Genomic DNA, 72089 nt, shown 5'->3' with positions numbered 1-72089 from the left:
TCTTTCTTACTAAATTATCCAGTTGGACATTGTTATGAATATATTTTATTTCAAGAGAGTAGCTTAGCTACCAAATAATGGTAGCTAACATTAGCTGTTTAACAATGGCTTTGGCGGTTTTCTATGGCTCTTGTTTGTAATTGCTTGTGTGTCAATCGCAATGGACATTATATTTTGTGTCGGCTAATGTCCTGTTTGTTCTTGTCATGCGTAAAAACTAGAAGCACTCTTATGTGTATCTGCTACAAACTCAGAATATTGTGGGTTTTATTTGCATTGTTACATTGTTACACATCAGCCCCTCAATCAAATCCTATAGCCTTTTAATTAGTTCTAGAGCCGACCCTGTTCTCCCAAATTTATAAAGTAAGTAACTCAAAAAATGCCACTTGTTTCTGTTGCACAGATAAACTCAACCACAACAAAACCAGGATGAATGCTAATTTTCTTTCACAGATGTTATTGCATAATTTACCTTTAGTCTCTCTTTCACAACAATGAAATCAAGATACAGGAATTTTTTTGCCATTTATGTATTCTTCTCTAGTAATCGGCCTGCTAATGCCCACAATGGCCTCCATATGGAGAGACTGCCCACGGATGTGTGTGCCGTGATGCCAGTAGGTGGTCCTGCCCGTGGCTTGGTGGGTGAGCATGGTGTAGTCCCTGCTGCCACTGCCGCTGACATATCAGAGCTGTTTATTAAGAGGATGACAACTCTATCAAGCCCCATAAGCGGGCCCTCGTGCACAGGAGTTCTTTTGTTACTTTCAGGGAGGGTGTCATCAATCTTGCTGCCATGCTACTCTCTTGAGCTGTTGATGGCAAACACGATTCCTCCCTTTCTGCCTGGCCTCTCCCGCCTCGCAGTCTGGAATCAGGCGTGGTGAGGGGGATCGGGGAGATAGGAGGACTTTCCCCGAGAGTGCCTTTTCTTGACAGGCGACAGAGCGGACCGTTTGGACACCAGGGGTGGATATATGGGACCATGTAATGAAAAGACGTTGACAGGACCTGCTTGCTCTGTAATGAAGGTCCTCTGGAGCTGTGAATGGATACACACATCTTTCACGCTTTTGTCTCCCTGCCTTTCCCACAGAATCTATCTCATCCATTTTAACCACCGAAAAAAAGAAGGTGTAAGAAAAAGGATCCCAGACAACAGCTCACAGTCTTAAACATTTACATGCAACAACGTGGTGTGAATTTTTAATGAAACAGCAACTAAGTTGATTTACACCTACGATTCGTAGCTAAATCTTTTCTGCAACAGCCCATGGAGGTGCAGTCTGATGTTCAGCTTCTTTCCTCTCTCTCTGTCAGTGTTACTCAAGACTCAGTGTAGCTCACAGAGATGGACTATGATGTATGTACTCCACTTTAGCATTGGCTGAGGTCACAGACTCCATAAATGTCTTAGACAAGTCTGATATTTTAATCTCTTTTTAGTGAGGGGATGTTGGGCCTTTGCCCAATCAATACACAGGGCAATAGCCTTGCCAAGATATCTCATGGTAGCTTTTCATTGTTCTGTCTGGAAGCTGAAATGTCAAACAGTGTAGCACTGCTCAAACTGAAGCTGAAATACGGCTGTCTGTAGTCAACAACATCATTTTTTATAATCTAGACGCTTCTGACAATAATGAACGCTGCAATCGCAGTCTGAAGATGACTCTCGTCTGAGAGAGAGAGAGAGCGAGAGGGGGCAGACTGACACCTGAAATTTTCTTTTTTTACTCTCAAATCAAGTCCAATCTGTTTAATTCATCAGTCAGCAATAGCCCAAAAAGCTCGAGAGTGGGGGAGCTGTGCTGCTGCCTTTGTAGGCACCCACAGCCAAAAATATCAAGACACTTTCTCACATTAACATTGCTAATTTGTTTGCCAATGGTCTCCAAGGCGCTGAATAATTGGCTGTGAGATATTGTTTGTTCAGGTGTTCCGCATAATTGAATTCTGTATTGAAAATAGTGTGGATGAATGTTGGAAGAATACTGAAAAGAATCATGTACTTTGTGATACATTTTCTTTGAAATGGAGCTATTGGTGTAGATTAATTCTCAGCCCAATAGCGACTAGTGATGATTGCAGCACATTAATTATCTGGCTAATGTATAAAGCACACACGTTTTGAATTTTAAAACAACTTAAACTCGTGTTCACCCGTTTCCAATTAATGTCCTGTTGTTGAATTTCTTTGTGGAGCCTTTCAGAGATGATATGGTTTCTTTGCACATTATGACCTTTTGAAACTCACAGATTGATTTCATGCATCCATTATTCTGCCGGAACGCTGCTTTTGTCAGTACTCTGCTTTGAGCCGCGTGCTGATAAGCCCACTAATGTGTGTTTCTGTGTAGCTCGGCCCATATGCACATGTGGAAATGATATAGCGTCCAGCTAGACACTTGTGTTGACAGAGCCGGATAATGTATTTGATCATAGTTAGTTGTGAGGAGGGTCTTGCTTGGGTTTGATTCAGCTGCCAGAGTCTGACCTAATGCCTCAGCTCAATCAGTCACCTTGTCCTCCCCTTGACTCCTCACCCCGTGATCCTTCCCTCACATCCCGAAAGACTTAAGAAAAACAACCCAAGTGCTTAAGACCCTCCCTTTGCTCAAACCCCTGTCTGCACTGAAATAAATTAGATACGAAATCAATGCTGGGTCCTCAGGTTGTTATTTTCTCAGAGCACTCTGTACTGTGTCTCTTTGTAGTGGCGTAGCACAAAAACCTGGGCCTCAGTCAGCCTCTTTCTCCTATTAATACATCCATTTAGGGCTGTCACGGTATTGATTTTTTCCGTACTGCACACACCGTGAAGTCATTTAAACTGCCGCAGTTAGCGGCATAAAAGAAACATGTTATAAAATAGTTCCTAAATAAACTTTTCGAATGCATTTATTCCTATGGTAGTCTATTCTTTATAGCATATATAGGCTAGTCTCAATGTCTATCTTTATTGCAGGGTTATCATTATGAGGCAGACTTTGCAGAATGTTGTTCTGCATCAGAGCATGTGAGCGAAGCGTGAGCCAGCAGGAGGATTTTGGGTGGAGCGCAGAGCGCTGTCTTATCTCCCGCTCCATCCTACTCGCACCAGTGAGTTCAAAGCATGCCCGAGCCCAACCTAGGCTCACGGTGTAGGCTACATGCAGATGAAGGCGCCCACCCTCCCTACATCTGGCTGACTTTTTGCCGGCGGCTGAACTAGGAGCTCCGGGCACTGGCAGATTGGAGGGAGGGCAGGCGCTGTTCATCTCATAAACACAACGCAGCAGGGGGAATGAACAGCTCCGTGAGGAGGAGTGCAAATTCTGGACCCTCCACGCCGGTTACATGCATTTGGCAGGCACAGACAGATAGGCTACTAAACACTGTTTATTGACAGTAACACACTTGCAAGAACAAAAAAAGCAAAAAACACCAGTGTGTCATTGCGACAGCCCTACATCCATTGTCATTCCTAAATAACCAAGGCTGGTTGCCTTTCTTTCTTTCTTTCTTTGTTTTCTCAGTGTCGACAATTATAGTGCTCTTCATTGTATATTTTTAATTTCCAAATCTGTGTCATCTGGTTCCTTTAGTGCTATTAGAGCTCTACTTGTGCCTCTTTTTATCAGCTCGACATTGTTTGTGAGTGTGAGAGTGTGTGTGTTCGACTCTCCGGTCTGATAATCATTGACAGAGATGTTACAGGAATGTGACAGAGTTCTATTTGCCATAACTGACATCTTTATCCCATTACTTTCCTTGTTTTTTTTTTGCAACTTACCAAGTGCTGGCATCTGTGGTGTTTCCAGGCGGATACACTGCAGTGGTGTGGGAATTCAAAGGATTCAGACAAGGCCACAGCAGCTCAGGCAGGTGGAGAGGAGGAAGAGCTGTGCACACAAGCAGGACAGGAAGAAGGAGGAGGGAAAGAACTGCGAAAGAGAGAAAAACTAATTTGCCTTTCGGAGTCTTACACTTCAAGTGTTTGGCAGACATGCTGTCAAATTCAGAGGTCAGAGGGATGATTGTATCGATGGGTTTTATTTGCCGGTCTTAAATGAAAAAGAGACAGAAAGCAGGCTCGAACAGCAAAGGCTTGTGATGCAGAAAAGCGCTATGAATCACTACATGCAGTTTGTGCTGAATGAAAACGGAATCACAGCATGACATTTTCACAATAACCTCTCTGAATTTCAGCGTATTTGCTTCCTCAGCTAACATGTTCAATTTAATTTGGCCCATACAGCTTTCGAATTGGATTTACACTTGGAATCATCATCTTAATGCAAAACCTCAACTCCATTCATTTGTAAATACTTGATTTATGGATAGCATGATTGATATTTCTAGACCTAAAGTACTTGACTGTAGAGCCCAGCAAGAAAATTTAATAATTTAATGTGAATGGAAATGCAAACAATGCAAATACCCAACATATAACTGATCAAATAAAAACATCTCAGTATCAAGCACGTTACACTAATATAAAAAAAATGACAGCCATCCAAATTGACAATGAACAGGCTCTAATTTAGTTTACTTGGGTTTGTGAACTTGTCAGGTTTTGTAATTCATTGATTTGAATTTATAGTATTCAAAATAACAGCCACTGAAGGTACTGACAGAAACACGTAAACTCTTCTTTGTGCGTAGGTATGCACACTCATTTTTATGCATTATTTTTTATACAGCTTTGACTTTTTCTCTCATCACACACTCTTCACTGAACTCAGTTGTACTTTCACAATTTATGTACAAAATTAGAAACATAGTTCATGTAACACACTGCACTGCGTTTGTGGTCGTAACAAAGTCAGAGCAGTTGGCAACGAGAGGCATCCATCATTATTAAACAAAAACAGCTCCTGTTAACAGATTAATAGCACAACGTAAACAACATATTCTCGCTGTCCAGGGAAAGCCACGTATTTCCAAAAAGGTTCACGTTTCATTAAGTTAGAAAAACATGCTTGTTTTAAGTTTTTAGACAATGCTCCTCTTTAGATGTTTTAATAGGATTGAAGGTTTAGCCTGAGGAGAAGAATTTGCTTAAGCCACAAAAGGAAAAAAACAAACAAACAAACATTTGTACGCTTAACCTTTGTTGCAAACACTTAATTTACCGTCTAAGCATTTCATCACATAGTCAACCGCCATGCTCTGACGAAGGTGACCCAAACGCATTCATTTGCTCCTTTTTGCAACTAGCTTCTTTTTGTCTTGTGGTCGTGTGTGGTAGATCAACCCATTAAGAGCGATTTTTTTAATCCTTCAGTTTATCGGAAAACTTAAGAATAATATACATATACTATTAATATTGGGATATTTGTTTTTCCCTGACAAGCAAATGTATATTGTCCAGATATTAACTGATAAACCTTAAAATACAAAGTGTAATCTTTTGAATCACTGGGTCTTTTGGGTTTACAGCAGCTCTGCTACAAAGCATGGCAGGTTTTAACTCACTGAAGGAATGTGCAATGTTTGTTAGCTAACAGGAGATCCACTGACTATCTAGAACATTTAGTATACAAGTAGAGTTACTTGAACCTGCACATATGTTTCAGTCTTTGTTTGGAGAAACTCTATTTTCATTAGCAAACACTTTGCAGAATCATTTCTTTGCACAGATCTTGTATGCAGCGGACTTGTTTGTTATGGAATTCTTTACATCTAACTGAATGGATGCTTTAAGTATACAGTGTTTGTGACACAAAGTAAAAAGGGTGTTGTGTGTTTCGCAGTGGCTTTTCAGTTGCCAGTGGCCCATGATGCCTGACCCCTCCCTTTCTTTGTCACCGCTGGCGCTGTACTCTGTTTTCTCCCATCTCCGTGGCAACCAGCGCTGCATGCTATTGTGTTGATGTTTGTCCACAGCTAAGGTGTCGCCTATGTGTTTAATAGACCTCCCAGTCCGCTTCTGTGTCCGCTTCAGCGTCCCCCAGCAAAGCTGAGCGGCTGGGCTCTGCCACTGTTTGTCCCTGGGTGTCAGTGAGTCGAGACAGGGTGGGGATGAGATAGGGCTGATAATGGTTGCTTTGTTCCTTTGCTAGATGTGTTGGAGCTATGCTCCTGTGGACCAGGAGACGCCTGGTCAAACAGAGACACACAAAGGCTCTGGAAACGGCTGGCCATGGCCCATTCTCCACAGTCTGCCATGCTGCCAACATGCAGCACCTTCTGCAGCCATGCTGAATTACTACCCTCACAACCTTTCACACATATAAAAGCACTCTTTCACTCAGTGGGAACACTGACATTTGCCTTTTGTTGGATACAAAGGATTTTTTTTAATACTATGTTTTTTTTTAGGTGATCACTCCAAAGCCATATACACCATTAGAATCAGTATGGGGGCGCTCTTTTGAAGGGCATTCAGTTTATTCACTTGGAAAAGCCACACAGGCATTACTTGATTCATTTGGGATTGATGATTTTCCACTGCCTTTGATGTGTAAGTAGTGCATTTTGCATTTTGATTGATTGACAAAGTAGGCACAACACATACCTGATACTGATACCCTCACTAGTGTTAGACATTGAAGAGAAATTACTCTCCATTGAGCTTTTAACATTTGCAGAAAGGACACAGGGCTGCACAGAGAATAGTCATGTTTTGTAGTTCTATGAGATAATGGTGAATTAAACAATCAATAACAGTGAAAACCTTTGGAATGCCGGGAATTAATCTCTAGAGCTAATGCGCCACATATTCTCATCTACTGGCTGGTGTTTTAACCTCTTTAGCATAGCCCCTGGAGGAAATGGGGGATATGATTAGGAATTCGTTAGAGGGCTTCTATTTTTATGCTGATGACACACTTTCTTCTCCCGGGCCCTCAATGTTGCTGGCTCTTGACTTTCTCACTGTCTTTTCTAAACTAGATCAGCTGTTTACCACCATGTAGGAACGTGACATGAAGTTCACTGACTAAAGCAGCTGCAAGCAAAAGAGGTCTGATATCAGTCAGGGAGAAAACTCCTCTGTCATCTGAAAGCCATTCACAGCTTTCTTTAAATCCCTGAAGGCATGGTTGTTGTTTTTTTTCATAGCTGCTCCATTTACGTTTCACCAGTTGGACCTGCAGTCGTGCCACCTGCCTCAACTATTGACTGTGAGATACAAAAAGAATGTACAAAACCAATAAAGGGTGCCATACAATTTTGTTGAAATCTGCTGTTTTTGTTCATCCCATCATGTTTGGAGCAGATTACAGTGTGTACACACAGCCCCGCTCCCCAGGGTGCCTTCTCTGTGGTTCAGGTATTGTGACCAGGCAGGCGGGCTGGTGGCCCTGGGCCCTGGGCGCTTTGGAAAAGAGAGGACAGTGGCTGCATTTGTTTCCCACTGAAAGGGATTACAGGTCCTGACGGCCATGATTAATCACCCAGAGGCAGACATCTGAATACGGCCAGGGAAAGGTTCAACTTTTTAATTCATCCCACACACAATCTATTCAAACCAGCTGTTGGCGCTCCTTTCCCTCATCTCCCTGCTCTTTCTTCTCAGTGACCATTGCCTTCTACTGTCTTTCTCTATCCATTTATGGCTCACATAATTATGTGGGGACGCAGAGTTGTTATAATTGTGGGGGTGCTTGGACGACACTCTGCGCTCTATTTTTATTGGAGATGGGTTCCTTTCTTCTTTGTGGGAGAATAGTTAATTGACTTTGTTAATGCTTTTGGGGATCAGTGATTTCTCAACAGCAAATGACCTTTATGGAGCTCAGCGTCACATATTGTTTATTGTGAGCCAATGTGTGTTGCACCAGTGCATGCACGTGTGTGTGTGTGTGTGTTTGTTTGTGTGTGTGTGTGTGTGTGTGTGTGTGTGTTGATCCATTGTGACCTTTTCTTGTGTCAGGTGTGTTTGTGCAGAGGCAGAGAGATTTTTCCCTCAAAGCTTCTTTTCCAAAACACTTCAAATTCATAAACATTTCCATGCCGCTACTACGTTTACAGACATCTGAATTCCTGTGTTTTGAATAAATTTCACATCTCACCATGTTCATATCCACTCATATGAGCAGGCCTTCTCATTAAGACTCAGCAGGTTATATGATGGTATTGCTGGAATCCCTGGAGCAAAATGAACAGGGACAGCTACACTGCTTAATGCAAGGTAGCCTAGCAACAGATAGTGGGATGGCGGTGGAAACATACCCTCATATTTATGTTTACATGAGAGAATGATTTGTCTGTCAGGCTGATGGATCCTAATGTTCTCCTCTCCCCGGGGCTTTTCTTGTGCCGCACGCAGGCCTGACACTTACCCTGAAGGACAGGCACCACCTTCCCCAACACGCATGAATACTTAATACTGTTAGACTGCATTTATGCAAAGAATGGAAATGGCACTAGATGAAGAGAGGGGGGCTAAAATGCATCAAAAGCATGACACAGTATGCATCATGAACATGGTGGGGGAGAGCATAGCAGAGAATGACAGCAGAATCAGGAAAGACTTGTGTGCATGTTGTTTCTTTTCTGCAGTTTAGCCCTCATAGTAACATGCAGGTGATCAGGTTGTAGTGTCAGTAGTTTCATGTGCATCATGACCGTTGACACCTGTGACAATATAAACGCAAGTCACTTCCAGTAAGTACAGTACATGAACTATATGATTTGATAGAGTCCGTCTTTACTGTATGTCCAGCTTCTCCAGGGACAGACTACATCAACTCAATTTGCGGGGCCCACCCCCCCCCACCACCCCCCATTTTTTTTAAAAACTTTTTTTTTTTTTTAAAAAAAGGGGGCCCCCAAAATAATATCTATACTATTTGTGCTTTCAGAAAAATGATGATGGTATCATAGAGGGTAGCAGCAGATATAAGCTTCTCCTGTGTTGTGGTATAGGGAGAGATATAAAAAAGCCTTTTGTCAGGATATAGGCATATCCCTGTTCATCTTGGGAACTTGTTTCCATAGTTACATCAATGTTGTTGAAGTGAGAAGATCAGGTATTCCAGCGAGTGATCCTTTACATGAGCTTAGCTCCTCGCCTATTGATTTTTATCCCACGTTGAAAAAAAAAAACTGCCCAGTGCAAACTGTCTCGGAGATATTGTTGAAGTAATGAAAGGGCGAAATGTGCCGGAAATGTGCTGGACAAGAAAAGAAAAGAAAAGCCTTTGCATTAAGAGATTTTGAGATGTCATGTCCCGCTCCTTCGGGGGTCAGGGAATGCTGTCAGAACCACAAACCACAAAGCATGACATCGGCTGAGACTAAAAACTAATCGCTGTCTCTAACGGTCGATGATCGCCATGTTGTTAGCCACATGCTTATGTGTTCATGTGAAATCTCCTCAACAGCGTGCTGCTTGCTGTAATGCTAATGGCTCTGAGAAGAGAGTTAATCACTGCTGAGCGGTTAGCCACATGCTTGCCTCTTGCAGCATGCTTGGTGTGTTTCAGGGGTTAGCAAAACACTGGCGTAACACATCATCGCTCTTTATGAGGCTGGGGCCTGCAAGAGAGCGAGGGGGCCCGCAGACGATGCTAAAAAGACGGTAATGACAGCCATTCACCGCAATCCAATTATGCAAAAGGGAGCCTAAACAATTCCATCATCCCCTAAATTAGATTGTCCTAACGAGATAAAGGCACCAATTAATCCTGAATTAATTTCTACAGCTCATTTTCCCCAGAAAACACTCTAATATGCAAATGCCAATGAGAGACAGAGAGGTATCCGTGTGCAGGGGTTTACACCACCTCTGCTTGTTGGCTTTTCTATTTGAGTGAACTTATGAACTTGGACATAAATTGTGAGGATAAAATGAGGGAATATAACACAACAGCTCCGGTGTAGTACTGAAGACATTTTTTTTAAGAATAAAGGCAAATTCCCCCGAATTTAATGTTTAGAGATTAATGAATGACATTGTTTTATTGACACACGATGCAGTTCAATAAACTCCTTCTAGTGCTGCTGCTAGTGTAATGGAAAGCAAACAGAAACCAAAACAAAGTCAATACATTTAATTTGGCATCTGGGATTAGCTGATTAAATGTAAGAAGCTCAAAAGATTCCAATGTTTTTGGTGTGACTGGATAATAGTGATGATGTCTGTACAGACAAATGCGTTGGTCGTCTTTCATTAGCTTATGTTCAAACTGCAGAATTTTCAGAATGAAAAAAAAAAAAGCCCTGTTTTCGGCTTCATGGACTAATTAGAAGACGTGGTTATTTTGCATTTTTTTTGTTGCCATTTTGTATCTTTTTGTTGTTGTTATCTATCTCTGTATGGTCCTGTGTTTCTTTGTGGTCATTTTACTTATCGTTGTGGTCGTTTTGTGTCTCTTTGAGGTTGTTTTGCATCTTTTTGTGGTCGTTTTGCAAATCTCTTCGGTCACATTGCGTTTCTTTTAGAGGATGGATACCAGACCCGAGCCCGACAGGACCCAACGGACAGATATTTAGAAATGATGTCCGGGTTCGGGTCGTGCTCGGTCACATAAGCGCGTATATATGTGATTGGGCCTCTTGTGCGCACCTGTGTTAACGTGTGCTTGTTGCCCTGTGTGCGCTGATGCGCTCATCTGTTGACATTTCGGAATGCCTTCCTACAGTTGCTTAGTAAAAGCGGGCTTTCCACACAAACAAATGTACATGTGTCATTAGTATGAGGAAAAAAAGAGATTTTAATTGTGTCGGGCTAGGGTCGGGTTCGGTTACTGCTCTGTCGGATGCGAGCCAGGCTTGGACAGAAAAATGCGGCCCAAACTGCACTAGTGTCTTTGTGGTAGTTTTGCGTACGTTTGTCGTTATTTTGTGTCTCTTTGTATTTGTTTGATTGACTTTTTAACATTTTTGTCAGTTCAAACAGGCTCCTCAACCCTTGGGCTCATGGGCCGCTTAATAATTCATCCATGGTGACAGTACATTTTCCAGACAATTCAATACATTTTTAAGTGGTTTGTTTTGCTAAAGAAATAGGTTTCAACCCATAAAGAAACACTTAATCTGCCAGTTTATGTGAAAAATTTAAAATCTCCAAACATGGAGACTCAGTGAACTTAGTTTTTCATCGGACAGCAATGATGTTATCATTTGAAAGTTGTTAAAGTGACTTCAACTGAACCAAGAAATTTACGTTAGCCACAGACAGACTAGCCTGTAAATATCTCCTCACTTTGAAAACAAAGCAATTAAAATTTGTGTTCATCATAATCATCATTATCATTTTCACACTCCTAATTGTCTCGCTGCCAGCTGTCTCGAGTTGTTATAATTGAGTGATTTGACACATTTTCATAGTGCCTGAGAACCAGCCTCCACCTCTGGAGCAAATGTATGTTTTCAGAAATGGCTGTTCAAATTTTATGTAAAACTTCAACTTTCATTGTTATTATTTAGGATTTATGATTGAATTCCTTTGGTTTTTGAGCATAAATCTAAACCCTCCTTCATACTGAAATGAATAAAAATTTAGAAATGCCTCTTTACTCCATCGTGGAGGATGTCTTTATGAACCTGGTTTAGACCTTGAAACACAGTATTTTATCGATCGGCAGTGAGCTACTACCACCTGTGCACCCCCCCAGTGATGACAGAAACAACCAGGCTGTCAGTTGCCAGGCAATATTCACAACCACTGGCCCACATCAGCTAATTACCAGCAGAAATCACGTATTGACAGATGGGCCCATGCATATTGATCTGCCAGCGCTGCCACGTTCTAAATAACCAAACGCTAATGAATCATTTCCATTTGGGAGAGACAAGGAAAAAAACATTAGTCTTCTGCTTGACATCATACCTGTACTGCACATAGCACATGTGGGGACACACACACACACACACACACACACACACACACACACACACACACACACACACACACACACACACACACACACACACAAATCATAGCAAACTCTCCCAAGACTTTAGCTGCTCTTATATGCATCGCCAACCTCTCTCTCTCGTCCTTTCTGTCTGTCTTGTCTGTCTCTCTCACCATCCTTCTCACCCCAGCCATCCCTCTCTCTCTACTGTTTGGCAGTTATTTTTCATCGCGGCGAGCTGGCCTAGGCAGTAAATACCCCGTTCCTCAGACTACGGACCCAGAGTGACCCTGCAACCTCCGTGTCTCTGATGCCTCTCCCAAGGTCTCTCATTCCAAGGCCCCTATGATGCAGCGCTCTGGTTGCAGTGTAGACCCTGTAATTCACCAGCCTGCTAGATCGCCTGCCAGGAGCTATTGATTTTTGTTTCCCCAATCTCCAGGAGAGAGGGAAAGAAAAGATTAAAAACACTTTGTCAGTTTGGGAGGGAATAAGAATTCTGCGCAGGGGGGATACCTAGGAGGGCACGGGGTCAGGGCTGAGGCACTGTACGTCTTTATGGCTTTAACTATTTCCACACCACGGACATCTCTGTCTGTGCCTCTCACCCTCTCTTTGTCTTTCTGTATGTGCAGGGAAAATTAAAGAGAGGAAGAGAAGCAGAGACTTTGCAGGTGTTGTTGCTCAGGATGACCTCTCCTGCTCTTGGTATACACTGTGGATTACGACATGAGTAACTGTGTTTGAATGCACACACAAACAAAAAAAACAATTGAAGGCGGGAAATCAAATAAAGCGTTTGCATGCGTCACATTAGTCTGATTACTCTATAACCCCAGTTGAATTGCGCCATGCTGAGTAATCAGATTTCCGCCTACTGTACACCATAAAATAAAAAATTACTTCACCAACATTTCATTTTTGCTGCATATAGGTGATGATTTACGAAAGGATGATATGGATTCTATTTTACGTAGCTCTCTAGTTAGCATATCTAACCAAGAAGAAAATATTTGCCTCACGTTATATATACAAATATACAGAGCCCAGGGAGGGACACGGAGGAAAATATTTCAATGGGAGGAAATGGGGATCTTCTTTAGCGGGATCTCACAAAAGTATGTCTTTCTAATACTTTCAACCCTTCGAAAAACGTTCCTCCATGTTTCTTTCAGGGCTTCACATACATTTGAACGCTGAGCTGTTTTTGCTGTCCCTGTTTATTCACCCTGTTGAGGTGTGTAGATTTAATCAATAAGAACATAGGATAGGCATATATAAGCTTTTGCTCTCTATGTACTCTTTGAGTTTACACAGTGATACGTATATAATTATTGTTTTTATGATGACTGAATAAACAGCTACTACTGGTACGCCAAGAAAGTGCAGGTGCCATCTGTAGCTAGCTGGCAACATACACACACTTTTTTGCTGGTGTACGTCTCTGCATAAGCGCAAATTTATTGCTCAAGTTAAAACATTTTCCACTTGCCGAGAAGCATCTTTGCCTCAAGTCATGCCTCCTTGATCTGAACAGATATTGATGCAAAATCTCTAGGCAAGGGGATAATATTTTGGTATCAGAAGTATTCAGGTGTCAAATAAATGTAGTGGAGTATTGTAATATATAAGTAGTATAAAGCAGCATCAAATGGAAATACTCAAGTATTTAAAAAACAAGTATCTAAAAAATGTACTAAAACACAGTAATAAAGTAAATGTACTTTCCACTACTGCCTGCCCTTGTGTCCCTTAAACCGAACCCATTGCCTATCAATTGTTTATTGTGCACACTCGAACGAACTTGGTATATTCTGTCAAATAATGAGGTATCTCCAGCAGGATTCTAGTTAACTGGGATATTCTTTGCCTGAAAAAAAGGAAAAAACTATCAACCTTTGCTAAAATTAGATCACTACCTAAAAGATCAGATCATTTCTCTATACCTTAATGCACTGACTCTGCGTGAGCTGAGTTTTTAAACATTTTTGACTTTTGTTCCTTCTCACCAGATGAGCGAGATGATAAATTTAAAAACCCTTGTGCTCCGAGTTCCCCAGTTTCTCATTTGATCCTTTGGGAAAACCTACACACACGCAGGCACACTCGCGCTGCCATGGAGTCAAATACACTCATGCTAATGTGATGCCAATGCATTACCCCATCAGATTGCGTTACGCATGGACAACTCTTATCATTTCACCCTAACTTTCAACTAAATGTGGAGAATGTTTCCCCCCCCGACATTAGGGTTTGATAATGGTGCCTTTCAGGGCCACTCTATTTTCTGAAATGAAATATTCATTCATTGGCGAGGACAGTCTTAGAGGAAGTCTGTCTGATCTATGAATTCATGGTTCCAGCAGACATTTCTTCAATATTTGATGGGTAATCAGAGCTCCGTGTCTAATACAGAGCAGTTCTTCCAAATACAGTATTCATTCTCTCTCTGTTTGGCTTCTTTTTCTTCAGTTGGTTCTTCTTCCAGTTAAATCAAATCAGGCCTGAACAAAAAAAACACCCTCTAGGTCCTAGAGGGTGTTTTTTGTGCATCCTAGAGTCTAGGATAATTCTGGTACATATTTCGGTCAAATTTTAAACCCTTTTTATTTTCGACTTTTCCTTTTGCTTTGGTGACAGTGTTTAAAAAAAATTCTCAACAGGTTAACATATCTCAAGTCCATACCATTGTATGAAATCTTCAGCCAGTGCACACTAAATCAGCTTGATTGCATGCCAACAACAAGATAAAAGGCTCGGAGGTGGGCACAGTAATCCAAAGAGAGCGGGTGGTCTGCTTGAAGGCATATCGTTTTATTCTCTCATGCATATTCACTTCTAAGCCTCTGAGTATGCAGATTAGTCTTGTCTGAACAGCAGACTCTCCAATCACATCCTACTTTTTTTTTTTCTTTCTCTCTTACTGCACCCTGCTGTGCGTGAGTGCCGGCACAATGAATGTAACGTGCATGTATGTGTGTGATTGTAAGTGTGTGTAGGGGGGATTTTTTTTGCTTGTTTGCAAGTTCGGGGGCAGGCAGGTTTGAGTTGTGCATGCATGGATAAGTGTGTGTGTGTGTGTGTGTGTGTGTGTGTGTGCGTGTGTGCGCGTGCGCGTTTTGGAATGTGTGTAGGTATGTGTTTGCCAGACACATGGCTTTGTCTTGTCCTGGCACTGTGCTCGGCTCACCAGATGTTCTCCTTTTTTATCATCCTCCACTTGTGCCGTGTTCTTTGAGGTTTAGGGAATCTGTGTCGCTCACATTCAACTTGCTCTGTTGTTTTCCACTGTTTAGTGGAAAAACAACAAGCTCTTCAAAGCCTTGTGTAGCTTCTTTTTTTCTTCCATTTTTGCATAAAAGATAATCAGTGAAATTTATGTTTCGGGTCCCCCTGTAGCAGCAGTTCATTGTACAGCAGTTCCTGTTTTTAGAGCAGGGATGCCTACAGAACAACTTCCCTAATGGTAGAGGGGATGCAGCATTTTGCTCATGGACACTTCAGCGGGGCAGATGCGTGAGGAGGAGAATTTAGAAATGAATTGCATGTTTACGTTCACCTGCTGTTTCACGTGGGCATCAGGCTTGATTAGAAAGCTAGAATGAAAAAGTCAGAATTGAAAACCACTGCACAACACTGCAGTCACTCCCATGTGGAATTAAATCAAGCTGTCACCTGGTCAGTGCCACCACACGCACGCACGCACACACACACACACACTCCCACACACTCCCACACACACACTCCCATCAACAAACACAGAGAGCTGTCAAATAAAGCATCCTTGTAATTATGGGAGGGGGTGAAATTCAGATTTATTTATTCTAAAATGAAGCCTACCGATCGACAGAGGGACAGCTCTCCTCCATCTGTCATCGTTGAAGCCACACTTGTCTGACACAGGGATTCATTCATCTTGTCGTCTTTGACAGTCGGATTTTCCCGGCGCACTCCCATCAGGAGTGGCACAGGATTTTTGGAGGCAGACTAAAAAAGAAAACACTCTGTGACAAGGAGTAGGCTCTTTATGAATGCAAATGAGTCTGGGAAAATTCACAGAGCAGCTAGCAGGCTCCGAAGCTCCGGCATCCGTCAACCCCCACCAGGCATAGCCCACGCTTTGCCAAGAGGTCTAAGGGCTTACAGGGGCCCTACAGCAAGAACAGACACACTCACGGAAAAGGGCATGGAAATCCTGTGGCTGACACACACTGCGAGTGCCACCGGTGACTATTATTTTCACGGAACTGATAAGCTTACTGTTTTTACATGCCATCCACAGAATGGCTGGTGGGTTTTTAGGTTTTATTATAAAACATTCATCTCCTCAACCCTCTATGTGTGTGTGTGTGTGTGTGTGTGTGTGTGTGTGTGTGTGTGTGTGTGTGTGTGTGTGTGTGTGTGTGTGTGTGTGTGTGTGTGTGTGTGTGTGTGTTGAGAGGATGCGTCACTTGTATCACTTGACATTTGGCTCCCCTTTTATCCTGTTCCAAGGATAGTAAGTCAAATGCTATGTGACAAGTCAACCCCTTCATATAAGTCATCCTTCACCCTGACCCAGCCTCAGCTGCACAAAGACACATCCAGCTTATCCACACTAAAAATGATCATTAGCTACAAGATAAAGGCAAATGTGGCGGGCTAAAGACAGGAATTTGTTTACTCAAAACGGAGGAACAAGGAATGAAACAGCATAAAATCTTAACTCAACTATTCTTGAGTCCCAAAATTGGATTTCCTTAAATAAATGCACAAAGACAATAGTTCACCTGTTTTCAAGAAAAGAAAAATCTTGCATGTTTTTAAAGATTTCTGGAATCAAGTTTCAGAAAAGTGGTTACTGAGAAAACATCATGTTCATTGCCAGAACTGAATTAAAGGGGCACTATGCAAATTTTACACATAAAGATTCATAATGAGGAGTACAACTTAAGGGAGTTTTTAGAAAATAACCCTGATGGTATCATCAGGAGACTACAGCTTGGAAATGACACATTTATTTGAGCAAAAAGCCTATGATATAACCTGGGGGCTTTAGATGAGGCGGGAAAGGTCTAACGAAAGATGCTTTTCAGTTTCATTATGGAAATAGGCTTTTTTCACAGTCAACATGTTGAGTTGTCATACAGTGTAGTAGGAAGAGTACCGGTGTTACCATGTTTTATTACACAGCTTGGTTGAATGCTGCCGGAGAGCCGCGCTCATCAGCGGTAAAGTTAACCGTCCCGACTGGCGTCATCAGCAGGTAATCTCTGCACGAGTAGCAGTGTAATAAGCTGTGTAGTAAGCAATATAATGTAGAGCCAGCCGGTCATTAATGCGAATTGAACCCCTTCAGGCTAATTCAAGACCCCTCTGCTTTATGTCGGGATCCTGCATCACCCTCTCTGGGTTTTAATTTGCCATAATGACCGGCTCACTTTACATTATCCCTTACATAACTATTCCGATGGCTTGGTTCCGTTTAAGTGCGGCAGTGTCATGACGGTGGGACAGTGAGCCAACATCAAGACACCGAGATCGGCTCTAAGGCATCTTTGACATAGTGGACACACTCGGTATTGCAGGATCATGTGACGCGCACACTGGTCCAAAATTACTTTTTCCCATGCACAATCATTACAAAAGGAATAGCTGTAAAACGATTCATATATTTTCTGAGCATCACAGACATCCTGAACTGACTCTTTTTATTATCGAAACTTAATTCATTCAGTTTAATAAAATGTCTAGAAAGCCATATCATTAAATTATGTTATGCCATTTATGGGAGCGGGGGCCCAAGGAACCAGGACCCTGAAACTAAAGTAGCTAAATAGAATTCAGCCATCTTAATTTCATTATTTTCCGACTGACATGTCTCTAGTAGTAGCAGTATTGTAGGATCCAGCATGACCTACACTAAGGAATAAAAATATAAAGCATATATATTTTTAAAAGGATATCTCGACCTCTGTTGCGTCACTTTTGACAGTGAATGTCCCTCGCAACTCCCCCAACTTTATGGAGGTGTGATACTAAATATCTGGTGCAATCCTTAAATGAGAGGATTTATATTTAACATCAGATTAACGACTGGGCAGCTGTGCAGGTTTTGCTTTTTACCTACGGTTTGTTTCCAGGACCTCCTTTGCTTAAAGCTAATCTGAGGTGCAAAGAAAACTGGAACTGAGTTCAAAGAAGGATGGTCAACAGAGGCAGAGCAAGGGCTTGGAAACGCTGACTTGGCTCCTGTCGCTTAATCTATTTGAGGTGTGATTAAAGTTTAATTCGTGCTCATCTCCTAATGCTGGCCCATGTGTGTTTTTCAGCAGTGGGTCGGTGAGTAGTTTCAAGCTGAGCCCAGGTCTTTTCTCTCTGTCTGGGCCTTACTTTATTCATGCCTGAGGGACGCCAAGAGCTGCAAACAACTGAATTTTTCATCAAGGTTACTTCCTGGAGAGATGTGCCATGCAGTTGTTGCTTTCTCCCTCGGTGTGTTCCTAGCTCATACATAACTTACCCTGCTCTGACCTGCAGCTCTCTCTGGGAGGAGTTGTTTGACCCTGGTCCAGATAGGAGGATGTGTGCTGTGGAGTCAGCATTTGTGTATGTTCTTTGTTATGAAATATTGAGCTTTGGTTAGATTATAAGATATGTGGTAAAACCTTATTTTACATTCTCCAATTTAGCATTCATAAGCAGTATATTAACACGTAATAAATACTTTATAACACACTGTAATGTAGATGAAAGCAAATATGAGTTTTTCTTATGATTTTTCAACAACTATTACTCCTCTTACGAAGCACCCATAAACAGTCAATGAGTACTTAATAACATAACTTAGTTGTAATTAAATGCAATGTTTTCTTGAGTTTTGAACACATTTATTAACAATTTTAAAACTGATTGAGAATGATTTGTATGTGTATAGTTCATAAATGCTTTATACAGCTATGTTATACAGTGTTATCAAGTATGAATAGTTGAGAAATGCATTAATAAACACAACAATAAATAGAAAAATAATGAAGATTGAAATGTCCTTATTTTTGGTTACAACTACATTAAAGTGTGTTATAAACCATTGATCAGGTGTTTATATACTGCTTATTGATGTTAAATTAGGTAGACCATCCAAACATTTTACGTGAGACCTTATATTATTTTGGCTCGTGTGAAAAATTAAGATAAAAGCAGCCATTTTCCAATCTCAAATGTATTATAATCCATGGTGTATTCTGTCTTCTTCCATATTTATCAGAGCAGCCTCACTGGATGATGGTAAACACACCACAGCTCAACAAACTCAACTAGTTCACATTTCTTTTGGGAATTCCAACATGCTTGGCATTAACATTTATAAGTCTCTGAAAAACAACTCTGCAACTTCTGGAGAAAAACATCTATTTATAAGAATATTTTTACATCAAAATATATTTGCAATTATAATCAAGTCCCACTTATTTGCAGGATTATTAATGCTGCAACAACACATTTGGTTTTAATGGAGGGAAAATATGCAATGTCAGATGATTTTTTTCTCTTTCATTAAGGCTGCAAATACTGCTTTTTCTGAAATACAGCCGTCAGAGCCACAACCAAGGTCTCATTTATTCTATTCAGAGTTTACTTTCCCAAAGCATCCATGAGCATTAAGGTAATTTCTGTCTATTGGCTTACAGTGGAATAAATTTGAATTTAGAGCAAAGAAAATGAGCTCTTTAGATCATATTTCACACTAATCAATGGAGCCCTTGATTTTTAAATCTGCCCTAAGAAGACTGATGTGTGGGAGGTATGGATCGGGATTTGAAGAATCAACCTCACATCATATTGTGGTGTTATATTTGTTGTTTTATAGACAAATTATTGAGTCAAACATATAAGAATAATAAATTATGATATTTGTCATGTCTGATGAATATTCTTTTCCCATTGTATGCATGTTTTTAACTGAACAACCATCTCCTTTAAGGTCTACAACACAAAGATAATTCTCTGTCATTATGACCCTGTTAAATAGGGTATAAAATAAAGCCGAATGGCTGTTGGACTGAAGACTTCCATTTCAGGGCTGTACTGTGCAGTCTTGCAGCTCCTTAGTGTCAGACATTATCACCACCACTACCCTCAACCTCACCCTGCCCCTTGTGACAATTACTGCCCTACCTCCCTATTCAGCACGTAATGAGAAAACTGACTGATCGATTTCTGTCCGGCCAGTAAAAGAAGGGAAGGAAGCATTTGGATATAACAGAGACCAGACTCTGAGGCACAGAACTGCAGCATATCCATACTATGATTTAGATTTTTTTAGGTGTTAATGGAGGATAATTTGCATTCAATAACAAATAACAAATATAACATGTTTGATGCAAATTGCAGTTTAAACACAGGTCTAATTTGTTTAAATTTTTTTATTTCATATTCATTATTGATTAATTGCAGATTTTTTTTGTTTTAATTGTTTGGTCTATAAAAAAAAACGTTAAAGAAGAAAACCTGAAAATATTCAGACTTGAGCTTTAACTGGTGAATTATTGCCATTTTTGCATGAAAAATGTTTAAAAGAGTACTCTGCCGATTTAGCATTGCACTTCGATAACATTGTCTGAGTTACGATGGAGTTAGAATTTTTTTTAAATGGTCAAAATTGATGCAGCAGAATCAAAGATATCGTCGTTTTTTTTGTATTCTACGCATTCTTCCTTGTCAAAACCTAGCGCTTACATAACCCACAAGCAACCTGGTCGGAGATTTGAGTGTGTTACGATAGTAGTAGTCTCGCATTGCCCTCCTCCTCCACAGCGCTGCGGAGGAGGGTCTGGCTAGTCCACACAACATTCTGGGATCGGAGAAAAATGTGCTCTGGTTTATTGGCATTTCTTTAAACCAATCACAATCGTCTAGGGCGGTGCTAAGCGCCAGATGGAGCAACGATGCCTCTGCAAAATAGCCTCGGGAAGGAACTTGTTTTAGTCGTGCAACAGAAAACTCAGATTGGACAGATAGTCTAGCTAGCTCTCTGGATTTACCCTGCAGATATCTGAGAAAAGGTTAACCATAGTCCTCATAAATCAACCGGAGTTTAGAATGTCAACACGAAGAAAGCCGAAGGTGACGGACATCCGGCTGAAATGAGGGACATCCGGTGGAATTTTCGGCGGCACCTGAACAATCCCTGAAGTGAAACATCGTCAATATAGACTACGATAGTAGTGACTAATGTATCTCCAAGCAGAGATGGGGAGCTACAAAGGTCTGGTAAGCTCACTTCTTTCTGATTTTTGTTTTCATTTTCAAACTTCTTCAGACCAAACCGAGACTGACTCAAGTGACATCACTTGGGGTGATTTGTAAGATTTTGCACAACTCCCTTTCGGCTTTATTATACACCTTTTTTTTCCCCCACACATACAGTAGTGCTCTCCAACAGACTTTGATGTGTTAAATGTGGAGAGGTTGCCCTTCAATGAATTATCAAAATAGTTCAGGATGTTTAAATTACCGGGCCATCAGTACATTTGCTATAACAACTGTTGTGGCCCTGTGTTACAACAAAAGGCTTGTAAAAGTGCTCCCCACAAACTAATAAATTCATCTTGATTTATTATTCCTTTGACTGATTACAAGGATGTAAATATTCAGCTGGAAAATATATAGTCAGGGTGACAAAGTGTCTTCTACAAGCACCACCATGCGGTCCTGTTGGGTCAGAGCTTCACTGCCACTCACAATTATTTATTAGGCTCCATATTCACTCTCTATCCATCACTGTATAGCCACCCGGTCCGGTCACATCTCTTTATGTTTATTACAGTGTCCCACCTTCCCGAGGAGGATGATTGACGTTTTCGGAGAGGACCGAGGTGGGACTTGCGCGCTCCTTCTTCTCCAATCGTGGTTCGAGGGGCGGAGGCTTTCCATCCATACTCTGATTATGAGTCAGTTACCAGACATAAGCGAAACAATAACAGTTGATGGTTACTTTGTATCCAAAACCTTGAAAGGCAAGTTGAGTCTTTAGCGCTTTTTAGCGCAGCAAGCTCTCGAGTGCAGGCTAAATCGGAGGTTTCATAAGAGGAGCTCAACGCGCTCCACTTTTAATCAGTTAAGGAGCCTTTAGTGTTCAATCCTGTTTTTTTCTTTCTTCCCTACAGTAGCGGTGCAGGAGTGGCCAAAGCCAAAAGCAGCGATTCAGATCAGATTTCACCTAAACCAGCTGGGAGAGACACCGAGAGAGAGAGAGAGAGAAAAAAAAAAAAAAAAAAAAAAAAAAAAAAAAAAAAAAAAAAAAAAGAGAAAAAAAGAGAGAGAGAGCAGAGAGAGGGTTTGTCAGTCTCCCTCCTCCCAAATCCAGAAAAGCTTACCAAGGAAAAAGGAGGAGTGTCGGGGCTGAGAGAGACGCAGAGGAATTTCCGAGGATATTTTCTCTTCTTTCCCCCCCCCCTCTTGATATTAAAAAATTAAAAAGTTGGAGGCGAGGCAGCAGGGACCGTGGTCAAGGATGGACGAGCAGCCTCGGTTGATGCACTCCCACGGGGTAGGCATGGCCGGACACCCTGGCCTGGCGCAGCATATGCAGGATGGCACGGCGGGGACGGACGGAGAGGGAAGAAAGCAGGACATCGGAGACATATTACAGCAAATAATGACCATCACAGACCAAAGCTTAGACGAAGCACAGGCGAGGTGAGGCTATACAAAAAAAAAACACACCCGTGTTATTAATCTGAGAGCGGAAATATTAGCCAATGCTGTTGAGGTTGCGAGGGGGGGAGATAATAATATTGTGTTTTGCGCTTCTAAATGAATGCAATTACGTCCAATGAAGTGCCGTGACTGCGCGAAAGCGAAAAAAAAAAAAAAATGAGACCCCCAAAAAACTTGTCACGATTCATATTTGATTATTTGAAACAACTTTTGGGTTAATATTTGTTTTTAAAACTGTTAATTATTGTATGGTTAATGTAGATTAGGATGATCTGCTGCAGCAGTTATCACGCTAGTTTCTCAGACACTTCTACATTGTTACAGAGGAGCTTACGGTGTAATCTTATAACATGTTGCAGACCAGTAGTGATCAAAATATAATGCAAAATACATTTGAGGCATGTTCCAGGTGTAGTGTAACTGGGTGGATTTTGCTGCATATGTTGCAAGGAAAGGTTTTTAATTCTCTAATTGTGTATTTATGTGACAAAAATAATTCAATTCAAACAACTTTATGTATCCCAAAGGTTATGGATTCAGTCCAAATATTCATATTTTTCTTTGCTTTGGCTCCTGGATGTTTTATAAATTAGCCTGCTTATTACAGTCAAAACAGCAGGAGAATCTGGGGGAAAAATATCATGCTCATAATGATAGTTTGTGATTTAAGAATGCCCCTCTCTTTTAAGTGGCTTTGTTACTATTGCCACTTGTTAGAATATTGATCTGGAAAGGGATGTCCTGTCCTCTTTTTAGGAAACATGCACTGAACTGCCACAGAATGAAACCTGCTCTCTTCAACGTCTTGTGTGAAATAAAGGAGAAAACAGGTACGTTGTTTTTATTTATTTTGTTTGCTGGATTGGTTTTATTTTGCCTGCACTTATTGATACTGATGAGAATATTGTCAATGTTATGGTCAAAAGCGTATTCCTAGTGTGTCTTCTTTTCTTTATTTTGCAAACCAAATATTTTATTGTTGAAGTTTTTTTTTTTTTTTTTAAAGAATTTAGATCATGGTCATCATTCCTCTCTCAAACCACTTTACATTTATTTGGCATAAAACAAATATATTTTTCTTATGATTTATGACACATTTTCCCTGACAAACATCACACACCATGCATGTGAACAGCACAGGCCCCAGATGAGGTGCCGTCATTGGACAGGAGTGTTTTCATGCCGACATTTGGGCTTTCTCACTCCTCTCTCTGTCTGTTTTCCTTGGCCGAGTTTGATGGTGTTTGCTAAGTGAGCTGTTTTAAAATGCAAAGGCAGGTCAGAGGGATTTTCTGTTTATGTTTGCAACAAGGGTCAAAGTCATGAAAAGGAATGTGTGAATTATTACTCACTTAACAGCAGATTAAAAGAACAGGCATTAACATGATGAAAGCCTTGGAATATTCTCTGAAAGGATGTGGCAGAGCGCTGTTTAAGAGGTGGCTTTTCAATGGAGGAAATATCAAATACAACCTTATCTGTGAACACCACTTTGAAGCTGTCGCTGAGGTTATTGAGAGAGCCTTGCCACTTTGTCTCGTCGGTTGCATTCACTGCCATGACAGTTAGAAATAGGGCTAGTATGGAGGCAAAACCATTTTCCTTAATTTTACATGAACTCTTATTCACCGACATTTCATTTGTATGAGTCAGAGTTTGGCGCAGGTTTTTCAAAACAAAAAAAAGTAGAAGAAGCCAGCAGACACTTGTTCGCCAAATTTAAAGGTTAAAGAGTGCTGTCTGTGAGGAGGAAGCTACAGTAGGTTGGGGCCCTGTTTCTAAATTGCAAGGCTTAAAAAAGTGAGAGAGTAATGCCTGGCTCTTTGTAAACTGTCTGGCGTCTCCCTGGGTTCAACCAGAGTTCGTTTCCAAAAAGAAGAACAAAGTGACTTGGACCTTTTCCTGGCTTTTCCCCCTGCCTCTCCTCTCTTCCCACCGTTCTTGGCAACCCGGGATTTCACAGAGCTTCTGACGAGACAGAGGCTCCCCTCGGCCTGCAAATTAGGACCAAGTTTGGAAATGAACATATTTCAACATTTTTATTCTCTCTTCTTTATGGATTGAATCAGCTATTTTTACTCAAAGTGTTTTTGAAAAACATGCTCCAAACCACAAATCAGCAAGCCCTAAACAGCTGCGTTGTTTTGATGAAGCCAGAAAAGCCTTTTAAAAGTTAAGAATAACCCAAACAATTTATGAGAGAATGGAGCCTTAATGGCTGCCTTACTGTGTCCTCCCTGTCTATGTTTGAAGAGCTGAGCTGCGGCTCATCTTCGCCCATAGGAGGTTTGTGCAGATGAAACTGAAAATCCTTTCACTGCAGTGACAGAGAAAATGACTCAAACCTTCACCATGGCATTTACAGCCAAATGTGCTGAGTGCAGTGTATGCGAGCGAAGTACAGCCTGTAATTTGTCAGGTCTTTTTTATATTCTTTATAAAGAGTCAGCTTCTCCTTGCTTTTTACATTGCAGAGTGTCTTTGAAAAGAAGTGCGAGCAGGAGAACATGAGTGGAGCAGTTCAGATTTGAAGCAGCCCTTCTCCTCGACCTTTTACTGAAGAGAGGAGACATTTCTTAAGATCATATATCATTTGTTGCATGCAGTTATTCACTTGTGTTGCATGTATACCTCTTCATGGTATATCAGTGCTGTGTGAGTGTTGACAGCAGCAACATGGGACATTGCAGCAGCGAGGTGTCCCCTGGCAAGCAGCTGACAAACAAGGCGGGAGTGCATGCCAATAGCCGACAGAGCAGGCCTTAACTGATGACCCCACCCGAATCCTTGTATATTTGTGCCAGGGTCGGGCCCGTGTCACGGAGGGAGAGTATTTAGCAAGCTTAAACAAGCTCAGGTTCACATGCTGGCTTATGGAAAACCAACGGCGGAGGTTTGTGTTACCACTTACAGACGTTCCTTTTGGCCGCCAGTGTTGTATTTCATGTTTGCTCTGACTACTGGCCCCTCTGTACTTAAAAAAAACTAACTATCATCATTGTTTCTATAGTTCCTGAGAAGCACTTAGAATTTGTTTTCCTGTCCTTGCTTCACATCCTATGAAAAGAGTTTGAGTACGTCTTTGTTTGTGTGGAACCATTACGGCGAGGGAAGCTGGCACGTCCAGGTTGACTAAGTAAGAGAAGCCAGACACCAAGTCAGTGTTTCTGGGTGTCAGATTTCAGGCCAACTCTCTTCCTCTCTCTCTCCCACTCTGTGTCTCTCTATCGGCGGGCCTGGGACTGTTGCGTGTGTCAGCAGCCTCACTACCCCCATGCAGGCTCGGGTCAGATGGAGAGCTCCTGCATGACTAATGTGATCAGACGGATAATGCATTACATCGCTTGAACTTATCAAAGCTGGAGACCTGCTGAATCAGTCGCTCCTGTTGCCCTGCTAATTAGACATGTACACACATTCATTTTAAATATTCACACGGTTTTGGTCTGGTCACTTTAAAGGCTCCTGCCAGGAATCTTGGGAGAAGTAGTTTTCATCATTAGCACAAAGCAAAGTTTTTCTTTTGATAACTGTCTTATTTTATTATCGATTATTCTGCACACTACTTTGTTAATAATTTAGTGTTTAATCTTAAAACAAAAGACCAAAGTGACGTCTTCGAATGTCTTGTTTTGTCTGACCAGCAGTCCAGATATTCAATTTACAATAATATAAAACAGAGAAAAGCAGCAAATCCTCACATCAGAGTGGCTGGAAGCAACAAAGGTTTGGCATTTTGCTTCAGAAACGACTGAAATGATTAATCAATTAAATTGCAGATTTTTTTTTGTGTGACAATGAACTAATCCGTTAATCAACTGAGTGTTTCAGCTATAGTAGGTTGGCTTGAAATAAATCTAAAGATGCATGGTGATAAAATGTCAAATTACTATTTATGGTATTTCCTATAACATGAAGATTAAACGTTGACAGAAGTACTAGTTGAGCTCCCATGAAGCAGTGGATGGACTGGTCACTATGGCTCCCAGTGCTGCTGTTTTTCAGCATTTAATTGACATGGCTGTCCATGATGAGTTCAGGGGTTAGTGTTGCCTCTCTTTGTTACTCTCCTCTCATCTCCAGTGACAGATGGAGGCATTAGTCTCCAATGTGGCGCTGTCCTGAAACTAATGGCTATGTCCTTGGTTTCCCCGCGCTAGCTGGGAGACTGTATATCTGTCCCTGGCTTGGAAGTGCCGAAGCAGCAGTTTATCCCCCCATGTTTTAGTTTCCACGGAAATAAGGCTGAACAGGACTCTGTCTGTTCTCTCATAAATTACTTCAAATAAATAACTTCAAAACGAGTGCAAAGTTTTCCTGAGAAAATGTTGCTGGGCTTTGATTTGCGAGTTTATAGGAAACTATTCCTCCACTTACCAGAAACTCTCCTCTTAGTGAATAATAATAAACATGTAATATATTATTGTGAGTAGCGGCAATGTGCTGATCGTGAGTTTATCTTTGCTTTTAAAGTGAGTTATATAAAACATAAATAGACTGTATTCCATTTTACCCACTGGCATTTCCTCTATATCCATATTTATATTTACTACATTATCAGTGCACTTCAGAAGCAACAGCGTGTATTTTTGCTGTTCCCTGTCCTCTGATATAAACTCACTTGCAATTAGGACAGCTAATATATTATGCAAATGTTGACTGGCTTAATTGAGACATGTTAATCATGTTTTAAGAGGCTAATTACAGCCCTGTATATCTGAGGTGGGAGTTGTAATTAGCCACGATAACAGATCTGGCTGTAGTATGGTCATATTCTGTGTGTCAACGTATGGAGAGGGAGTGTGTGTGTGTGTGTGTGTTTGTGAGAGCATAGCTATGTTGCTAGGTGTATTTTGTGTTTTTTTTTTTTTTTTAGGGCAATTGTGACAGCTATTTTCTACCTCTTTCGTCCTTTAAACAAATGAAAAGGTAACTATTTTCCCCTACATGTGCATTTCTCACATTTCGCCTTCATGAAAACAGCAAGAAGGGAAAACAGAGAAACAGACATCTATCAGTTCACCTATTCAACAGAAATATGAATGCATTGCATCTTTATCTATAGTTTGTTTCCTGAACTTCTCAATCTGGTTATCTGATGCAGCAGTACTGGCCATTCTGCAAACCAGGCTTTTATACAGGGCTGTGTTCTTAGTTTTCTGACAGAGATCATATTCAAATCCATTACGCTAAGAATGTCTTCCCACTTATCGAATATAAAATTGCTTTAGAGAGGAAATTTGCTCTATGGCGGAGTGGAGTTTCTTTTTTATCAGATGTTTGTCTCTGGAGCAGCTTTTAGTGTCTACAAAACAGCTCTGGTGACATTATTGCAGTTGCAATTGCCTCAGCCATTGTTTTTCTTATTGGTGCTGTTTGGATATGATTGGATTTTCTACAGTCTGGTGGAATTGCCTCACGCAGTAGGACCGGTGAAGGCGTATATCCTCATATTGTTGACGTTGAAACACCTTCATATCTTATTACTGATATGTTCATGGGGCTCCAACTGTGTACTCCAACTATCTCTGAATAACACAGTTTAGTTTTTCATTTTTCATCGTATTAAATCTGTTTGCTTACATGCACACCATGTCTCCTCCCCTCTCTGTTTGATATAGGAGACATGTCCTTTATTATATCAAAAATGTATCTCATACATTCAGATTTTCTTAAGTGCTTTGATGGAGTTGGTTGCCCTGGCAGTTGATAAATAGTAGTTACCTGGACGCAGGGTTTTCTCTATCATTATAACACTTAGTGTTTCTTCACAGCGCCTTAGCCAAATGAAAAGAAAAGAAACTATGCTGAGAGTTCTCTACCACTTTTTGTCATTTATGGACACGCTAGCGTGTTTGACTGAGGGCGGGGCTCAGGTCCAACACACACACACACACACACACACACACACACACACACACACACACACACACACACACACACACACACACACAGTGGAAACAGTAAACCAGGTGAAGTAAAGGTTTTGAAACAACTTGACTAAAAAGTAGAAAAGCGATATTTGTTCCTCCTTTGTCTGCAGTTGTTGTTTTATACAACCACAGCGCGCTTGTTTAGCTAATAGTGAATTACCTAAAACGAAAGCTGTCTGTATGTAGCCTAACTGTTTATACTTACTTCATACTTACTATTACTGAGGTGAGGCAAATAAGAGGACGTTGGTGTGTGATGGTCACTCTTCCTCGGTGTGATGGCCACTATTCCACACTCTTCAGCCGCTAATAGGTTGTTCATGTCCCACTGGCTAGGGCGGATGTGCTACCCCCTGATTGGGCGGTGAGCGCAAAGATCTTTTCTCAGGTGCCGAGGCGAAGCCTCATGAGGATAAACCAATAGTGAAGCCTGTTAGAGGGCGGAGCACATATGAAATAGAACCTTTAATTCAAAGTGTGGGATCTCATTTCTCTGGCACTTTGCCACTACGATGTAAGTGGCATGTTGGCAGCATGCTGGGGTTGTACAAATAATTCCCCCCACCCCCACACACACACACACACACACACACACACACACACACACACACAATATACATATACATACACTCACACACACACACACACACACACACACACACACACACACACACACACAAACACACACACACACACACACACACACACACTTCGATGAACAGTCAAACGTAAAATGGCAAGCGCTCTTCCCTGGCTGACTTAGTAAAAATGACATAAATTAATACATGCTGCTTAAACAGGACCAAGATTAATGGTTGCCTTTCGCAGTGGCTTAGATCCACTGTCAGTCGCTGCTCGCTGCCCAGATGGAATCAACACCAATCAATAAAGGTTCCCGACTCTCCCTGGATCTCTGCTTAGGATGTTGAGTGGGACACACAAATACATACGTGCACATTTAAATATATCCTGCACATGCAGACACATTCAGACACATATTGCGCAAGAAAAAAAACAAGAATTGCACCTTCGATGATGCAGTATTTCTGCTGCTCCAGCATTTTGTTTTCATATAAACTCGTAGGAATATCCTGTATGACTTCCCATACAGTGGGATGTTCAATCAGGTGCCACAAAGTCAGATGGGGAAGAGCAGTGAGGCTGATGGCTCAGTAGTGATTGGATGTTTCAATTACTGATAGTAATGCCATGGTGTAGTGAGTCATGCAGTGCAGATAGCACCATTTATTTTAATCAGGACAGGGGAGAGATGGGTGTGTATGTGTCTCCCTCGTTTCAGAGTAGTTTCACATTTAGATGCAGGGGAGTGTGTGCTCTCTCTCTCCTTTCTCTCTTTCTTTATTTCATACACAAACACACACATGCACACACACACACACACACACACACACACACACACACACACACACACACACACACACACACACACTCAGGTGGATTGAGAGTGGAGTAGAGGTTGCCGTGGGTAACGCATAGCGACAAGGTACTCTCTCGTGAGCTATTCTAATTTATGTTAATAAACCTTGCTGTTGCCGTGAGAGACAAAGGGGCCACAGATGAGCCTTGGTAACCTCGGCACCTTCAGTGGAAGGAAAGGCGCAGACAAAGAACAATGCAGACACACACCCGGAGAGAAAAAGAGAGAAGAGAAGAGATATCGAACTGTAGAGAAAGACACAAATACTGTGGCGGAAAGCGATGATAAATTTAGCCACACAAAGAGTTGTTTTTGTGGCTGCAAAATCAAACCGCCTCATGCTGGCAATCGTCAGCGTGGTGTGTGTGCTATCTACTCTTTCTGCGTGTGTGTCAGAGTGTGTGTTGGAGGGGCAGAAATAGGCAGGCAGGCGGCCTCTTGGGACTTTTGCTGATAATTCCTTGGGGCCTATAGAGACAAGGGGTGCTGCAGTTTTGGATCATTTCCCGGGCAGATGTGACACCACAGGTAGCATTTAGCACTGTGGAGCGAGAGCATGAGTGTTAGCAGAGGTCAGCACTTAGCCTAGCTGCCTGGCAGTGGAAAGACTATCTCAGAGAGGCAGATAAGGGCCCTTAAATCTGCTTCTGAAGTAGTGTCAGCGCTTTCAGACAAAAACCCTCTGCATGTATGAATCAAGAAAATAACTCAAAACACTTCTTGTTTGCTTTGTCTGCAGTGATGAACTGTTAAAAGCCAGTTATTAGCAAGTCAAAACTGACAGTAGGGTGAGATCAGTTCACTTCTTCCCTTGGATCAGTTTACATTATTGCAACTTGCATCATCAACATTCTTATTAAACTGAAATTGCATCAGAAAGGGTGTTGATTTCCTCAACCACAAGCTGCTTTGACTTGTTATTATGGACAATCTACTTTATGAATATATATATAATGCCTCATTGCTAGGCTATTATATGTTTCAGTGTGAAAACAAACTAAACCTTGGAATTTATGCTCCCAATTCTGATGTCTAACAAGGTAAAATATGTAAAGCATTATTCACAGTAACAGGGATGAGGATTGATAATACGGTGACGCCTCCTTGCTGGTTCCCTGTACTGTAGATATCAGCATCCCAACCCAAAGACCGAAAGCTGTGGGTTTCCTTTGTGCCTTCTGTCTGCCAGCTTGCCTTTGGCGGTGTTAGTTCTGGACAGTTAACTCCAACTGAAATTATGTTAATTGCTGTCATTTTCTTTTTTCTACTTGAGCATAATCAGCAAATTATATACTTCTGTTCATTTATTACCAAGCCACTTCTAACAGCGTTTTTACCCTTCAAATATCAAAAGTTAGGAGCTAGTTTTCTCTTATGATGCGTGGGTTTATGTGAGCAAATGTGTGTTATCAACAATTTGTCATTTGGTGTAATAGTTTGACATTATCCCCGCAGTATTGTGTCATCTGAGTCTCTGAAATGTTGGGTGGATGCGCTCGGTAGTGTCAGAACAAAAATACAATATGACAAAGTAATGCTAATTGCTAACACTGCACACAGCTTGAACGCTATGATAATAACACCTGAAAAGCATTCATGCTAAAGCCATGCAGGCAACCATTTTTTGGAGTTGTTATCCAAAATGGCATTATGTTGTAAAAAGCCTCTAGTTATTTTGTTTTCCCGATCTTTGAGCTATTTACAAAATTAATTAAAACACCTTATTTCAAGATTATGGAAAATGCAGGAATCCTCCCCAAAGCATGATCCAATTTTTCTTTATGGTTTATTACTTTCATTTGTATCTCTGATTATATGCTGGTTTGTAAATCCAGTGTTTATGGAAATCCCTCTGTACAAGTGTGTTTGTATGCATTTTAATAGACAGTAACATGCGGAATAAAATAAAAAAACAAACATTTGTATGTGTACATACAAATGTTTTTTTTTTTATTTAACCTTTTTTAATAGGTCCGTTTGTGAATAAAAATCTCTTTTTCAAGGGAGTCCTGGCAAAGATAGGCAGCAGCACAAGAAGCACAAGTAGATTAACATTCCTCATAACTGCAGCATTTTACTGTACTGCTCTCTATAAGAAAGGCAAGTGTGTTAGTTTTCGACTAAGAACTCTCATTTTACATCAAGCTACACTACACCAAATAGCATGAGGTCAAGTAATATACATATATACACACACACACACACACACACACACACACACACACACACACACACACACACACACACACGTATATACTGTATATATTGTATTTGTATACACAAGGTAATAATCCTAAATTATTGTCTCTTATTTATTAAGATTAACTGAGCACACATGCAGCACCCTGCTATAGATACTAGTTAGCAAACTGGGAAGATGCCCTGCATAGAATTTAGCTGTTACATAAAAGGCACCTTCATTGGAGCAGTGTGTGTGTCAGTACCTTGTTCAAGTTCACGTTGAGCCTTGTTGTTAAAGGGGGCTTTCTTATTCATGCTTTCACCATTTGTTCACAAGATCTGAAACGACGACCCTGTGACTCCACACATGCCTCTCACGCCTCCGGGCAAGCAGCTCTTCTTCTCATATTATATTTTATTTGGCTTGCAGACACCACCTTGTAGCTTGTTTTATTGGACATGTCCTTCACCACCATGTTTAGCTGTCTCCTCCCCTAAACACATAAAATTCCTTTATGTTCCTATTACTTGAGTTTATGAAGAGCGTCTCTGGCCCCCTCCCTGCCGATAAGATTATATTGATAGATTGATATTGGGAGAGCTGTAGTGTGATAAAGGCATGCGGGTTAAGAGCTTCTTGGATAGTTTAACCTTGATAAAACAGTTGTTTCAGTGAGGCTGATTTTGCCCCATCCGTCTTCATCCGTCAGGGCCCTGCTGAAGTATGCAAATGAAGGCAGTAGAGGGAAGCGCCGTGTGCGGTTAAATGGGGCGTTGCGAATGTGCGGTGTACCGCACCAACGGGGTGATACTACTTACTGTCCAAATTTAGTGTGTCTCTTCTGAAACATCCTCCCCCTTCTCTTTCTTTTTGTCTGCATTTCAAGAATATATACAGCCCTGAGAGGAACTGTGGCCTCTCATAAAATGATTACAGCTGTGGCAGCAGCAAAGCCGTTTATGCTTGTACATGTGCTACATTATTACAGATTTTAAATGTTTTCTGAGCTGGAATTTAATGACTGCAGAGCAGTGTGTTATCCCTTTATTTGTGTCTTTGTGTGTGCGGTATCTGTATTTACATGTTGCAGAGGGTTTTATTGCACGCTCCAGCCATACATTTTAGAATATGGCTGTTTATTGCGCTAATTAGTGAGTCTGGCGGTGTAAAGGTAATAATCTTTATGATAATAACTGTTTATGCCTCAACACTGCTCTCCATTCACAGTTTACGTTGCTCGGGCAGCTTCATTTGCCTGATTAGTTTTGTACCTACTCAGCAGCATTAGGGATGTTTTTGTGTGTGTTTGATTCTCCCATTTATCTCATGTGTCGGCATATTGATTGATTCCCCTGCTCACTCATTATTTTGTTCTGTTCTTCACAACTCATTTTCAGAAAGAGGGCCAGCACTGAGGCCAGAAACAGATACCTCGTCTCCTCTCTGCTGTCTGACTAGCCACCACACACATAAAGCTGTCAATCAGGAACTTTCCTGCCTGCCCTTTGTTATGGAACGCCAGCTCTGTGGGTGGGTCCTTTGTGTGATAGATGGCTCAGCGAGCCTATCGGACTGCAAGTAGCATCCATCTCTGTCTGGAGCCTGTTAAACAAGCTTGGGAAAGCAGCCATGTAGTCCTAACCACCACTGGCCTCCACTAAAAAAACCCATTAACATTAATGAAGGGTAGCTTTAAAAGTTCTTCAATAATAGGCTTGAATTGGATTTATGAGTCAGGTAGTTTGCCAGAGAGTACGTCATGAAAAATGTCACTGGTAGATAAATGGAAATGAGCATTTAAAAGGTCTCAGGACACGGTTTCAGCAAGGATTTCAGCTCAGCTTAGAAACTTTTTTTTTTTAAATGATCTTTCCCCTCAATCATTTTTCCTCCAGATCTCAAATCAAGCAGCAGCTTCAGAGTGGCTGTGAGGGAAAGCAAGGTGTTTGATGTTTTAAGTGACTGCAAAGATAAAGCTGCTCACACACTGCTGATGGTTCTAGAGAGAAAAAAGAGTTCTTAATACGTTTTTAAAGGCCTTTCATCCCAGGTGGCACTGGCAATTTCAATATCTTGCAACCAACACTTTACCTGTCTGCCCGGTCCCTATAGATGGCTGATGTGAAACTGCCATTAGCCAGCCAATTCCTCAGCCACAGATTACTGTGCCAGTACATTGTAATCACAATGTTGAAAAAGGTCTGATTGCACTCCATCCAAACCTACAAAGTGTGGCATAAATGGGTTTTTCAAAGGTCTGCAGTCGGTTGTTGGTATGTCATCATAGTGCATTAGGACTGTCAGAGGCAAAATGGCAGTTTTTGAAACCTCTTTCATTCCGTGTGAATGTTAAACGTGCAATATGTAATTTTCTGCCACTAGGGGTCTTTCAATCAAAACAAAAACAAAAGATGGAGCAATGCCATCATTGTAGTCAGTTTCTCTCAGTTAGGATTTCTTCAGTGTTCGTTGTTTAGGAGGTTTTTACCAGGACCTGAATTATACGCAGAGGATCCTCCTCTACAAAACAAAAGGACCTGACAATTTAAACCGGTAATACACTCGGACCTAACCAGGCAAACAAGTCAGTGTTCAATTGAAACACCTCATGTACGAGCTGCAGCACTTGCTTCCACTGAAAACTTTACTCATTTCATTCTCCCTAACCTGACGCGCCAGATGGTTTGTCACACAGAACCGTCTGAGAAGCCATCATTGGAAACTGTTTGAAAAAGGTCAGGCACTTTCAAAAAATACTTACTACACCAGTTGGGAGAAGAACAACAACATCTTTCCCATCAAGAAAAGCCTTTAGTTCCATTCTTTGTTCTTTTTTCAATGAAAAATAATCTCCAGTTCCTATAAAAACTGATGCTATTGCAGCATCTATGCTAACCTCTTGGCAGCTCTTGGAGCCACCATTGTTGTTTTGAACGTATATTTGCCTCTCCATGTCGTCACACACACCTAAACCATGATATAGCTGCCAGTAGCCCCTTACAGGACACTGATTGGTCGGAGACACGGTGGTTCAGACACAAACGCATTACTTGAAGCCTAGTCTCACATCGCCAGACCTTCCTCCACAGCGCTGCAAAGGAGGGTCTGGTTAGTCCACACAGCATTCTTGGATGGGAGAAAAACGTGCTCTGGTTTATTGGCATTTCTTTAAACCAATCACAATCGTCATGGGTGGCCCTAAGCGCCGCACTGAGCCACAACGCCGCTGCAAAATAAACTCGGGAAGGAACTTGTTTTGGTGGAACATGTGTATGTTCAAAATATGTTTTAGTCGTCCAAAGATTGGACAGATAGTCTAGCTAGCTGTCTGGATTTACCCTGCAGAGATCTGAGGAGCAGTCAACCATAGTCCTCAAAAATCATGAGTTAGAGTTCTTATCTGATGTCATTAGTCAGAATCGGGGGGGGGGGGGGGGGTTTATTTTTTTTTTTTTTTTTTTTTTTTTTTTTTTTTTTTTTTTTTTTTTTTTTTTTTTTTTTTTTTTTTTTTTTTTTTTTTTTTTTTTTTTTTTTTTTTTTTTTTTTTTTGGGGTTGGAGGGAGGTTGAAGGGAGAGAGTGGTTGCTATTCTTAATGAATTCCACTGTGTCTTTGCACTCCCCCACCTAGTTAACCCTACCCCCTTCCAATGCTCAAGGTGTCAAATTAGAGCAGCTGGAAAAGGGGAAGAACAAGGAGATGGACAAGGTACATCTCACCCCACCTCATTTCCTCACTCCCCTTCAAATCACCTAATATAACGTGATATTCATGAATAGTATCCATGAACAACTATGCAAAAATGGTTGGATGCGCTCCACATATTCACTTTAATGATTAAGAAGCCGGTGCTGCAGTTAATAAGACGTTACTCATACAGTGATGTGCACTAAAAATACAGAAAGAGTACTTTCACTCTGTTGCATACCGTATCATCAAGGATCTAAATTCAGAAGTAATATCTCAGTGCATTTAAAGAATCAAAAGTAAATAAGTCATTATGCAGAATGGCCTCTTAGTGTTTTATTATGGTGTATTATTAATACTGATGTATTAATATGTAAGAAGCTTTTTAATGTTGCAGCCAGTCGAGTTGGAGCTCATTTTTATATATTTCAGTCTTTTTGTGGCTTGTAACCCTTAAAATGAAGCATGCGTCTCATTGCAACCCCTTGGAATTTGTTGCATATGCAGTTCCACTAAAGATGATTTTCACTTCTAAACATTGTTTGATCTGAATAATAGTTAGATAGGAGGAGCATCAGAAAATATAAATATATGTAGCTTTCAATCCCATGTAAAATCTCAAGACTCTTTAGAGTTATCCTGTGACCCATCGGAGGTGTACCGACCCCCATACTGATTCTGTAGCTGTCAAGTAAATGCTGTGGAATCAACATTGAAATATGTATCTGAAATGCCGTGCAGTATTAAGTAGTATAAATGGAAATAGCTCAGGACAGTACTTGAGTAATTACTTTCCACCACTATCAGTGATTTTCAGTGCATTTTGTGATATCATTTTCGAAATTTCTTGACAGTCTCACGCTGTGCAGCCAAACACTGAACTTTATTTTCTATTCTAGTGGAGATCCCAAAGTTTCCTAAGCTATCAAATATGTTGGGCTGAATTTGGGGGAAAGTGTATGAAATGACGCACAGAGACATGTATTTCAAATTGATAAAATAATGTAGAATGGGTTTAAATATGTCACCTTCAATAAGAGTTTTACATGTGATACTGTCACAATTAAATGTGCTTCAGGGGAAATAAAAGGGGAATAGTGAATGTTTAAGGCTCAACCTCAGCTTACTTTATCTACATTTTCTTTAGCTGATGACTTCGTATTGCCACAGAAAGTCCTTTCGACAGTGTCCAGAGAGGAGGCCATGAACTTGTTGCATTCACTGCATGTACAGTCGGTGGTATTACAGAGTGATAGTCGTAGTGACCGTGATAACATATCAGACGCCTTCGTAGCTCTGCAGGAAACACCTCTGCATAATGTCACATCCTCTTCATTTGGCCGGTGGCCCTCAGGCATTAGAAAAACACATCACACGGCCAAATAGGCACAAAGATGCAAGCTACATCGCCGGTAGCAGTTTTGAACGATGTTTAAGTGTTTCAGGGTGGATTTTTCCTGTGAGCCTTAGCAGAGTTGTTGTTGTCTACTTCACCCCGGCGTTAACGGTTGATAGTCCTGACTCAACAGAGAGCCGACATCCCCCCGTGGCTGTGCTTACTCACTCCTGAGCCCAGCGTTTAGTTTTCCTTGGCAGACCCAGGCCACAGCTCATTAGACTAAGAGAATGTGCCTGCCTTAATTAATGATATGTAAATATCCTTGAATTGGCCACATTTGCATATTAAGAGAGATTTGTGGAATCTGTGGAGTAATATATTTTAATTAGGGATTAATTAAAAATAATGGGAATTTCATTTTGCCTGGCAGGTTGTGTTTGGTGTGAAGCGTGCGTCGGGGCCCAATCTTTGAACGCCGAGGCAGCTAGCAACATGTAAAGGAAGCTCTGCTCTTCCAACCTGCTATCTGTGCTGCATACAAACATGTGCATGTGTGCCCTCAAACACACACATACACACACTCTGGCATCACATTCCTTGAGATGCCAGAGCCTTCCCAGGGGGTCTTCTCAAAGCGCTGTAGCTTTGAAAAGCGGGTGAGGAGGGTGGGGGTGATCCAGCTTGAACACCCACAATATGTTTTTTGGGATGATCCCAGTTTGGCTCAATTTCATCTCCTCTCATCTTTCAGTTTTTTTTTGTCTAGTTGAGGAATGGCTCTCAGACACGGAACACTAGTTATGTTGGCAATTATGTTAATGGAATGCCATTAGGCCATGATTGTGTATGAGCGAAATGGGGAGAGAGGGCACGTTTTCAGAGACCCAAGTCAAGGTCTACTTTGATCCACTTCTAGGAGACTCTTGGCCAAAACATTTTCAAACATATTCTATAGCTTTTCGCTCAATAGATCTTCACTACAGAAAACAGTTTAACCATCATGTCAGGGGTTGCTTCTTTCAGGCTATTTGTGCTGGGTAATGATGTACTCAGTGTGTTTTTCTCCGACAGCTGTGAAAATAAATCTGAATAGAGAAAAAGAAACCATCTGTCATCAGCATCGCTAATAGCACTGATAGCACCGCACGGCCACTATCACGGCATCTCCTAGGTGGAAATCATCCCCATTACCAAGCATCAAGGCTGCTTCCTGCTTCCTGATGCTCCTCGCAGCATCACACACACACACAGACACACAGACACACACACACACACACACACACACACACACACACACACACACACACACACACACACACACACACACACACACACACTGCTCTGTTTCATCTAAAGACGATTTTTGATGCATTCGGTCATTTTCATTCATTTTCGTAGAGCAGAAGGATGCGAGAAATGTTTTTCTTCGGGCTGGGCTCAAGGCGAAGAGCTCCTTTGGCATTTGTGATGTGTCGTCAGCGCGCTGATGTTATTGATCCAGGCCCTCCGAATTCATTAGGAGATCCAGCACAACTGTGCTGCATCTTTATTTATGTTGCTGCCCCCTCCCTGGCCTGCCCCCCTCTCTCTCTCTCTCTCTCTCTCTCTCTCTCTCTCTCTCTCTCTCTCTCTCTGCCTCACTCCCTGTCTGCCTTCCTCTTTCATCCTCCATGCATTATTCTTTTATTATTCTTTTACAGCTGCCTTATCGCCCGCATTTTGGTGAGGATAAGACCTGTCATCTTTGGGTCTTGTCTGGGGGGATGATGGGAGACTTTAAGGGGGAGGAGGAGGTGGATGGGAGAGAGGACGATGGCTGTAAAGAATGCCTGCTGTCCCCCGCAAATGGACCTCTCTCTCTCTCTGTCTTTTTTTCATCCTCTACCTTGCTGTCTTTCACTCTCGCTCTCGCTGTCTCTCTTTGTAATGAGAATCTCTCCCTAATTGAGGGAGCTGCAGCGATCTGGCCGAGGGCGGCAGGGTTAGATTGTGATACTGGCTACGTGACCGTTATGCTGATAGAGGTGGCAGATCAATAATTTAGGCCCTGACCTTAATGGTGGTGTTAAAACGCTCATTCCTCTGGTGTCTGGAGGCCTTAAAGGTGCAGAGTTGGATAAAGCCACAGAGCTGGCTGGATTTGGAGGTGGGAGTGGGGGATGGTGGGAGAAGCAGATAAGAGGAGAGGTGGAGAAAGACAGAGAGGGAGAGTGTATTTGCACTCAGCCCCTCAGTCTGTGAAAGGAGGGATCATGAGTGATGTTTTTCCTGCTTCTACATTCAGACACTCACATTGTCACCAACATTCATCCTCTTAGTATCTATATGAATGCCATACGCTTTCTTCTTGCCTGTATTTGGTATCTGGTAATCCGTTTTTCATTAAAAAACAAATATATATATCCTCCACCTATTCTCACTGATGCACTGAATGCATCACCAGACACCAGACACCAGAAGTGAACAAAGACTGCGGTAACGAGTGGGTTTAATCTGGTTCTGGGCTTGTCTTGTGCTCCTAGCTTAAGGCCATGCACATTGAGGATTCGGACAGCCATCGATTTGATTCTGAGAGACATTAACGTCACGGCCTCATGCGTCTCTCTGAATCTCTAAGACCGGACTCATTCCCTGCTGGCAGGATGCGACCATCTCAGCTCTCCCCTGCTCCTCCCCACCCACCCAGTCAGCCAGCCAACCACCCTTAGGGGATGATATATTAGATATAACCAATTCAATTTTATGCAGCCAGGACAGACGCCCTGGGGACATAAACACACACATTTTTAATACACTCCTCACCAGGAAGCCCAATGTGCCAGAGCCTGCGGCTGCCCTGGGTCTCCTCTCACACTCAATTATTAATGTAACGGCCGTAGTGGCTTAATTAAATAATAAAGACAAGCTCACTGCAAAGGAATGGGCCAAGGACTAGTCAGAAAGGAGAGATGGCTTTTGTAAATGTCTGATTTTGACATATATGAGGATGCAGTGCTGTAAATATGTTTTATTGCAATAACATTTGGTTACACAAAATGTCCATCACCACATATACATTGATGGGTTATATATCTATTTATTGGGTCACTGTTTTTTGTGTCTATTAAATGAGGAGTCATTTAGGAGGAAAGAAAAGGACCATATTCCATCTAAATTGCTTTGTGAGAGTGTTCTCTTATAACATTTATACCAGAAAGCTCCTTTAAAAAAAAAAAAAAAGTAATAATAATTTGACGGAGAGGTTTAAAACTTTTGGCTTCAAGTCCCAGATCTGCTCATAAATCAATTGTCTTGAGAGTCAGGTCAAACAGGGGTTTGTGATTCCTCAACTACATAAAAAGAATGATTTCCTCAGATTATGGATTCCTGCCACCTCAAGGGCAAGCCAGAGGATGCACTCTGTCTCCGATGTGATGAAATGTGGCGTTATCTTTTACTTTGTTTCATTAGATCCACTGGAGATTACACAATCTATCCTCAAAGACGAGATTTTCCAGCTTTCTAAGATGAGGGATATTTGGGCCTCGGGGCAAAAAAATATATTTTCAGCTCCCATCCCGAGCCCGTTTCTTGGGCTTCATGGCAGTTTAAACTTGCAATTAATTATTCAAATTCATTTTGAAATGCAGTGTTACATTTTGAGTGGCTTGTTCAAAGGCGAAAGCTGTGTTTTTCACTAATGGCAAGTAAGCTCCGCCATTAGATTGAAAAATAGGCCCATTGTGTGTGTTGACTTGGTGGCGTACTGCGATGAAGGATTGCAACAAACTGGAGTGTTTAAATCGGCGAATTGAAATTAATGCCCTCTCAAAGCCAGGCTTGCTGACGATACATTAAAGCTAATACTCCAGTGAGGTCGAGCAAATGTTTGTTTATATACATGAAATACGCTCGGAGAGAATGAAATGATTGGATTTTGCCCAAGTAAACACTTATATTAAAGAGAGAGACAAAAGAAACAAATTGTAATGCAATGAGGCGCTTTCTATGTTTATTGTTTCGTCTGTGTTTTTGAGTAGACTACTCTTTCCTAACATATTTCATTTGTGGCTTTTTTTTATTCTCTCTTCTTTCTCTTTTTCTACAATTCAGCCTCTTTGTTTTTTTCATACCCTTTTTTGCCACGTACTTAAAGTATGTCCCTTTTGTCTGCTGACACATTGAGACATTTTCAAAGGTCATGCCTCAAGTCTGTCTTGTCACATCACTTATTCAGGCTGGTTTCATTTATTCATGCCACTTTTTGATTTTAATAATTTAATGCAGTGAAATGTTTCTTTCATACAGCTATAAAGTGCTCGCAAGGAGTGTTGACATCTCTGAAAATATGGTTATGTGGCCTCTTTATACGGCGCGGACAACCTTCCATGTAAAGTATAAGCTGTTGCTGTCAGTCGAAGCTGTAATGTGCATCGATTGAAATGATCCTCTTCCACTACAGCCAGAGGACCTCTCAGGTGCCGGGCGAAGAGGCAGAGTGTGGAAGAGGCTCTTTTTGTACTTTTCTTTTTTTTCTTTCGAATTTAATGCCAGCGGCTGAGAGTGGTATTTATTTTCCTCAGACTCTGCTCTGCTATCCTGGAGTTGGCAGAGTGATTTTGTAGAATAGAAACATTATAGACTGTTAGTGTCAAAGTGTTAAATGTGATGTATAGAGCTGGGGGTTTCAGAGGGAGGAGGGTGGACGGGGTTGAGGAGGAGGCAGTAAGGAGGTGAGCACTGCCAGCCATAACTGGAGCAAGGTGCTCATGGGAGTGAGGAGCCATCCACCATGTGAGGGATGGCAGGGTAATGTGGCGGGAGGTAATGGCTTTTCTCAGTCCGCTGAAACAGAGGGGAGATCATTAGGGGCCGCCGCGCCGCACCGCACCGTCCGTTTACCCCGACTCTGCCAGCGTCTCCTGTCAGAGCAGGGATGTGGAGACACTCATTGTGTTTGTCTGTCTGTTTTCTGTGGCGCTGGCAGCATTGCTCCAAAGAGGCAGGAGTGTTTGATTATTATTTTGGGTCTTTCTTACCAGGATGGATAGACACTGACACTTTGGCTTACAGCTGCACTCAGATATTTCCTTACCAAATGTTTCTCCAGCTGTGAAATCAAAGAGCAAGGCTAGACCCGATGACAAAAACAAAACTCCTTGACTTCTCCTTTACTGTCACGTAATCGTGTTTTGCTTTTCCCCAAGCAATTTCGTTATTGGGTCATTTGAAAAATTAACATTAAAAACCGTGGAGATCTTAAGGTGATTGAAAGTGATTACTACTTTGATTAATCAAGGTTTGACTTAATTAAAAAGATCACAGTTGTGGTTATAAATATTATGTTACAAGCTCCAACACATAGGCTTATACTCAAACAAACTTAAACTCAAGACTTTAGACAGAGATAGTTTAAAAAAAGAAAGACAAAAAGCCTTCAGGTCTCATGGCAAAACAAAGATGCCTCCTTTTATTTTCTTCGAGGTTATCTTCAGCTTTGGTCTGTGTTTGTGTCTTGTTTGGTTTACTAATCATTGCAGTGGTTGACATTTATGTCTTACAACAGTAGGTGCGAAAGACATTGTAACTGCACATTTTTATCAAAAGCGATAATTGTCTTTAGATCAAACCTCTTATTAAGAAAAGCTGTGTTTCAAGCTTCACACCGCCGTATGGTTGAATGTTTGGAGATCTATATTTGTTTTTCTATATGCAGCATGAATGTCTGAACTTTAAGTGTAGGGAAAGACAGTGATGGCATGCTTTTTGTGACCTATGTTAGAAATAAAGGTGTGCTTTGTGCATCAGCAAGGAGTCCTCAAAACGGGTTAACGGCACTTTGAGCTGTCGGACGATTTTTGCCCTGGTGAGCCTCCAGCCTGGCGTGACAGAGAAGATTGGACGTCATTAAGGTCTACAGTCTTTCTACTTTCTGGAAGGTGGTGGTTGGGGGGTGGGGGGGGGGGGAGAAATGGGCTCTGCTGCTGCCAAAAGCATGGACTGTTATTGTGTATCGCCATTGTTGTCCATGTGAAATCTCAAAGAAGGGCTCGCAGCACAGACGACCAGACCTGCATACATAAATAGACCTACGCTGGTTTTCCAGATGTTTTTTTCTGTCGGTTTTTATATGCCCTTCTGTTATAGTTGAAGGTTGGTGAGGAAGTCACATCTCTGACAAGACGATTCTCCTTGTGTCGCTGTCAAGACTCATTCACGATGTATGAAAAAAAAAAAAGCATCAGAGAAATATGATCGCGCCTGTAAAACGGACCAATTACTCCCCATTGACAACCTTCAAAGCCTACTTTTATTGGCGGATTCAGCCAAATAAAACTTTATTGCACGAGCGGAAAGGGATGCCGTCATTTTTGCATAGCTTTTCCAAGCCCAGCATTTATATGATCCCTGTTATTACACCTCTGTGACATTTAAACTTTATTGAACAAGACTTTAAAATCTGTAGGCAGTATGTAAAAATGAAGGAATTTATTTCTTTCAGATGGGAGGAGAGGCCCCCCAACAGTTGAGACCTGAGTGGAGTAGATTGATGTGGTTTTGTTGGATCAAATCATTTGTAGAAAGAATACTTCAGAATAGTAGTCCGTACTGTTTTTTTTATTATATTAATTTGTTTTCAGTTGACTGCAACCAACCATTATTTTCATTATTGATTAATCTGCCAATAATGTTTTTCGATAATATGTCAATAAAATGTAAAAAGTTACCATCACAGTTTCCCTAAAAAAAAAAAAAAGAATATCACAGACTGTTAGTGTGGTGGGTCATGCAGAATGATATCCCAGGTTTAAAATAATCTGATCAGATCTGGAACAAACTTCTTTTATTATTGATTAAGATTGCGATTCATTAAAGGTGAGATCTTCACATCGCTTGTTTTGTCTTACTAAAAGTCTAGAAACCAAATGTAAGGCTCCAGCAGTTATTGTTATTACTGATTAATCTGCTGGTTATTTAACTTTTGGTCTATAAAATGTCAAAAAATAGAAAAAAAAGTGTCCATCACAATTTCCTCAAATTTCTTAAAGCCCAAGTTGACATTTTCAAATGATGTTTGTTTGAAAAACTAACCAAAACCCAAAGATATTCAGTTTACCGTCACACAAGACAAAGAAATGCAGCAAATCCTCACAATTTAGAAGCTGAAAATATATGTTTTTGCTCAAAAGATCACTAAAAAACAATGAATCAAAAAAATGAAATCTGTAGATTAATCCAATCCTCAACCAATCGTTTGATTTAATCTACAACGTCTGAAATGTGATACAAGGTTTTTACAGTTTAGCTTCAAGCTTTATTTTAAGCTACATGTGAGCTTCCTCCTTCGACGTGAAACACATTTCCCAGACAGGTAGACCGAGAGAAACTGAAGCAGAAAAGGGAAAGGTCCTGCCCCCCTCCTCTGTGTAATTAAAAGGGGGTGTCTGTCAGGGGCTGCTGCTGCTTTGTGTGGCCCCATATGTTTGGGCGCTGATACAGGGAGGATTATTCTGTTTGGAGGCCTGATAACAGCCTGTTTATAACCTTGGCACAGGCTGTAGCCTAATCTGGCAGCAGCACACCGCTCCCCACCTCCACCCCTCTAAATTTTCACAGAAAAACATATTGGCCATTTCTTTCTCCAACTGGAGGAAACAGTCATGACCCAAAAAGACTCAAGTGTTTCACCTATATCTCACGTTTGCATGTATGGTTCTGCTCAGCCTAAATATTATGTGAAATGTTAATCTGTCAAATTGGATCTTAGTTACAGTATCAGGATCATTGAGACTATCAATGTTAACAGGTGTAAAATTAGTCCAGCTTGTTATATACTTAGCGTGAAGCATAAATACTGTAATGTTTTCTCTGCTACACGTATTCTTCTTTCCCCTTTCAAGGTTTTATGTCAGTGAGTTATACAGAATCACTTCTACACTCACCTTCCCTCCTCCAGACGTCAGTGTTCCCTTTGTTGCAAACGTCATTCTCATTTCTTTTTAATTTTTTTTTTTTATCTACAGGCCGATTAGTTCGGTCTTTTGTTCTCGTATATTGCCATCGCACTGCTTTTCACACGTCTGAGTGCCATGATTTTAATTCTGCCACTGCAAACTGCTTTGTGATTTTAAGTCCTTTGTGTTGTTTCTAATAACAGCTCCAAATTGTTTCTTTTGAACGTCTAAGTTATGCCTTTTCTTGACTAATTGCTACATGATTGTTTTTTGCGGTGAACTGAACACTAGTTGCCCAGTATGGAGGCCAAATAGGCCATGGGTGTATAAAAAGAAAGGCAGTGGAAGCGAGAAGGACTTTAAATCTGGCACATGCTAACATTCTGAAGGAGCACTGAGGGGAGCGGTGTATTTGTTTGGGTGTTTCGTTCAAATATCAACATCTTTCTCCAGAACCTGCTGAGAACTAATATGAACACCTGTGTATTTGCTTTTTTGGTATTTTAATCAAGGAACAATGACTGAAATGCAGCTCTTTGCCCACATCCTGAATCATTCTCTGCAAAGTCTCGCCTTAAATAGCCATATTAATAAGAGGGTTCCATCCTTGTTGATGAGTTTCCAGCGCGCTGCTGAATAAAAGTCACTCTCGGAATGCACTGTTCCATGGCGAGGACCCTTAACCGGCACACTGTTGGGAGAGGGAGTGCTCGGAGTGGCAGGCAAAGAGAACTGTCAACCTGTCACATTTCTCCCTCCTCTTTCCCCTGATAAATTAAAGTTACACAGTGTGCGTGTTGTAGCAGCGGAAGGCTGTGCAGAAAGCCTGGCTCCTCAGGTCTCAGGAGATAGCTGGCAACTAGGTCAGACTGATAATGTAATCCGCTGACTGGATCCTCAGCCCACTACATCCAGAGAGAAATGCATGACAGGAAAAAAAATGAAAATAGGAACTTTTAGGTGTTGTTGCACTTACTTAGCATTACCACTCTGACTCTAGTTAATCAAGTTTATAAAGTAGTAATGTCCACACTGATTACACATTCAGCTGGTGTGTGTGTGTGTGTGTGTGTGTGTGTGTGTGTGTGTGTGTGTGTGCGTGTGTGTGTGTGTGTGTGTGTTTGTGTGTGTGTGTGATTGCACACGTAATTATTCAAAAAGTGAAATTCATCATTCATCATCAATATACCTCACAATCCTCAGAGGGGAATCTTATTTACACAGATTCCTTTTTGCACCTTATCTTTGCACCACTTACTGCACCGCACATCCACAACAAAATAGTATCATGCGAGTCCGCGGGGAGAGAGTGACAAGAATAAGTTTCTGCATCAGCAAGGTGCATTTTCATTCCCATGCAGTATTCCAGAGAGGCTCTGTGGGCCCACTGTGACAACTCTGCCTCCCTGCAGGTGTGGAAATGAAACAGGGCCTATAAATAGCCCAGGCAGCTGGGAGTAGAGTGCTGTAGAGCAGGGGGATTAGAGGTCCAGCTGGGGATGCAGGTGTGTATAGAGGCTGACCGACAGAATACGACTGCTGTCTCACCCAGGGGGCCGGGAGGGAGGAGAGGCTGTGGAACTGCAGCTCTATCCAGTTCGAAAAGTGGAGAACTTCAACATCATATAAAGTTACATTTATATATATCTGATAATACCGAAATACCATCACAGACTAGAAAAAAACATGTTACCACGCTTTAATAGTTTTATGGCAACATTTGATAGGGTAACTATATTGTGCAAAACAGTTAAAGGGCTTTACAATTACCTGTAACACTATTGTTTCCACAAATAATAATAGTGTAAGTTCACAATATGGACTTGCTTCTTACATTTCATTGTTGTTTTTTGTACATTTAAAAAACCTCCACACATGACTGATCAAACCATTTAAATGCCTAATGTGCTTCCATGTGACAAAATGAAAATTACACGGAGAAAACAATGAAAAAAAGAAATCTACTTTGACCATATTTAAAAAATAAAATGGTAGTGATGTACAGTTGGAAAAGGTATGGATCTGCTCAGTGTTCCAGAAGAAAGCCCTACTGCCAAGTCTGAATGTGAAAACATTTCTTTAGTTCCTAACACTAAATTATCTTTTTCATGTTGAACTAATAGTACATTTCTTCCTTTAAAAAATGTGAAAGAGTGTGAAGACATTAGGTTCAAGAGGTAATTTAAAACATAATGTCACCTAAACAAGTGAAATATATAGGAACATAATTGTGGTGTTTGGTGGACCGTCAGTTTTGACACAACTGTGCAGTCTTCTTGATGTTTCTCTCAGCAGCGGTTTGGTGAAGTGGTTCAAATGAACTGAATGGAGTCCTGATAGATCGTTTGACGCTGTTTCCATGGTTACTGCTGTCTTGACTGTTGAATGTTCTGCTGCAGACTGCGACTCTATCTTTAACCATCCTTTTTCTTCTTCCTCTTCTCCTCAGTATCTCAGTGCCATCTGCACAGGTTCAACCCCTTAAGGCAACATTTGGAATTTCCACTTGCAGAACAAGAGTGAAAATATTCAACATTTTCGTTTGTATTTAAATCGGTGTGCAATGATACAGAAAATATGGGTTATTGTGACTTACACTAATTCTAGACTAAAAGAGCTGTTTAAACATATAGACTACAGTATATGTAAGGGGATTTAATTTGGTAATGTTTGATCTTATGTGAGGTTTTTTATTTCATTTACTTTTTTAATGAACGCATAGTATATATTTTATTGATCTTTCAACACAGTAAGACAGGTACATACCTCAGCATTATGCACTTCACTATATTGACAGAGCTGACCACAGCATCAATCCATGTGCTGCATGTCTTCTGATGGGTAGAAAGGCTCTCTTGCTGGATGAACAAAATTTCTACCATCTGCAGAAGGATTTATGAAAACAGTGTTATTAAAGACTAGGGCTGAACGATTAATTGCATTTGCAATAATATCGCAATATGTTCAAATTAGATTTTTTTTTAACTGCAAAGGCTGCGATTACACTCTAGATGCTTAAAAAATAATCACATATTAAATCGCAATCACAATATTGGTTACAAAAATTTGCAATTACATTATTTTCCAAAATCATTCAGCCTTATTGAAGACACATTGAAAGCTAGTTAGAGTTCAGTGTTGTTGACCCTATGTTTGGGCTCTTTCAGCAGCATCGAGTTTTGTGTTTAAAAGTCCAAAGACTTGATGTGATGACTACATGTGTGGTTTGCTTTGGCAGATGACAGTTCCCTTATCACCCGTCCATTTCAGACCGACACAGTGACCCTGGTTAAACCCACATTGGTCTGAATGGGTCAATAAGTACTTTTGTGAAATAAAATCTATGGAACTACAGCTGCAGACTCAAGTGCTAGTAAACAGTGATGACAATGTCTTAACTGTCTGTAAAAGAAGCATGAACAAAATGGGTCAAACGTTGGTTGAACATGCATTCAGTAGTCCCACGTCTCTCTTATTTGAATGGGATATTAGTGTGTCTGGCGTGTGCTGCTGATGCCACAGGGCTGTCTGCATAGCATAGCTGTATGCTGCGTTACAAAGAGCAGCGTTGTCGTTATTTTTTTAAATCAAACTTCAGCTTTTAGGGCAGAAAATGCTCCTTTTATTCCCGATGGATGACTCGATATGCTTTTCATGTAAATGACGTCTAGCACTTTTCATGCTGGTGTTTGCATTAATACATTAATTCCTCAGGACTACATGCTTTTTTTTAGCTGGAGGCAAAATGACACATTCTCATCAAAAGCACACTCCCCCGCTTATAGTCCCACTCCACTCAGACATACACACACACACGCACGCACACACACATGATTGACAGCAGGAGCTCCCCCGACCCAGTATTCTGCTACAGTGGGACGATCCCACAGGCCTGTGATTAATGACTCGGCTTTATCCGCTAGTGGTGTGGTAGGCCTGCCAGCCAGGCCACTTAGACTGCCTGGATCACTACCTCTGCTGTAAACACACACTCTCTCCTTCTCTCTCTCTCTCTCTCTCTCTCTCTCTCTCTCTCTCTCTCTCTCTCTCTCTCTCTCTGCCTCTATGTTTCTCTATGTCTCTCTCTCTGCCTACAGGCATTGCATTGTCACATTCATTGTTACAGCTCTAGACCTTTGTCCCAAGTTGACCCCTTTAACACACACACAGCGACATGCGTTCTTAGAGAATCGCTGTGAACTTTTTGCTTTTGTCCTTACAAGTTCAGATGCTGCGGCTTTTCAAAGCAGTCAAATTTAATTTGCATAATTTCTGCATTGGGACTCTTTCAGTAGTGTTGACTGACCTATCATGCACAAGGAAGTACCTTTATGTGCTCTTAAGTGTCTTTTAAGTGCCTTATTTTGTTTATGTAAAATAGTTTCTGCCACAGAGTTTTTATCCATAAGAAACCATCACCTATCTAGTACACCAAGCAGGTTATAAAGTGAATGTTAAGAAAGAAACCAAGAAATATCTTTGAGTATGAATTGGAGCTGGTCTCACTAACGGACACTGATCCTTCACATTGTTTTTCTCTTCTGACAGCTAGGGGCAGATTAAGCATCGCCAGTCTTTTCAGCCCGAGGCCTTGGCCAAACAGTAAACCTCACAGGGATTTCTGTAGCTGTGACAGCGTCCAGACAAACTGCACACGCAGCACAACAAAGCCGGTGACTTAGTCTGCCTTGATGGGAAGCTCCATGATAAATGCGGAGAGAAACAATATTTCCTGCTGGAGCAAATCTCTCAAGTGTAACAATATTAATGGGCCCTCAAAGCCTATCTAACATTTGGATAGCATCGGTCCACCTGCCAGATTCTACACTGGGACTTTGTGCTGAACTTAGGGACAATTTTGACTTGTTTTTGGATGACCAGTAGCTACATGACTAGTGAATCACTTGTTATTTCAACCATTTGCAAGTTGCAACTTACTTGATTGTTTGATTAATTATTTATTAATGATCAAGTAAAAACATTTGTATTATTACAAACAGATATTTATGTTGTGGACTAGACCAGAGCTGAAATTATCAGTCAATTGATTGATAAACTGATTAAAAGAAAATTTATCTGCAGCCAATTAAAGATAAATCGTTTTCTTTAAGAAAGTGCCAATATTTGCTGGTTCCAGCTTCTCAATTGTGAGGATTGTATACTTTTCTGTGTCATATATGATAATGAACTTAGTAATATCTTTGTGTTTTGGACTTTGTGTTGGATAACACAAGCTATTTAAATGCATCACATTGAAATTATAATTAGCATTGTTTGCTATTTTCTGACATTTTATAGACAAAAAAAATCAATTGCTTGAGTCTACAGAATCCACAGATTGATCAATAATGGAAATAATGGTTAGCTGCAGCCCTAGACTAAACCGTGAACTGAATAATCAAACAATATTGTGGGAATAATCAATAAATCAAAAATGTTCATGTGATTTCAATCTCTGTCATTCTGCAAAACCCACCACTCCAACTGTATGCTGATATTTTTAGCTTTTCCATGGTTTGTCATGGGACAACAAAAGTGTCCTTTGTAGTTTTGTTAGTGTGTGATCTGAACTTGTGGAAAGCTTCAGGGTTTCTGCTGTATGATAGCCATGAGGGAAGCTAAAGAGTGTTCCAGTGATCTAACCCATACAATCTTTGACTTGAGCCCTATTCACACGGGACTAGTATTAGCAGGGGACCTCATGTGATTTAGAAATTACTGTACTTATTGTACTAGTCCTTTGTAAATAGGTCTTTAGTCTCCAAAGTATAGGAATTCAAGCCAAAAGCATTACAATACAGGGACGGCCACAACTGACTTTACCTGTCATTTCATATTACTCATCTGGAAAGCTATGTACTTCCTGATGTACTTGACCTGAGATGCATATATACTGTGTATACGTAGGTGCTCAGTTTGGATCATATCTATATATAGAAAAGACAATCGGATCATATCTATTTACAGAAGAAGCATTGGCATATGGCTAACAGCATTATCATGCCATTCAAAGCACTCAGTGACCACTTGTGCTTTATGGCGAGGACCATTGTCATCATGGAAGACATTGCTCCCACTGGAAATAAAATGCATCATGGGATAATCTAAGTAACCACTCAGAATCTTTTTTAATAGTAGACTCTAGTACAGACTGAACCGTGTGATGGACTCTGTACAGGATAATAATAATAATGAAGCAGCACCAAGTGTGTTTCTCCTCTTTGTATTCTATCCTGTACATAGTGGGTGTCATTTTGTTCTTCCACAAAAGCAAACTGCGAGCAAGGTTTGCTATCTAGCGACGTTGTGTTAAATGCATGTTCACATGTTGTCGAGTTAAGCCGAGCACAGCGAAGCAGAACCACCGGCACTATTGTCTATGAGCGGCCATATGGTGGGTGTCCTTGCGTGGTAGCTTAAGGGAGCCTTTCTCCCTGAGATGAAACCATTTTCTTCAGAAATGAACCTCCTCTCTCAGCGCTCCGTGTTCATCAGACCCTGCCCCATCAGCCACCTCTGAGATCACACAGGTCCCAGCAGACGGCCTGGAGTAGGGATGGCAACCCGGACATCCCAGGTAGACCTAAACAATCTCTGTCACGTGGGCTCTGCGTCTCCCCCTTGTCAAAAAGCCCACCCCTACTTGTCTAGCCCTGCTCCATGCCTCCAGATGTGGCTTAATTTACTGCGACTCTGCTAATTGCTGTAATTAAGGATTAATTACTGTTAATTACCTTCGCATAAACTCATCAACAGTCAAAGAGCGGAGCCTTATGAAATGTGCCATGCACAGGAACACACACCACGGGGACTTGAGGAGGATTATGTTACTGGACCTCTTGTTTCATGTCTTGTCCTGGTGCATAGGGAGGGCTTGTAGGGCAACAGTTAGGGCAGGATGCTAACTGTCATGGACCATCTCCTCCTGGCTCCGAACGCTTCACACGTCACCTCCTCACCAACTGTTGCCGAGGACAGCATCACTATGCTGGCTGTTATTTGATCAGAGACTGCCATTTATTTACTGATAAATTTGATACATTAAGGAAATCTTGGTGAGATTCTCAGCAGTAATTTGTAATATTTACAAAGTGTTTTCATAACATATAGACGAAATACTACTAACATTAGCCTCCCTAACTTTGGGCTGGGTATTGAAGCGCAACACTTGTTAAGTGACTGAAATGTCAATCTACAAAACTGTCAAAAATAGAAAATTTTAATAAAATGCCTTTTCTTAGTCTTGTTTACTTATTCTTTCATCATATGTGTTGGTATTGTTATCAGAACCAAAACTCAGAAAATTATATTGCCACTTGTTTCAAGACACTTGAAAGAAGTGGCGTCATGGTGGCCTATAGGGCTCTAAGGGCCTGGTTAGTCTTTAATGACGTGTTGTCCCATCATGTCAGAAGGCAAAAGTGTCTATAGCTGTTCCGAACAGCCACACTAAAAGGCGGAGTGAAAAGCTGGCCTTCATACAGAGTAAAAGTGACATTTATAGTTGTGTAAATAATAAAATAAGAGGGAAAAGTAGCCAATGGTTGTGTGAAGTGGGTGTGAATGTCAGATTGTCGGTTTCGGAAAGTTACAGAAAGTGTCGGAGTTTCCAGAGCTGTTTCTCCATCCGACAAGCAGTTCTGGTGAGGCATATTAGCCCCTCAAGATGCTGACCATGAAGTTACACAAGTCCTCCAATATGATTGTTATTAATTAATTAGCTTGTCCAAGCTCTCTAGAACAAAACAAAGAGAGTTTTTATGACTCTTTATTGGCAGGGTGACATCATTTGCCTTCCAGAACTGTTACAAATCCAAACAAACAGCAGTCTCCTATTAGAGTATGTTGTTTTGTTGACCCATCCATTCCCCCCGACCTTCTCTGTACACACACTTGGTCGCTCTGTACCAACATCACTTGATTTCCTCCTTTGCTCCTGTAGCCGATAGAGGGTTTTGTCACTTGAACGTAAACCTATGTCATTTTGGGGCACTTTCTGAAATGACTCATGCTGTCGCTCCTCTTGGGAGGACAGTCTTGAGTGGCAATGTCCCAGGTTCGAATTCGGGCAGCCTTTGTCTAAAAAAACATTAGAAGCCCTGTAAAAGCTTTTACAAAACTTTAGTGTGACCAGTAATTTATACTTTTGTATTTTCCTGTGCATGGTCCTCTCTCCATAGATGTCTTTGTCTCTCTGCTTAAGGGCCGACGGTGCAGCTCACTGCTCCACAAGCTCGTGACTTCTCCTTAGTTATTCAGCCACTGTGGTTTCCAGTGCAGCCTGGAGCTGTTAGGCTGCATAGGCTGAGCATGAGTTTGACTCAGTCAAGAAGATATATATTTTAAGACACCTTAAGAAAGACTGACAGCCAGGGGGCTAATGTATTGCCTATTTTGAATAATGAATTATTTTAATGAAGGCTTTTAAATGGGGGTGCTCTGCGTTGGTGGCAGGGCGGTGCTCTGAATGGTCTCCTTTGGCGCTGGCTGCCTCATTATCAGGCCAGCCCCTCAGGCCTCAAACTGGCCTGCTTAAGCCTCAGATGATGATGATAATTATCGTTATTAGGAGTAGCTGCAGGGGTAACTTGTTCTGAAAAACACCAAGCTGAGTTCTTGCCTCGCTTGCTGCCGCCACCACTGCCGCATGAGAAACTACAGATCGCCACTGGAGAAAGCCAGAGAGGGAAAGAGACAGAGGGAGAGGAGAACGAAAAGGAGGGGATGAGGGGAGCGGCCACCAAATCCGCCTAATGTGACGCCTGTCAGCTCGTCTCCCACCAGCTGTCACCTCCCAAATGCACTGGGGTTCATTTTTTTAATTGACACCTCGCTTTCCTATTCCATTTCTATTTTTCGCCTTTCATTTTCCCTCCATCACTCTCTTCCCTCCTTGCCTGTACCATCCACATCTCCTCGTCTCAGGCCTGTCCCTCCAGTATTTCTTTGGTGTTTTTCCTTGTCCTTGGTATCCCCCATCCCCCCACCCAGTCTCAGATACAAGACCCCAGCTCTGCCCCCTTTCTGCACATGATACTTGGGATGGCTGATAAAACATAAAGCTGTTTTAGAGGTACTTTATGACTATGCCCTTGTGTACTGAGGGTGTACAGCTTCCCATTATCTGGTGATGGAGAGAACATTTTGGTTCTGAGAAAGTTTCCCATGAGTTCAATGGAAACACCACAAATCTAGCTTTCAGCTTACACTACAGAACATTTTAAGACTATTTAAACAACACAATATTTAGATTATAACAGTAGTTTTCTTTGTAGGCCTTTCTTTATAACAGGCCAGATTCAATTCAGTAGAAATCACCACATATAGTACAGTAAATTGGATATAATGTCAGTAATGACAATAACAATGCTTAGCACTGTAGTTTACCTCTACTTTGTGAGGCAGTAAATGAAATATGGCACAATGCTGTGTTTTATGATGATTGCTTTATTGGTTGGGCTGGGTTTTAAATCTCAATACTTTTTTGGTACCAACTGAAATATGTATATTGCACAAAGTACTGACAAAAAATCTTACTTTAGCCGATTTTAGACTATTTTATTTAAGTCCTTGTTTGGCTGCTTGTGTTTGGTTTGGACAACATTTTGAGGGTGAACACTGACTTTACACATTGACTGTTTGCAGATCTTTGGTGCGAACTATTTGCATGTGAATAAAGTTGTTTAAAGCCTTTTGTGGCTCCAGAGGGAGCATGTGATAAGTCTGATAAATTGCTTGACTCAAGTGATGTCACTTGAGTACAGCAGCACACTTGAGTACATAGCAGGTTACAGAGGTCTCATTTCTTTCAAACTCCACACCACCAGATGATTGGGGCTGAAGATTACAAGTTTGAAAATCTGCTGATGTGGAGTTAGAAAGAAGTGAGACCTCTATAGCATGCTCCTTATATTTGTTTGAGGATCAAGGCTACATTAGCCGCTGCTAGCATAACACACCCACATTTCCAAAAGAACTATTGCTGTTCAAGTTGCAATGTGGGTAATGTAGGCACCAGGTCTTGACAAGGAAGGAAAAGGTATGGAATACAAAAGACCATCTCTCTGGTTCTGCTAAACCAATTTTAATCCTTTTTGTTTTTAACTATCCATCATGAGTCCGACAATATTACAAGAGTGTAATGCTAAGTTGGTGGGGTGCTCTTTAAAACAGATTCCCATTATCTGGCATTAAAGAGAACATTTTGGGCCTTTTCCTTGAGTTCATGGATATATCACAGATCTAGCTTTCAGTTACGGTTACACAAAAGAACATTTTACAATATTTCGATTTATATTTAGATTACAGCAATTGTTTTCATGGCATAAACTTTATTGTGAGGTAGGATTAGTAATTCTCTAACGATTGTCCTTATTTATTAAAGCCCAGATTTAATTTAGTAGAAATTACCACATATACAGTAAATTAGATGTAATGTAACATACTATTAATTTAGTGTTCTAAGTAATGATAATAGCATTGCTTAGCACAGTAGTTTACCTCTGGTGTGTGGGTCAGTGAAATAATGCTGCGTCTTATGAAGACTGCTTTATTGGGCTTGCATCAAATGCAGATGAGAGCAGGATGCTGAACTCCTTCAAGGAGCGGGGAGGGGAGGATTTGTATTAGTGATACTTGTCATGTCTGCTGTAAATCACGCTGCTTTTTTTCAGGTTCCTAGGTTGTTTTTGTTTTGTCTCAGAATGCTGTGTGGCAGGGATGAATGGTGGTGATGTTACATTATCATGTGGCTGTCGCTTTCACTCCTGCTGACTGGTCTGTGACAGGCCCACACACACACACACACACACACACACACACACACACACACACACACACACACACACACACACCGGTTGTGTCAGGAGCAGGCCTGAGTTATTAACTGCTGAAACCCTAGATGACGTGTGCCCACACAATCAATACAGCGCACAGCCACTGCCTGCCCCTCTCTGGGGTCATGTGATGTGGACAAGCGCGAAGCAAAGAAGGACACACACACACACACACACACACACACACATGCACACACATATATACACTACGGTGCTGCAGAGTGTATTGCATTACTGTATTGATGGGAAATGGATCCAGTCCAGTGTTGGCTGCTAGCTGCCAGTCAGAGGCAAGAAGGGTAAACTTTCATCATGGCTGTCAGGGACATTGCTGCTGCCTTGTTTGACCGTAAATCTTCCTAATTGTGACAGAATACTTCAACATCATTAATTAAACATGTTTTCATTTAAATAGACTCGCAGGGCGCCAGGCTGGGTGCTCAGGGTCGTCTGCCAATGTGCATAGCTGTGTATTTTCCCTCTGTGTGTGCTTACAGTCGTGCACAAAGTGTATGTTTGTGTTGTGTGTTTGCGTGTGTGTATGTGTGTGCACCTTGATTCCCCCTGTATGAGTGGGTGGCTTAATCGTCATGTTTATTTACACTCCTGTTGTCTGCAAACAGCAGGCAGTGTGGCGATGGGTATGAGCCAGCCCTTAAGGAAGTAAAACAGCAGAAATTAATTTAGTCAATAACCAAAACAAAGGCTTATTCTTAGAATTCCATTCATTATTCAGGAAACGGCTCGGGAATTGTTTATGATAAGTATTCATTTTTTATGCCTTGGCTTTTTTGGGTTTAGTGCCCCACATCTCAGGGAAGGAATTATACAAGAGCATTCACAAAGAGAGGAGGAAAGGGGGAGGGAGGGAGGTAGGAAGCGACAGAGAGGGGGAATTGTGTCCTCCCATTGTTCAATTAAGTCTGTCAGTAATGATCAAGATGAGATGATGGCCATCTTCCTTTTATAGATACTAATCTGTGACTGTCCATGGAATAAGGGAATCGCTGAGCAGTATGTACTCCATGCCTTTGTTGCTAATAGACTAGAAAGTGTGTATAAAAAGTGTTATATTACAAGTGTTGGGAGCATGTGATGTATTGTAATAGAGGGCCCTTCTCTCTGTCAGGTGATTATGTTAACGCATAGTCCATGGTTGCAGTCCATGAGTTCACAAAAAGCACTCTGACTGGCATTGAGGTCTAATCGATTTCATTGCTATTACTAAACAGAAATAAATAAAGCTGATAGCTGTGGTTAGGGTAATTATGCCACAGCACAGTGAATTGTTTGATTTTCCTTATTAATTGTATTTATTTAATCCATTTCATGCTTTTAGTTGTGCACTCGGGGACTTGGAGGGAATTAATAAATCACTCTTAGGCTCATTAGATTCCCCCTCTGGTTGGGATGTGCCACTATTTTGTCAGAATTAAATTGGCGAGTGTTATAATTTCCCGCTGGTGTGATTCACAAGAAAAATGTCCACATATTCATCTACCAGCACATGTGCACATGCGCCCCCCCTCCCACTCACACACACACACACACACACACACACACACACACACACACACACACACACACACACACACACACACACACACGTCTGCTCCCCTTCTGAACTCCTGACCTTTTCCAGCCGTCTGATAGCCATTGACATTTGCCTCTTGAGCTGAGCTTGCTCACGTGTTGGAGCTGATGGGAATGGATGATGTTATTGCTGGAGGAGGAAAAGAGAGGGAAGGAAAGGGGAGGTGGGGGAGGTTGAAAAGAGGAGGACCAGGGTAGACAAGCTCCCAATGCGGCCCCGGGAATCCATCTGGACCCCCTGCTCACCGAAAAGGTCACAGGGCGACTCAACCTTACATCCTCATTACAAAAAAGCCATCGCTGTGACTGTGGGCTACAATATGGCTTTACTGCTCTGTCACACAACCTGTCATTTACCCTCACTGTCTACAGTCATCATGGAAGAGACATATAGGGCTGTAGTATTGGATCGTCCTCCTGAAATATTTTGATAGATGCGTGGATTAAACTGTGTATGAAAAATATTGTGACAGCGTGAGCTTTGTCTTTGTCCTTGAAGACAGTGGATGGAATGGAGGGCTGCACCTGGTCGGCTGTTTTCAGCACCTCGGAGAAAAGCAGGACGCACTGCTGCTTTACCAAGGGAGCCTTCTGGTGGCAGAAAAAGGCAGGGCAGTGCAGCTAAACTCTAAATAACAATTCCTGCTGAAACACCTGTCTTTTTTGTACTCTAGAATACAGTTAAAATAGCATTATTCAAATAGTTTTGAGCGTGTGTCACATTTTTTATATATATATATATATATATATATCTGGGTGTGTGGATGAGTGCAAGACTGAATTTGTTCATGTGTACATTACATGTGTATGTTGTTTGTGCATGTCTGTCTCAGCAGTCATGTCTTTGTTTTGTTAATACTTTACTCTCCACACCATGGGAGCTGAGTGTCAGTTGAGAGCTGAGTGCCTGTAGGTGTGTGAATACGTGCAGGTTCAACCCCCCAGACAAGTGTTTAAACAGACGTCAGTGTCGGTTGTGAAAGCATCTTTAAGTCCTGCTAATTGAAGATTACAGCACTGTGAATACTGCACTGGTTTTCCAGGTGTTAGAATGGTAATTTAGTAGTTATTTGTATGAGCCAAAATACTGCACTTTTTTTTTTCTAGGTTAATGCCAGAGTGGTAAAATAATTGAATTTAATGATCACAAATCAAATGATAGGGAATTCTGAACCATTTATCTTTACTATCTTTACTTTTTCCGTATAGTAGTAGTAGTAGTAGTAGTAGTCACATTTTCAATTTGCATATCTTCATCTGATGTTCATTTCATTTAGCTCAAATTCTGTCTACAAAGTGAAAAAGCCCAAAGGGACTTACCATCTCCAACAAAAAACAATGTTCACAAACTGCTCCAAACAGCTCTATTGTAGTCCAGCCTTAATTCCGTGATGACTCTTTGTAACACACTTTATAATGCTCACCTAGCTGCTAGCATGGCACTCCCTCATACTCTGCAACTGACAAGCTAGCTGTACTGTAGTGAGATGCTGAAACACCTGTAGCTAAAACAGAGAGCTCAACACACAGGGTGAAAAGAGGAGCTGCAGCAATGTGCAGTACAACAAATATATGGTGTTTTCTGAAAATTAAACCACATAAACCTATTCTGTACAACCTCTAAATACAATTATGAACCTGAAAATGAGCATAACATGAGCACTTTAATATACCGTGTCTAACGTTTGTTATTACTTAGTTATTTCTGTTTAGATAGCATCTGACAAGATAATAAAGCCATCAGCCAGAAACTTACCATAGCCGGAGCATAAGGAGAGCAAAAAAAGATGAACTCTGGTGGAAGGCTGTGTTAATTTATAATTTTTTTTTTTTTAAATGAAATGATAGTGAGAATCAATGAAATTATAGTTTTATGGTCCTGCCTAGCTGCCTGCCTCTGTGAGGCTGCAGGGTTTTATGGCACAGACTTCAACTATTTAATCGATGGCCATATTTCAGAGAGTTCACTAGGTAGGCTGGAGTTAAGACTCTTTCTCAGTCCTAATTCTTTTACCTTGCTACTCTGTCATTTTGAACATCCATGTAAATAGGACTGTTTAGTGTTATTGTCTTTATGTCATCTTCTCCTGTCCTCCACAGTGCTCAGTATCCGTGGCGCCCAGGAGGAAGAGCCCCCAGATCCTCAGCTGATGCGACTGGACAACATGCTGCTGGCGGAGGGCGTGGCCGGGCCGGAAAAAGGTGGCGGGTCGGCAGCTGCTGCAGCCGCTGCAGCAGCCACTGGCGGCATCGGTGCTGACAACTCAGCAGAACACTCCGACTACCGTGCCAAGCTGTCTCAGATCCGACAAATTTACCACACAGAGCTGGAGAAATATGAACAGGTGGGCGGAAGAGTATTTTCTCAGCTGCTATTTTTCTGCTGTTATTTAGCTTCTTGTAACACATATTCATATTGTCATGTAAGTGTTTTATCAGTAAATACAACAGTGCATTGGTGGGATTCCCATGTGCCACACATTGAATGTGGATGTTAGACTTCATTCACCTGCTAAGCCTTAATTTAACCCCCCATAATAGGAATGAGCCAGGCACTGTTTAAAATGTTACGTTCCCTTCACAGTGCATACTTGGGGGAATCCCTTGTTGTACCTCAGTGTTTTGACTCCACCTTTTTCATTGTTTCATGACGATAAGTTCATATGAATGTTCTCTATTCTTCCAAAATCCTTCCACTACTCAGGTGGCAACTATAGGATGTGTTGTAATTTTAAATTTCTCTTTTCTGTTTAAATGTGCAACTACTGAAAAAGTTGGACATCGTCCCGACTGGTGGTGGATATGGACAGAGGCAAAACTTAAAAAAAAATGTCAGTGATTTTAATCTTTATAATATGTTACATTGTTGACGTGCAGAAATATGTGGCTTGACATAATTCAATTGCAAACATGTTTACTGTCTTCTTGATGGGGACAAAGGATGTAGTGGTGAAACATTGCACAGATTCACGCCACTTCCAGGGGGAATGTTCAATAGCTTTCCTGACCTCTCCCTGCAGAGACGAGCAAGCAAAAAGAACATTTTCTTTCCTGGGATAACAAAAATGAAATGCAATACAAATACTGAGGAATTGAGACTTTATCCTTTTATATGGACTTTACATGTTCTCCCTCAAGTTCCTGTGTTTCCTTATATAGTGAAAAAAAAAAACATTGAATACTCTAAATTGCCCAGACAAATTGCCTCAACATGTGAGTGAATACTGTGTTGTGTCCAAGTCTTTTTCCTTGTCCTTTGTCGAATGCATGCTGGAAAAAGCTGTGAACCTAAACAGGAATAAGTTGGTATAAATGATGGATGAGGTATTTTCCTGAGAAAACAAAGTTAAATGCTCTTGAAATCAGCTCTCACAGGCCAACTCATGACAAGCCAAGCTTTCAGAGATGTTATCTTCAGCAAGCAAGCAGCCATTATATCAGTCACACACCAGCTCTTTTCCAAAGACTGTAACATCTTGTCATTCCCTCGGAAGTCAAAGTGTCCTGGGTTTGTCATCTTCTCCGAGTAAGGCTAGTCATCGCTAACTGTCACAGTCAATACACACCTGAGCATTTTTGTGTCACCACGCTACGTACACCTCGCGCGAGTATGAGTGAGTAGTGTCTGCCGTGTGTGTGCAAGCAGAACGGTTGCTCGGTGCATCACTTTGACTGACGTAACCCTGGTGTTGACAAGCAACAGACACCTTGACTCTGAATGCAGTCATATCCAGTGACTGATTCAGACAGAGAGAGAACAAGGTAGACTGAAAGATGGAGTAAAAAGAGAGGGAGACAGTTTAAACCTCTTGAACGTTAACGGGACTGAAAGCCTGCTGTCATTTTAGATTTCTCTTCACTTGTCACATTTTCTCTTCCAGAGAAGAGAAGTCTTTTTAATATTCAGATCACTGCGAGTCTCGCTGCCTCCACCATATGACTCCACCGCTACATTTGTTTGCCGTAAAACATCACACTGTGTCTGCTGCTTTAATTTAGACTATTCTTATTACCTCTAACATTGCTGCTGTTATACTGTCAGAAGTGCTTCTGCAAGGCCAATGCCTACCAGTGAAGGTGCAGCCTCTCCAGAATCCAATTTCACCCTTTTGTTCTGTTTGAAGCTGTTGAGCCTCCATGATAGTTCTTCTTTTTATGAATCCTGTCTGTCTGTGCATCCAGGCGTGCAATGAGTTCACCACCCATGTGATGAACCTGCTGAGGGAGCAGTCTCGCACACGACCCATCTCGCCCAAAGAGATCGAGCGCATGGTCAGCATCATCCACCGCAAGTTCAGCTCCATCCAGATGCAGCTGAAACAGAGCACCTGCGAGGCCGTCATGATCCTGCGCTCACGCTTCCTCGATGCCAGGTCTGTGTGTGTCCATTTGGGCGACAAAATCTATCAAAACTTTCCTTTAGTTCTCATACTCCAAAGTGTTCTTTTTTTTTCTTTTTAAAGGTTTATGTATTTTTGTTGCCATTTGTCAGACGGATTCTGTTACCTGGATTTGTTTTGCTATGCCTTTGGTTCTTTTTTTTCGAAATGCGTTTTAACTAGCTTTTAATTATTAAAGTTTCAGCACTGTTCAGATAAACTAAACTATCCTGGTTTAAATTAAGGTGCAAATGAAGAATGATTATATTTGTAAAAAGTATTTTTCTTTATTTTTATAAATCTTTACTCTGTTTCCTTTTTGCCGGCTGTCCAGACGAAAGAGGAGGAACTTCAACAAACAGGCGACAGAGATCCTAAACGAGTACTTTTACTCCCACCTCAGTAACCCCTATCCCAGCGAGGAGGCCAAAGAAGAGCTGGCCAAGAAATGCAGCATCACAGTCTCACAGGTAACCAGATTAAACTAAGCAATCTACTTAGATTGTGAGGTCAATCGTTTGGTCAAACATAATCAAAATCAGTGGCACTCTGCACCCTCAAGCAAGGCCTTGCGAGATTTGAGATTTTACTTTTACTTACTTGGAGTCAGTTAGTAAAACACAAATCAACATTGCTATTGAGTTTTACAAGAAATGCAATCTTGACATTATTTTGGGTTATAATTACCTTTTGGGTTAACGATGCTGGGGTTATGGTCAGTTGATGCTAAGTGTTTTTAACAAAAGACAGGTGGATTGATACTAAATACAATGACTGAAGGAAATCACAACTTATAATCACTTGATACCAAACAGTTGTGTATGCTTTATGTGCCAACAATGGCCGACTTTTTTTGTGTATGGTATTTTGTAATTTATGAATGGTATTTTATGTGACTTTTTTGTGTGAACTTTTTCAATTCATCCTTGTTTTTGCATGTTCAGCTTGGGTTCTGTCCAAGCAGCAGTTTATGTTTGTGTGTATATATATATATATATATATATATATATATATATATATATATATATATATATATATATATATTGGTGGAAAACAGTACTATGAGAATAATATAGTAATATTTCCCCATATATCTGATCTTTATACTTTATTATTTAAAAAAACAATTTTCATGTTGGTGTTGTGTTTTGCATTTTAAAGGAGCCAGACTTACCAAGGCAATGATGATCAGCAATGTGTAGTGCAAGTCCAATTATGTCATAGCAGCCATGAGAGTTGGTGCTAAAAAGGTGGTGTGCTACTGGTACAGGAAACATAATCCATGCTTAGGTATTGAGTATTAATATTCAACACTGCAATTAATGTTACCAAATTGTATTCTTTTGACTTACATTGGTTTGTTTGCATAGATATCCGCTTACATGTGTTTTAACTCAGCGACTGCATCTTGTCATTGCTATTTTGTCAGGTATCAAACTGGTTTGGGAACAAGAGAATCCGATACAAGAAAAACATCGGCAAGTTCCAAGAAGAGGCCAACATGTACGCAGCACGGACCGCAGTCAGTGCAACCAGTGTGTCTGCTCACGGCAGCCAGGCAAACTCCCCATCAACTCCCAATTCAGCAGGTGAGCTCTACAGTTATACCCGAGCAGATACAGATAGATGCACAAGATAGAGCACAGTAATGTTCTCTTACCTGAGCCTCAACTCAAGAATTCAGTCTCTGGTGCTTTTCCATGCAGACTAACAGAAGGCCCCTCTTCTCCTTAACTAACCCAGTAATATAATGTGGCGTTCTTGCTCTTCTCATTCAATTTTTTCTCTTTCTTCTGTGCCTTTGCCGTCTGCCTCGCTCACTCATTTTCTCTCTCTGTTATTGACCTCTTGGTCTTGTGGACGTTAATTTATCCTGCCTCTTGTCCGGTTGACCCTGTGCATGCCATTAAGCTGCTCAGAGGGCAAGCGGAGTCTTTTGTCATATAGAGACTTCGCAACTGTATTGGATTAGGACCGGGTGTTGAAATCAAGTTACGCGATGGTCTCTTTACATCTGGGGAGCTGGGGTCCATTAAAGGACGAAGACGATTCTTTGGGTCTTCCTGCAAATCAATTATTACTTCCTTAATGAAACACTAGCATCATGGACATTTACCAACAATATAATCCATAAGGCTTGTTTTAACTGGACTTAAACAGTTTTATGATGATTATCTGTCTCATGGTTCTTGCTGGTTGATTTTTCCTTGTAAATTATGGTTCAGTGATATTTTAATTTGCACATACTGCATCTGTAGCGTGCATGTTTGTAGAAAAAGCCTTTTTCACGATGCCTGCTGCCCTCCCAAACTAACGCACTTAATGCACTTTTGCTTATGCATGATCCTTTTAACTCCTTTTTCTGTTCCTCTCTTCTTCCCTGTTACCTTTTACTCTCTCTTCTCTTTTCTTTGTCATACTCTCTTGTACTCTTTCTTCTTCTCTGCCTCTATGTATTCTCAGGTTCTGCTGGCTCTTTTAACATGTCAAACTCTGGAGACTTGTTCATGAGTGTGCAGTCCCTCAATGGGGACTCGTACCAAGGGGGGCAGGTTGGGGCCAACATACAATCCCAGGTAGGCGCCTCTCCGAGCTTAGAGACCGAAAGCTGACAAACTCTTGAGATTGCATATAAAATGTCCAGTCTGGAAGTGCAGATGCCCGCAGTAACCTGACCTACACAGTGAAACAAAGGTTACACTTAGCCAGAAGCTTTACGTTAATGTAGAAGCCATTGTCAACCCACAGTTGAGTAGACAACTGCAGACAGTTTTGGAAACGGTGCAACACTCATCAGCGCTCCTGACAAGAGTTCACATAGCCACTGGTGCACTTGAGCTCCCTGACCTTGCCCCAGTGGACAGTGATGACCAGCACAGTCTTCCTGAGTGTTACAACTCTCACCGTAGATTAAGGAATCACAACCCGTGGTGATATTCTCATTTGGTTACAGTGCTTTTGGCATCATTTCTCTATCCCTCCATCCCCCCTTTTCTATTCAGATCAGCTCTCCAAATGCTTTAGGTCGTTCATGAATATGCAAAACGGGCAGCCCTTATAAGAGCTAAAGAGGTCTTCATTGTTGGGCTTTTAATTATTGAAACTCATGTTCCTTTAAAAGGTTTTTTTGTTGAAAAATGTCAGAATAGCTTTGCCCTTAGGGCTGTACAATTAAAAGAAAGCAAAAAAGAGAAAGTACAACTTTGACCTGCTGAGGAGAGTAGTTTTATTTGTTGTGAAATCCATATGGCAGGTGTGTTTTCATGCATAACCTGACAGGCTGCTTTGCCAAAAGCTACAAATGGCGGTCTTCCCAAAAACACTTTATAACAAAAGAATGTAATATACACAGTAACACCATATTTTTATTGGCAGCCACGATTAGTAAGCATGTTTCAATGTGAAGATTAATCAGAGCATTTGTGTCATCAAAAAGCCTCTATGTCTGCATATACAGTGAGTAATAATGTCAGTAATGTGCAGCTACATATAGAAGAAAGTATTTTTAAAATCTGGTTTTGATGTATTATTTAACCACAACTACGAATGCATTAATAATTAGTTACTTCTTGACATTATTCTTGTTTTTTTCGTCCTTTTGCAACTTCTGTTATCAAGCTTGTAATAGCAGCCAAATCGTTCCGATTCGCTGTTTGTAACCTTTTTCTGTTTATGGTACCCTTTTACTATCAGACTGACCTTTTCTTGTGCATGGCTGTCTTTGTTATCCAGAGCTTTTGTCTGACCAGGCCTTTTGTCTGTGTGTCCCCGCTGTTCCAGGTGGATACCCTTCGCCATGTTATCAGCCAGACCGGAGGATACAGTGACAGCCTCGCAGCCAGCCAGATGTACAGTCCACAGGGCATCAACGTAAGACCTGTAAACAATCTCCTTATGTCCGTTTTCTTTGCTGTCTTGCTTTGCAGTTGCAGGATGTGTATCATATTGTGTAATTCTGTGTGTACACTGGGATGCCACTTAGCAGAGTTTGCCAGGGTTGGGCTGTTGTCCAGCCAGTTGCCCCCCTGCTCCAGTCGTGCCCTAGGTGGCAGGCAATGAGGCAGCTAGCAGGCTGAGTAGCTGGACACGCTCCTGGTCTGTCGGAGGATATTAGCGTTAGCGAGACACCTGCAGTTGACAGGAACAAGGACACAGGTGTCATCCTCCCTCCCAACGCTGCACTCACATTGGCACCATAGGACAAGTCATACCTCCCAAGACTGGCTTCACAAAAAAAAAAGTTCCCGGATGCTAATTCTTAAAATAACTCTTTATAGCTGACTATTAACTAGCCTGTCAAAGGCTAGGCCAGTTTTCTAGGTCCCCATGCTGGGCTGGGCAGGGCGGGACAGGCAACACTGGAGGCAGTGGGTTAGCATGAAGATCCATGGCGACAGGCTGCGCGGGGCTGAACAGAATCAATACGACAGTCACAGGGACAGAAAGAGCGGGGCTTTGGGCTAACAGTCCAAGCACATTGGTCAGATCATTCATCCACAGGAACAGCAGCACTGACAGCCAAGCCTGCAACACCCCTCGTGCTAAAATAAGAACATGAATAAGAACATGAATGCATCAAGCCAGTAACAACCTACATCAGACTCAATAGGTATTAAATACACAGCGTTAGTAACAGCAGATAAAATCTTCTTTCCATAAAAAGTGCTAATTAACTAATTAAACTAAATGTATTGAATTACCAACATTATGAAACTCTTGTGAATCTCTAGCCCCAGTATGTAACATTGGAGTCAAATACCAAGTGAACTTTAAAAAGTCTCGTCTTCATCTGTATGAAAAAATATTGCTCCATGAAAATTAATCCATAAAATATGCTTTTTCCTAATCCGAACAAAGATGGTAGCCAGATATTCTATATGTTCTTGCTCAGTTTGAACAAAATATGATCAACCAAAATGAAAAGGTTTATCAGTTATTTTGTGATTTATTGATGTTTCTTTTCCAATATTTTATATTTTCCATTCAAAATAGTGCCTTCACATTTTCTTTTTTTTTTATGTTTTACAAACCGATATGTCATTTTCAGCTACATATTAGAAAATACAGTTACAAAACTAAGGATAGCTACAACAACCGATGGTTTAACCAGACGTTTAACCAATCAATGAGCACAGGTTTCTAAGTAGTCCTGCTATAATAATCGGGACAAATGAATCAGAAATCAGCCACAACGAGGAATTAAAATATCATGTATTTAGAAGAAAAAACTTTGCATTTATTGTTATTAAAGCATTTGTGACAGTTTATTGTGAAAATGATTTCCGGCTGCATCATCCAGCCCAAGTAGAAATACCTATTTTAGAAGAAAAGAAAAACAATTATATTGGTGATGATGATAGAGGTCTCTTATAGTTATTTTATGATAAATGCACTTTAAACAAGAAATTGCAGTGTTTAAGTAAAGCGAGTGGATGAAGTGTTGGTGCTTGTATTTATTTAGCCCAGATGATATATTTCTTTCTCTAAGATCTACTGACTGAGTTTCCGTGGTTCACCTCTCCTTCTTTATCCTTGAACAGCAATTACACCCCTCAAATTGCTGGTGGGTGTTGTCTCTCTCAGAGACTGGAAACGTTTTTTTTTCTCATTCTTTCTTTTTTCCCCTCTTGTTTCTGAATAAGATGACAGACAGTCTTAACGCAAAATAACAGGGTTTGGAAATAAGAGGCTGCCAAAGCACGTCCCCAGCTCTCACTAATAGCATGGAAATTGCAATTAATGTCCTTAATGGTCTTTAGTCAACCTTTTATCATGATTTGAGAAGGCCTACATTTTAAAGAGCTCTTTTTTTATTGTGATGATTTATTCTTTTATCAACCATCTCAGGGGAAATTCTGAGATATATGAAAGGTCTGCATATTCTATGTTTCATCTCTTCTGTTTATCTCACATTATGTCAGCCGTTTTCAGGGGAAAATGAGGAAAGTGGCGCGATAATATTTTTAATGAAGAGTCTCTTAAAAACAGCGTTTGTCAGTTTTTTGTGCTGACTGTAAAGTAGCAGTTGGACAGAAATCACTGCTATTGAAGAAGCTTTGCAGCTTCCATATTGCATTTGAATGTAGGAGTTATGTAGTATTTTTATTACTTTAGGACCAAAATTACTGACTCAAAGCCCCTTCTATCTGAAATTGAAGCTGTTTTCTACATACAGAATTTTTTTTTTTTTAAAGCAATACGTGCTGCAACGCATGACCAGAGTGATGCAATATACACTGTTTCATTCATTTTAATATAAAGCTGTTATTCTGATATTCAATACCTATGTTATTCTCAAAAAATCCCATGGACCAGACCGGCATCACGTCATCAAGCCTCAACTGTTAAGTCCACTCTCCCTTTTGGGGGGAAAGAATCGCATAGAAAAGGGAGATAAACAGGAAAATGCCGAAACGCTGTTATTTAGCGGGTTGTGAAACAAACAAATAAATATCTAGATTTGAGGTAAATGTCTAAATTATGCTGGTGATAGTTACTACTGATGGATATCTAGCTTGAGTGGGAGGCGGCTGCAGTATAGTCATACAGTATAGCAGCATCAGACTGTCGTCTCCAACTAAATCTCAGCCTAGATCAAACAGTTGGTTATTTACAGACAGCACTTAGCCCAACGATACCTGGTGATCCAATCAAATATGTATAGGTGTCTGGGTTAGCAATATCCCGCCACTGTGTTGGGTCATTGCTCCACTTGGACAGTGGAAGACTCAAAGGGGCATGATCCCAATACTTTGTCTGTCCATTTAAAATGTAGCTACAGCCAGGAGATGGTATGGCTAGCTTAGCACAAAGATTAGATAAACATCTCCTGGCTCCAGCTCAATATTTATCATACATACTGTATATGAGAGTGGTATCAATCATCTCATCTAACGCTCAGCCAGAAAGTGCATTTTCCAAAATGTCAAACTATTCCTTCAATTAATTGAAAAGGCTGGTCATATTTTATAAATATATAGTGCATTTTTTTTTTTAAACACACAGTATTGTAATAAAACTGCTGGTCACTGTAGTTTTTAACAAACATTACTCAAACATAAGTTAATGGCACATTTGTTTTGCGGACTATTTTCAGTGGCGGATTCATACATATTTGGTGCTTTAGTGGGTATTTACAGCAGCTGGATGGTGTATGTGGGATGACTCCAAATAAACAACATTGTGACTCACCGATGTGTTTTTAATACTTTTTGGACAATGGACATCTATGGCACAGAGGAATATGATATATCAGGTCTACACAGGCAAGACTTGTTAGTAGGATCAAGTCGTTTTTGGGATTTGCTGCCAGCAAGAAAACTATAGAATAGTGCCAACCTTATCCTCAAAGACACTTCTATGCCAATTTTGTATCATACAGTATAATGTGTTACTGTGAAGTTAACTATGGCCTGTCTTATCTACACAGACAAATGGTGGCTGGCAAGATGCTCCGACTCCTTCGTCAGTGACATCGCCCACAGAAGGACCCGGAAGCGTTCATTCGGATACTTCCAACTGAATATGTCCATCTCTACACCTCATCTACAAAAAACATGGACTGACCTTGCTATTCACAGTATTAAACAAAGGAATTCACTGCCCCACAGTTTGGAGAGGTACTGTGAAATCCTAACCAGAAAAAAAAGTAATATTTCCTCTGCTTATAACGTTGGACATTTGGGATACAAACAAAAGGTTTCACAATAAAAATCAAAACAATACCACAATCAATGAAGACGTTTGTACAGATTTCACATTATATTCAGAGGGCTGGGGTTGCTTATTTACTCGTAATGTTTTCACTCATAATGATGAAATGATATTATAAAAGTAAATAAATCAAATCATTGGTTTTACCTGAAAATACTTCATTCTACCTCTCAGCCACTAAAAAAAATTAAAAAATATGTCCGTGACCATTATTTGTTTTGTAAAAATGAAACTTGTCTTTGCAAGCAAGAGGCACATCTTCTTACTTACATTTTGTTGTCTCTCACCTATTCTATGGTACGCCATTTAGACTTAAATATTGCTCAGTTGTTTACAATGTGTGCTTGATAAAAGTATGTTCATCTTCCCCTCTGTCTCCGACGAGTCAAAACAGAGTTCTGTCAGGAGATTTAGGTAACCCTGTGAAGTATGTTATCTGTAAAACAATAAATAAATACTTGTCATCAAATCGGACAAACTTGACATCATTCATTAAGATGGAGGATACATAAAAACTAATTCGTTTTTGGTTTTGGTGCTGCAGCATACTGGTAGAGTGACAGACACATAATTGCAATGAGAAAAACAGGGATTTTGCTCTATGCTGGACAAGGAGAAAAACTTTTTAATTTACTTGAATCTTTTGTGATATTTCTTATTGTTTACCACCACTTCTACAGAAGAAAAGTTTCTGACAATGCTAAAATGCTGATGTAACCAAAACAAAACAGTGTGTATTCATGGAGTCCGTTATAATATATTATTTATCAAATATACACAGCATTATGTCTTTTTCGTCTCATTTAAATCTCCGTCTTCTGTCATTTAGCTCTGGTGCTACAATCAACTGAATAACACTGTCCCATTGAAAGAAATACGAGAAGAAATATCACTTTCAACGGAAGAGAAAGTTTGTCAAGAGCGTCTGTAACTGAGTTTGTTTTTCAATACATGAACCACAATCCACTTAAACAGGAAGTCATTATGTTAATAGAGTTTTACAGTGGATCCTTGCTCCTGAAACTACAGCACAGGTCCAGAAATGCTTCAGCATGGAGCCACTGATCATCGCCATGAAAGAAGCATCTGGATGCAGCTGAACTGCTGCTCAGTTCTAATGAGGACACTTTGACGTAAAGATTATGTTATGTTCTTCATTTTAATGAATGGTGTCCACTTATGGGCGTTTATCTACATACGAAGCATTCAAGTCAATATATTACTCTGTTGGTACTGCTTTAGTATCCCTAGAACTGACACCAAAACAAATATAGACATTTGAATTCATGCTTGTCTCAGATTTTTTTCTCCAGTTTCATACATTTATGAACATTGTAAATGTTACCCATTAAGCACTAAAGAAGTCATTATGTCAAATAATGTGTTTTCTGAGCAGTCTAACCTTGTTTATAGACACTTTTTATGTTGTGTGGCCTATTTGTTTTTTTGTATTTTGTTATTTTTTTATGGTATGCTTAATGTAGGCTAATGCTTTTTTTTTTGCTTTCCTACTCTAGTGAATTAGCTCATGAACTTTCAACATGTGTTTATGTGCACCATTGTGCTTGACTTGCTTTGTTGGAAAGGGTTTTCAACACATTAAAAATGATATGTAATACAGCGAGATTTTACATCAGCATTTTTTGTTATTGTGGAGTTTACAAGAGAGCAAAGACTCATTATTCATTATGCTCAGCAATACACAGAGACATTAGACGGCAATCACAGTCACTGGAATAACTGAAATTCACCCAAGGTTAGTGACTGCCAGTAGACTTCAACTCTTCTGCTTGTTCCCTGCCTTCTATTATGGCTATGCACTCAGACAAACACATGCACACTAAACCAAAAAGTTGATGTAACAGTGGAGAGACATAGGTGTCTCTGACAGCTACAGAAAGAAAGTCAGTGTTTGTCAGGAGCCCTATTCAAAACCCTGTTTTCTACATTTTGAATATTTTTTATAAAGCAATACATGCAGCAATGTGCAGTATAACCATAGTGATGCTATATATCATGTCTTATACAATGTAATTAAAGGATAAGGCTGGTGATATTCTATATTTATGGTATTGTCAACAAAGACAAAAATGAAAAATGTCTGGTTACAAATACATAGTTGCATTTTTTCTAACTCATTTTCTAAAACAGCTGATCTCTGTAGATTTGAGCAAATACCAATATGTCACCCAGTGCAGCAGTGTGGGTCATCAAAGAATGAAATAATAAAAAAAGATATATATATATAATATATAATAAATATATTTAGGTCATCTTACACTCAGTTTTTGTCATCACACATATCCAAAATCTGAAGGAGAAGAACGGTCACGTCCTTGAGAGATCCTCCCTTCAAAAACTACAAACAACACCACTGACACTATCTGGCTGGACAGTTGCATGTCTGACAGAATTACTTTCATAGCAACTGAATATTCATAATTGGCTCAACAACAGGGGCGAGGGTATGAGGGAGCAGTTGGTTGTAAAGTCTGCGAACGGTCACAGGCCTTGACTGCTGAGTGAGTGTGAAATGCCAAAGCCAGACTGCACCCCTGCGCCTGGAG

At 40.9% G+C, this 72089-nt stretch overlaps 1 protein-coding gene across 4 annotated transcripts; it reads left to right on the top strand.

Annotated features, from left to right (window-relative positions):
- Positions 1-22079: 22079 nt before the first annotated feature.
- LOC120568659 (pre-B-cell leukemia transcription factor 1) lies at positions 22080-71143 on the top strand. Of its 4 annotated transcripts, XM_039816312.1 has the most exons (10): positions 22080-22469; positions 23247-23320; positions 59531-59775; positions 60205-60261; positions 61613-61803; positions 62144-62279; positions 63239-63398; positions 64273-64385; positions 65590-65679; positions 69239-71143. In XM_039816312.1, exons 1-10 carry the CDS (start codon positions 22285-22287, stop codon positions 69329-69331), a joined length of 1344 nt encoding a protein of 447 aa, XP_039672246.1. In that variant the 5' UTR covers positions 22080-22284; the 3' UTR covers positions 69332-71143. The 4 variants fall into 4 exon arrangements, with proteins under 4 accessions (XP_039672246.1, XP_039672247.1, XP_039672248.1 ...); XM_039816313.1 differs by lacking the exon at positions 60205-60261; XM_039816314.1 differs by lacking the exon at positions 64273-64385.
- Positions 71144-72089: the final 946 nt, after the last annotated feature.

The sequence above is a fragment of the Perca fluviatilis genome, chromosome 11 (assembly GCF_010015445.1).
Source record: "Perca fluviatilis chromosome 11, GENO_Pfluv_1.0, whole genome shotgun sequence".
Taxonomy (NCBI): domain Eukaryota; kingdom Metazoa; phylum Chordata; class Actinopteri; order Perciformes; family Percidae; genus Perca; species Perca fluviatilis.
Note: the sequence above shows the minus strand (reverse complement) of the source record. Positions and strands in the feature narration are given on the sequence as shown.

Excerpts from the sequence above, each read along its gene's own strand:
- LOC120568659 (XM_039816312.1), top strand. The coding sequence starts at position 22,285 with ATGGACGAGCAGCCTCGGTTGATGCACTCCCACGGGGTAGGCATGGCC. Across the intron at positions 60,262-61,612 it reads GGCAAAACTTAAAAAAAAAT|GCGTGCAATGAGTTCACCAC; the intron begins GTCAGTGATTTT and ends CTGTGCATCCAG. Across the intron at positions 62,280-63,238 it reads GCAGCATCACAGTCTCACAG|GTATCAAACTGGTTTGGGAA; the intron begins GTAACCAGATTA and ends CTATTTTGTCAG.